This window comes from Lactuca sativa, chromosome 4 (assembly GCF_002870075.4).
Source record: "Lactuca sativa cultivar Salinas chromosome 4, Lsat_Salinas_v11, whole genome shotgun sequence".
Classification (NCBI taxonomy): domain Eukaryota; kingdom Viridiplantae; phylum Streptophyta; class Magnoliopsida; order Asterales; family Asteraceae; genus Lactuca; species Lactuca sativa.
This window is the reverse complement of record NC_056626.2, coordinates 402850512-402922600: the sequence shown is the minus strand read 5'-3', so window position 1 is coordinate 402922600 and position 72089 is coordinate 402850512. Positions and strand designations below refer to the sequence as shown.

Sequence of the window (72089 nt, the reverse complement as noted above, 5' to 3'; positions counted from 1 at the left end):
TATAACTCGGATTTCTACGTTCTTTATATCTCCGGAATCCTTGTCACGACCACGACAACTTTCTTCATAGATGTTGGGTTTATCTATTATTTTATTTTTAACGCTTATTTTTATTCGTAACTTATTATATCTTATAAATGAGTATAATGCATATGAAATCACATAATTCACATAATATTCAACTAATTCCTCTTTATTGCTTCAAAGTAGGTTACAATTGTTGACCATAACTATTACATCATCATACTAATGTTTAGCCTAGAAACATGAGCGTTACAGTTAAACCGAGAGTGTGCATAAAAAGAACGCCCAAATCTGATTTCGTATGAGGAAGTTATGATTTTTCTAAGATTTAGCATAGTAGTGCACAACCCGAAATTTGAATTTTAGATCGACCGGTTTTAGCCAACACAATCTAAATGATACTCGAAGATCTCGTTAATAGGAGCCCAACGATACGAAGACAGACGAAAACGGACGTCGGATGACAAAGTTATGAATTTTTAACGAACTTTACCTATCTAAACCTGTTAAAATATAACTTTAAAAATAAATTCAAAATTATTTGACGGAGTCTAAATGAAAGTTGTAGAATACGTCGCCACCTGCGCGTTGATATAAAGAATGTCAAAAATGGAGATCATATGCGAATGTTACGGAATTTAGAAGTCGGGAATATGCTGATGCGAGGAGGGTGACGTGACCGAATCCTGACCGTTGCTTCCTCCCCACGGCCTCACATGCAGAGCCGACACCTGCTCCCTCGTACGCGCAGTGTAGCCCTCATACGTGCAGCGTACTTCGGAAGTACACCCAGCGTAACCGAAGATCTCAGCCTATAAATATGTGCGAGGTTTCTTCCGTTTCTTCACACCTCAACCTTTCTTTCACTCTCAACACTCCAAAACTATCCCTCTCTTTCCTTAGTACTTCCTAAGTGCTAGAGGCGAGTCCCGGAGCGCCAGAAGGCTACGAGAAGAAGAACTTTCGGCTCGGAAGTTTTGCCCCCGCAGAGCCTGGTTCCTAGCCAAACCCCCTTATAAGTAAGTTATGCTTACCCTAATTTAAGTATAGCTTATGTTTGAGTTTAATATCGTTATCATGAAGCTATAAAAAATAGAAGTATTATAAAAAGTGTTGTTATAACATCTTTTAACTACTCGCGGTATGGGGAATCTAGTTTGAAGGGTCTCATAGGGTTTTTGGATTTCAGAAAAGCTATAATGCCAAAATGGTATTGCCTTCCGGTGTTTCATGTCTTGCCCCTGTATGTACCTAGTGGTTGAAAAGTATTGTTTCACACTTATAAAATAGTATCACTTGTAAAATATTCGTAATAAATATTAGACTAAAATCTAGCGGTAATGATACTAGGTTTCGTCGAAGGAAAATAGAATTATTAGAAGCGAAGCGTTGCCCGAGTTTGGAATCATCACTTTAACAAGTGAGTGCATAGTTACTTTCATCTTACACTTAGATATGAAGTATTTAATATAATTACGTGCTATGTGTGCATATTATATGTGTACTTGATATTTATGTTGGATGAACAAAATATACATGTTTTTTTTATTTAAACTGTATATGTATTTTATATCTATAATTATGATGGGTAAAGATGGGTAGATGATAACGATGATGAAATAAATGATGAGAGCCCTCGATGTTTAAGATGATCAAGTCATCTAGCTGAGTATAGATGACGACCACACACTATTCTAGACAGTCCAGTGGAATGCTAGCAGGCTCGTAACTTGTAGGTGTTTATTTGAGCTAAGTGTTCACCAGGTGTACTCCATACCTCCATGGTTGCCTTATTTGACATATATTGTTGAGGAATCCCCTAAGCAGTGTCGTCAACCCGATGAAAACCCTTAGGCTAGATCCCTTAATTTAGATGATTTAGGGACAGAAAGTGAGGGTAACGGGAATGGGTAATCGGGTTGATTGATTTCATGAAATTAATAAACTTAATTATTGTGGGTTGAAAACCCTATGTGCTCACTAGGCTCCCAAACCTGACCCAATCAGTTTCTTATATACGGATGGTGGCAAGAGAGCACATGAGTGATGATCTGATGAGAGATCAATAGATTATAGGCCACTAGAATAATAGATGTTGTAACACTCCAAATCAGGTAAATACCCTTTGTACCCTTGAAATGAAAAGTATAACATAATGTTCCCTTAAGTACGTTGGGCATACTTCAGGAGTACGCTTAGCGTACTAAGGATGGATAATCGTGGAGGGTGGTCGTGTACATTGGGTGTACCAAGAGGTACGCTTGGCATACGCGACAGAAGAGCAAAATCCTAAAACTCGGACTTGAGACCTATTTATTCATCCTTAAGCCTCTTGGACCAAACCCTAATCAACCTCCATAGCCTCATTTCACCCTTTTACCCTAGATTTCCTTGTGAGAGTGTTCTTGAGCTTAAAAACTGTATTTGTGGCCATTTTAGAGATTATTCAAGAAGAAGAAGTTAGTGAGCAAGCTTGGTGTAGCATTGAGCTTCAAGATCCTACATCTAGTTCACCTTGAGGAGATTCTGGAGGTATAAAGTCTTAATATTGACATCTTATTCATTAGATTGAGCTAGGGTTTGCTATGTTGTACCCTTTTGTGTTCATGAATCATCTAGTGGGAGTTTGAGCAACTCTAGAGCTTAGGAATAGTAGATTCGAGGTCCCTTAGCTCATTCATACCATAAAAATGCAGTCTTGATGAATGTTTTGACCTCATGCATGAGTTAAGACCCTTGGAAAGGTCTTAATGGGTTATAAGGGGTTGTTGGGAACATATGGAGCATGAAAGGGCATAAAGTTGACAACTTTATGCCTTAGAACGTCTTAATGGACTCAGATATAAAGCTTGACGTTAAGATCCCAAGCATTAAGAGTTTAATGGTTGTTTGTGCATGCCTGACTTGTATGTCGCGTAGTAGCATGTACGCAGCGCGTACGGCCTGAAGAGCTAGTACGCTGAGCGTACTGGAGTGGTACGCAAGGCGTACGGACCCCAGTTGGTTTTGGGCTTCGTGTGGGCTTGTAATCCCTTTTGGGCCTTAATCAGTTTTGGGCCTAGTCATATTTTGGGTTAATGGTCCGATTAATCTATTTTGGGCTATGGTTGTATTCGTTGGGCCTTTGGGCCATGTGGCCCATTAATAGTTTTGGACATGGACTTTGAGCCCATTAGCAAGGGAAGACTCTTGGGCCATTATGAAAGGACTTGGGCTTAGGTGATTGGGTTCTTTAATTAGATTATATTCAACCCTAAAATTTTGGTTAATGGTATTATAGTTTAGCGCGGGTGATTTCAGACTATTAGGCGAGCAACTTTCGAGTTCAGCAAACAATGGTGAGTCTCCCCACCATACCAATGGGTCGAAGGCACCATGGCCGGCCCATTCAGTTAGTTATGATGATTATTGTGGAATAATTATGGATATAACTAGTATGTATGCATGTGTATGTGTTAGTATCTTATTAGTTAGATATGCAAAGACCCCAGGAAAAGCCCGTGGCAGCTGGATATCAGACCATGTGGGGGAGCCCATGGCATTCCAGTTAACGACCATGTGGGGGAGCCCATGACACATACGTATAAGACCATGGGGGAGCCCACGACATCTTGGAGTAAGACCCTGGAAGGAGTCGACGACATCCTTATATGTTTGTATGCATGGCTTATGTAGTATATATGTGGTTTAGATGATTATGTGATCATGTGGTTTATGTGGGGTATGTTATAGGGAACTCACTAAGCATTGGCTTACAGTTTCTTGGTTGTTTCAGATACTTCAGGATCTAAGGGCAAGGACCCGACATGATGACACGACGTGCACTCTCCGGCATTTTAGTTTGGACACTCTGATGTTTTGAATAATTTATCTGATGTCATGGATTTTTGAAAAACAAATGTTATTGGAATGCTATATTTTATGAAAATTATTTTGCTACTAAAAATGAAAATTTTTAATGGAAATTTGGATTGTTACATATGTTGTAAGGCCTATGTTGAATCTGTTTATGCTTTTGACATGTATTGACAATGACATCCCGAGGTTTTAATATAATGAAAATACATTTATTCGGAAATGTTTTGTTAATTCTTTATCATATTTTTGGGAACAAATTCCGCAACATATTTCTTTAAAAGGATACTCTGATTTTCAAATAAAGCATAAACAAATTGGTCTTTTTTGTCAGTGAAATTACGGATGTCACAAAATCTGTGAACCCACTAACAAAAACACATCCCTTTTCATTGTAACACATACATATCATAGGGATGACATAACTCAAAGTAATTCATCACCATCAGTAATGACAGAGACATTTTTAACTATATTGGAGCCTTTTGCGAAATTTTCTCCTCGTGGACAATTTCTCTTAACATTCCCAAATTGTCCACACTTATAGTATACCAGAATATGTTGAGGTTTTTTCTTCCTCCCGTTGCCACATATCAAAACTATTCCTTCTGAAGACGAAATATAGCTATTAATTTCTAGTATTTTTTCTCTTCATACATGAGTTTTCCAATAACACCTACATACTTCAGGATCATAATGGGATTTTTATACTCATTGGAAGATGGAAAAGATAATATGAGCCTGAATTATTTATCCTCATCTTCATTCTTCTTTTCGATAGCCTCCTAACACGATAGTATGAAGAATACTTAGATGATATGATTTTATTGTATCTTCGTTCATATGAAGAGTATGAAACTATTCCTTAAGATACATCCAATTCGATATGCTTTTGCCTTGATACAACAACTTAAGTTTCTTCTAAAGATCGTTTAGTGTTGATATCCCATGTATATTTGTAAGAACATTCTTTGTTAGATACAAACAAATCACATTTGCCGCTCTTAAATCCAAATCTTCCCATTCTTAATCATCGAATTCATTGGATTTGTTTGAATCACCGTTGGAAACAAGGTTGGTTTCCCTTCAATGCCTTGTGTAACCCAGACATCGAAACATCCTTGAATTGAACTTGCGACAAACCATATTTGATTCTCCTATCATATTTCTCTAAATCGAACCTCATACAAATTTATTTTGACATCATATTTATATCCTACAATAGTAATGTATACTAGAAAAATATGTTTCAAGCCTATAAGTTTTACACCCAACAAAGGATTCCAAGGATTCAAGGAATGACATATGGGTCACAACAAACATACTTAAGTACCGAGTCTTTTCTATCCAAAACCTTCCCCAGACATTACGTACTCCCGATTCATATATAATTCTACCGTATACAAACCATTCATTTGAATCCTCGTTTCTAATGTGGAAGAACAACCACAGATGCAACCACATGTCCTACGAAAAGTCTTCAAGGTATTGATACACCTTCCAATTCGAAGAATAAAAATTAGTTTATGGTGTGGAAGATTAGACAAAGTTGCAACCACTGCATCATACTACGAATCTCTAAAACCGATAGCTCATCCAAAACCCGAAGCTATGACACCACTTATTGGGAAAATGGCCTCAATGATCCTCAATGGCCCTCAGTGACAATACTAGATAAAACAAATAGACATAAGAATATACATGAAACTCTAAAATCAAAGAAAAACTCAGCCGTCTCCAGAAAAAAGAAAAAAAAATTATATGATAAATTGTTACACTCACGTATACTAAATTTTCTTTGTTGACTAAATTGTAGTCGAATTGAAATCCAAAATTAGGCAACAAAACTTGATTTGGTATATGTTACATATGTCATTTGTCTAACCCTCTTCTCTTAAAATTCACCCTTTTACTCCTTTAGATTAGAATTCAAAGTACAAGTGTCGAGATCGAGAGAGCGTCAAATGACCGGGTACTGTCCACCAAGACCTCCCATGACTTAAAATTATATTTCAACAAATCATTAAGTAACTCCCATGACTTAAAATTCTATTTTAAGTAACAAGTCATTAAGTAATATGAGTTGCATGCTTCCCTTAAAAGTGAATTAACTTTTTTATCCATTAACTAACTCCCATGATTTAAAATTATGTTTTAACAAGTCTTAAATAGTAATCGTTTGGTTACATGCTTTATTATTTGATGTAGTATCTTATTATTGTAAATCAATTTTAATATCTATATGTCTGTTCTCTTAATTATATCTCAATGATACATAAATTATAGTTACATCGCTATATCTAGATACGTTAAAAACAACATTTTGATTTTATTATCTCCACCTTCTAAAATTCAACATTTTTACTTTTTTATTATATGATAATTTAAAAACTCATTTTTATTTCCTATTAGTTGCACATACCTAAATTGTATAATATGAAAAAAAATAGAAACGGCATAATGAAACAAAGACTACATGTCTAGCAAGAAACTAAACATGAGCAGACAAAGTCTAAAAAACAGGTTATATGTAGTTTAGTGTAAAATAACTCTAAGCCTCCCAATTACAATAAATTATTTCCTTTATGTTTACACTAAACAAAAGATAAAGACATAACATTAACAACGACCATCGTGGGAGAAGAAAAAACATTGTTAAAAACCTTGTAATTTCTCACTACTCCATAAGAGACTATAAACGATGGTGATGAGTACTTTCCTTTTCCTTGGGCAATTGCCCAAAAAAATATGCAGAATCCAAGAAGTTGACCACACTTGTCAGGTGCGTTTGTTGGATCCCACGCCAACTGAAAATCCACTCTCTCGTTTTAGTTGTCACTTTACATTGAACCAATGTATGATCTACCGTTCCATCCACTTTACTACACATAATGCATGATGAAGAATGAATGTTTACACCTCTTTCTTTCAAAGTATCTCACACTAGAATTATGTTCAACCTATCCCTCCACATTAAACATGAAACTTTGAGAGACATTTGTTTTAACCAAGCTACATAGTTCCTACAATAGAGGGTTAGTTTAACATCAAGGTGTCAACACCTGACATCAACAAAAGAAGGACCATCATGGCAAATATTACATCTAAGTTCATCTTAAGATTTGTTGGAAAAAGTTTCCAAGGTCATTAACTAACTGATAATATTTCTAATAATAACATGGTCTTTTGAGTTGTCCTGATGGCCCAATTAATAAATAAGGAATTAGGAGAAAATAAGGTTGTTAATTTATTATGGATTAAAAAGTAATTATAAATTCTTTTGGAATATTAAATAGTTTTAGTTAAATAAATGGCTTGAATATTAATTAATTTATTAGTAATTATTTGGAATATTCCAGAACCCTCTAGAATAAGGACATAGATGAAAATCTATATGGATTAAAGGCATAAGGATATGGATTATCCTTAGGAATTTGAATAAAGATGGAGGTTATAATAGGATGCTAAGGCAAACCCCGCCTTTCCTTTCCTCTTTAGAATTCATTCAAGCTCTATTCTCTATACATTTGAACAAACATTATAATCCATCTCTAGGGTTATAGAATTTTCGTAAAAGCCCCTCTCTCATAGAGTTCCTGTTTGCTAGTTGGTATCTTGGGTGTGAAGCAAAAGAAGGATTCTTGGTTTGGGTCCTCATCATACAAGCAAAGTGGATATTACTAGATCTCAAACAAGAATCAATAAAAAAAGATCAAGATCAAGATGATAGTAATTTTACAAGTATTAAAGTAGGTTGCTATACTAGTAAAACCTAAATACATAGGTTGCATGTACATATAGAGTTAATTTTGTTTTCCCCTGTTCGATACTAGTATGTATAGAATGCAATAAATCCCTTCAAGTTTGTTTTAAAGAGATTACACCTATGATAGTTGTGAGCTGGGCAAATTAGGTACCGATATCGGGGTCAATAATAGGTTCCATCCTCGGGAACAACCATCCAACGAGACACGATCCAAGAGTTTACAATGTTTTTGAGACTCAAAGGAGTATAGCAAAGGAAATCGAGTTTGTAGCTTGGATTTCTTGCACCACATGTAATTCAAAAAAAAAATCTTATTAGCGGTACCTATAATAGGTGAAAAAAACATCATGAAAGTTAATATGCATTGAGCTGAGATCCCTTGCAACCTTTTCATTGTTTCACTGAACATCAATCACATATTTATTTGTGATATGTTCTATCGGTTTTTTTATCCAAATTGTGAATTTCAATAATTTGTCTTTTCATAACGATTTATTGCCATGTTTTAGTTTCCACCACCATTTGAGAAGAAGAGCATAAATTTTGGGCCTTGAGTGACCCAACTCCTACACCAACCACACATTTAGATGCAAGCACCTTAACCCAAGAGACCCAATTAATTTTTCATACATTCTCAAATCCACCCCATAAAAAATGTCTTCTAATTTTCTCAATGAAATCATTGATACAAGCGGGGGATTTGAAAAGCGAGAAGTAGTAAGTAGGGATACTACTAAGTACCGTTTTGATGAGGGTTAGATGCCCACCAAAAGATAAGGTTTTTTATTTCTATGACGGAAACTTTGATTAGAACCTTTTAACATGTTCCCAATGTTTTAAGGTGGCATATGTGCACCAACCGAAACCCCTAAGTAGTTGAAAGGAAGAGAACCGGTGACACAACCAAGTAAACGTGCCTAATTTTTTTTTCCAATGATGAAGTGCCAATTCTAGAAGAAACATGAAAACATGTGAGGATCCGAGAGAGGTTACAAATATCATAATAACACCATTGTCTTGCGAAGATTGCCTCTTCACATTGAATAAGTGAGAGACGAGAGTCTCACTTGTAGGGATCTTGAGACCCATAAGTAGACCTTTAATGCATGAATTTTTCATGGCGAGATTGAGACCCTCCATTTAAATTATAAAAATAAAAGGTGATAGTGGATCTCCTCGTCTTCAGACCAAGATTTTCTTACATCATTCAAAATAAAAACTAGGAGGTTCAACGTAAAACTATTTTGGTTGTGTAAGCTAGAAAAACAACTAGCTTACCATAATAAGAAGATATGAAGTTGTGTGATGTGAATCCAAGCATGAAAATAACCAATTCCATGATACTAATAAGATAACATAGTTTGTGTAAGAATTTCTTATCATCAATCGATGGTGGTAATTATTGTAATCTGAACTTGGATTATCACAACGATGATGTTTTTCATCTAGGAAACGTGATTGAATCTTTATATACTTATAAATGAACCGATTTTCCTTTCACCACATTTATTTGAAACTCCCATGCATTTTACTCAAACCATATTCATTTGAAACCTCTTATTTTAATGAATACCACTCAAAAGTCTCTTAATAATGATTTACCATTCAAAGATTTTATAACTTATATAATATGTTTAATAAGCAATTAATGGATAGTCTACTATAAAAGGCTAATCTCTTTGTGTAGACATACAAATACCAATCACATATAAAATTCACAAAGAAAACAAGTCTAAAGGTTTTTGTGTTGGTTTGAGGGCTTTGGACCATTTTTCAAGTCATGTTATTATGTTAAAGTTTTGATTTGTAAGTTTGTTATATACTAATTCTTTTTTTTTCTTGGTTTAAGTATTATTTTAAGGCAATCGTTGTATGTTGTGGTTGAAATTTTAATGTAAATTAGATTAGATTAATGTTATCGATCATATGTTATAGAATGTGATATAGATAATATTTAATTAAATATTGTATATATGTTTGTATGTTTGTGTTGCTTCAAAAATAATTAATTAAAAATCATGGATATGTCATATTATCCATATTATCCATGTAAGTTTCTTTTAAAATGCAAATTGTCTATCGTATCACTTTATATTTTAGTATATATTTAATATTTTAAGTATAATAATAAGTGCTTTTTAAAAGTATTCTTTCACTTATTAATAATAATAAGTGGTTTTAAAATTAACAAACAATAGTTATAAATAATAAAATCAAATTATAAAAATGATGGACAATAATTATTTAGTATATGTTTCATATTTAAATAATAATATTATGTGTTTCTTAAAAGTCTTCTTTAACTTATTAATAATAATAAGTGATTTAAAATTAATGAACAATAATTTTAAATGATAATAACATCAAATTATAAATTACAAAATGTTAGCTACAAATAAATTGTATTTTAAATTAACAACATTATTGAAATTAAAAAAATAATTGGATAAGTAAAAATTTAAATTAATAAATCATAACAATTGTTAAAAATAATACTAAATAGATATTTATATTTAATTCTGTTAACGAGGAAGGTGTGTTGATGTCACTAAATATTATTGTTCAGAATAGTTGAGATTATATATATATATATATATATATATATATATATATATATATATATATATATATATATATATATATATATATATTAATGTAAAAATATTATGTCAAAATTAATGTCAATAACATAATCATTATAAACACATATTTTTGAATATTCTAACAATATATTTTTAACTTGCGCCGCGCAACGCGCGAGAATTCGTCTAATATAATATATAAGCATAAGAAGCCTGTGGCAATGTTTTCACCTTATCTTTCGTCGAGAAACACTTCAAAGCATGTGTGTCGTCAACATCAACGAGAAGTATTTTTGTGAACCAATCTTTAATGTGAATACCAGTTACACTAAAGTTGGAATGATGATATTGTATATGATCACTTTTAATGATCATTTATATAAATTACAAGTATAGATAATTTTATGTTTCATTTTATACTTATTTGGTAGTTGTGTGGTAGGTTTACTGAACAAAGCTAAATGTTCATATAATCATAAGTAATCCCATAAGTAACCCACGGTTGACTCAGTAACTTAAAAAATATAGACTAAAAACAAATATTTACATAGGTATACTATACAAAATAAAATGTATAAATAGTCCAATTGATGTGACGTGTACCCTATTTTATCTTTGTAAATCGACTATTCTTAGGTGTGCCAAACCTAACCAATAGAGCGAGGTAAATAAAATTGACTGCTTGTTTTGTACTAGATAGTAGTACACAATAAGCTATGTTTAATCCCAAGGAAACGTCCTAAAGTAAATGCCTTTTTGCGTCAGACACAAGCACTAGTCCAAACACATATTTAAAAGAGGTGGTTTCAATTTGTAACACCCTGTTTCAGGTCATTCCGTAATTTGGAGTCATGACCCAATGATCAAGTATCAAAAGGATGTGGGCCTTGTAAAGGATAGGTTTAGGCCCATTTGGATAGTGGATAATGTAGTTATAGGTACCGAGTGTTCGGTTCACGTAGATATAAAGAACATCAAAATCGGAATCGGACTTATAACGAAGAAGTTATGGCCTTCAGAAGATTGTTGGTTCTAGACCCTAGCCGAGTACGATGGGCGTACACTATGAGTACGCCGACGTATTAGCTCGACATCTGGATCACGGAGGCTTCATCGTGCACGTGGAGTACATATAGTTATGTAGGGCGTACGACTAGCAGGGGTAAGCCCTAAAATTTAGGGTTTGTGCCCTATTTAATCACCTTAAGTCACTCATGGACCTTCTTATGACCAACCTCCACCTCTCCAAAAACCTACGAATGAAACCCTAATTGACATTTGAGTGTTTTGAGCTTAGAAATGAACTTTGAAGGTGATTTTGGTGATTTTGAAAGAAGAGGAACTCTTGGAAGTTAAATTAGTGTGGCTAGAGCTTGTGGATTCAGAAACATCACCAACATGGAAAGCTTTTGGAGGTATAAAGCTCTTAACTTGATGGTTCTTTTGATAAGATCTAGTTAGGGCTTATTTCTATGTTTTTATAGTCCTTTAAACCACGCTTGGGAGCATGAGATACTTCAGAGAATAAGGATGATAGATCTTGGCATTTTTAGGGTCCCTTGTTCATAAAAATGAATTCTTGGTGTGTTATATTGGACCATGCATGATTTAGGGTTCTTATTATGGGCTTTATTGAGTATTGGGTCCATTAAGACATCCAAAGGAGTAAAGTTGCCAACTTTATGTGTTAACACATCATTTAGGATCAGATATGAGATTAGACAAAGTGGCTTAATCGATTAAGCACTTAATGGAAAGTTTTGGGCCACTATGGAGTACGTTGGGTGTACCCAGCTCATACGCGGTGCGTACTATCCAAAAGCAGAGTACGTTGGGCGTAAGTCTAAGTACGTTGGGCGTACTCAACAACTTTGACTTTTGTTGAGTTTTGCGATTTGCGCCTTATTTAGACTACTAGGTTTTGGGGCTTGTTGGGCCACTATTCCTTTTGACTTTGGGACATTTTTAGGCTTTGTACCTTCTTGGATTTGGGCCCATAATGCGCTTTGGGTGTTATTTGGGCAATAGTGGGCTTTTGGAGCCATTGGGTTGGGCCATGGTTTTTGAGCCAATTGAGGAAAGGGTAATATTGTCTTTTACCATGGGAGTTGGACAAATGAATTAGATTCCTTGTTATATATTATGGACCAATTATTAATTGTGGTTTTATTTGATTGAGTAGCATGGGGATTTTCCGGATCAGCAGTCCGAGCGTTTATTTGATTTTCAGCGGTTTGAGGTGAGTTTCCTCACCGTGTTTAGCGAGTCAAAGGCACCAACGACAACCTATGGTTTATTATGATTAGGATGCTAGTTGTCTGTGTGACTTTTGCATGAATGTTATGTGATATGTATACTGGGCGGGGTCCAATGCTAGGTGGAGCATGATTAGTGTATTGTACGCTATTTGTTTTAGTGATTCTTTCTTGTGTTTCATGTGTCTGTATGGATGTCGGGCGCGGCTTGATGAATGTGATGAGGCGGGGGTCATCTCATGATAATGACAGATCTATTCCAAGTGGGGCTCGATGCCGGGCGGGTTTATGTAAGCATTATTTTACGCATTATTTTAGCATATTTTCTTAATCATTTTTACATGTTGTGTATATTTAGCATGAATTTCATATGTTTCATTAAATCGTTGGTTTGACACAATTTTACTTATTTAAGTTTAAATTTGTGTAGATTTATGTAAGCATGTAATGACATCTTTGTGCACCGATAGAAGTTGCATGGAAAGCGTTGCAACCACGTTTGAAGTCATGTAGCAACATCCATGATAAAACAATAAAACGAAGTGATTTAAATTTTTTTTTGGAAATTTGGCAGCAATATGTTGTCTTGATCAAAAGATGGGATCGAAGGGTAAACATGGTCCGATCGAGCTGAAATTTTAACAATGTCTTCATAACTTGTTGATATTTAATCTGAACGGTTGAGATTGAATTTGGACTGCGTTTGTTACACCTTTGGTCCCATAAACAATAGAAAAAATTATGCCCCATATCATAAAATGGAAGCCCGTTTTGTGATTTTAAGTCATCCCAAAACATGATGTTCGGTTGAATTCCAATAAGCCCAACATAAAATAATAGATGACCCAATATCCCTTTTTTCCTTTAGACCGTTATTGAAGTCAACAAATATGGGAAACATGTGGAGGTTAAGGGAATTAAAAAGGTTTTAGTTTCTATTATTCAAGGGGGGAAGGGGGGGGGGGGGGGGATTTATACGCACGACCAAAGAAGAAAAGGAAGAATGAACTTAAAGGTTTCAAGCATCAAAAACAATCTTTTGATTTCCTGTTCTTAGGAAAAAATAAATAGATAATATGGCCAATTGTATGTTCATTAACCACAAACATTTATACAGAATATATGGAGAGTAAATAAGAAAATACAATAATACATAATATATGCCAAACCAGTAGGAGCTTGATAGGAACTATCAATAATCGTGAATACCTCCCCCCCCCCCCCCTTTCAAGCGAGCGTTGGAGATCTTAGGCCTTAGGCCTAGATGACCTCGAAAAAACTCAAATGTTGGTTATGGAAGCGATTTGGTGAAGATACTTCCACTAGGAGCTTGATAGGAACAAATTTGGTATGAAGTTTCCCGCCTAAAACCAACTCGTGAACAAAGTAATATTCAATAATATGTTTAGCATGCTTGGGAGTAATCAGATTTTGGCTCATAAAACACCACTGAGATTATCACATAATAGAGTAGGTCGACCAGACGATAAGACATTCAAATCAGGCAAAAGGTGGTGATCCAAATAATTTCAATGGTCGTATTTTCCATAGCTCTGTATTTGGATTCACAACTGGATCTAGAAACAGTAGGATGCTTTTGGGGGCTCCATGAGACCAAGTTACCTCCAAGAAAAATTGACTAATCATACGTTGATCTTCTAGTTTCAATGGGTCTTGCCCAATCCGCATCAGAGTATCCAACAATAGAATGGTTAATTGGACGTTTAAAGACCAACCGATGCGAGGTGCCTATGACATATTGTAGAATCTTTTTTACTAACTAAAAGTGAGAAGTTGTTGGATATAGAAGTTGACTAGCCTGATTGACAGCGTAAGAGAGATTTGGTCGAGTGATTGTTAGATATTGTAGAGCTCCAGTCAAAGATCGATAGTAAGTTGGATCTGAAAAGATGGTGCCTATTGAAGAGAACACATCGGTAATACTCTTAAGTAGTACTCATAGGCATGGTTGTAAACTCGCTACTCGGTACTCGTTCGGCCGACTACTGAGTAGTGAGTACTCGGGAGTACTCGAATTTGGTAAATCATGTAGAAATATTTTTAGGGAAATTATATATGTCAATATCCTAAGTTAAAAACATAATTTGATTGAAATATATAACAAAATTAGTTACATGTGAATATACAAAAATAGAAAAACACAATGGTCTCACTTCGTGAATAATTACAAAAAATTTAAGATATATATATATATATATATATATAGTAATAATCATATGTGTATGTGTTAAATAATAAATCATTAAGTATATTATACATATTAATCACCAAGATGACCTGGTTTTACAACACTGCTCGCTTTAGTAAGGGGATGATCGGAGAGTACTCATATTCTGAACTCGTCTCGGTAAGGGGCCGAGTAGGGAGTAATGGAGTACTCAACCGAGTAATCGGCGAACTCGACGAGTTTTACAACACTGCTTAGGGGTAGCGAAAAGCCATCTCGTTTCAAAATTTCTGAGGCATATTCCGTTTGGGATAGGGACAAGGCATTTGGCGTGCATGTGAACTCAAGGACAAGGCATTTGACGTATATGTGACCTCAAGGCCAAAGAAATAACTCACTTCACCAAGATCTTTTGTGTGCGAAATCTGTGAAGAGAATCACTGAAAATACATATTTAGATTTTTATACTTCTAAAAACACAATATATATATATATATATATATATATATATATATATATATATATATATATATATATATATATATATATATATATATATATATATATATATATATATATTTGTGTTTTTAGAAGTATAAAAATCTAAATATGTATTTTTATGTTTTTACAAATATAGAAATATAAATATGTATTTGTAGATAAATGCGTATTTATACTTCTGAAAAACATATTTATATGATGTTTAGTTAAAAAAATCATAAATAAATACGTTTTTCTGCATAAATACACACACACACACATATATATATATATATATATATATATATATATATAGAGAGAGAGAGAGAGAGAGAATAAAAACATAAAAGATTTGTAAACTTAAAAAGTTTTGTTGCAAATTTGATTTAATTATAACTTGGAAACCTATTCCTACATGTAATAAAGCAAAAAAAAAAAAAAAAAAAAAAACTTTTGGCATTAACAAATAAGAAATCTTCACAATGACTAACTTAACAAAATTTGACAAATTAAGGACTTTAATGTCAAAAGCCAAAATATAAATAACGGAACATGATCATTGTCAATGTTTGTTTACTTAATTAAACAAACATAAAATCTTGTACATGTTCGTTTGACAATTCGTCGAACGATTGTTAGCCTATCCACAAAAAGCCAAATCCACACCGGAAGTAAAACTTTTACACTTTGGTTATACCACCTCTCTGCTACACACCAAGTGCAATTTACATATTTTGAACACTTCTACATGAATACATATATTTTTGAACACCCTTACATGATACAGTCAACTACCCAAAACACATACCTAATGTTGCCACAAGCTTACAGAAATAATATTCTAAAATAATCAATATCTTTGGTATGGTGCCCATTTGTTCTTAAATTGGATTCATTACGCGGGTATTAGATTCACACAAAATGCTAATATGGTAGTACAACAAACAAGTTTTCTGTAAATAGGATTAACAGTATTTAAAGAATGCCACAAAAACCCAAGCACAAATGAAATGTTCACCTAGCTTTCATTACAAAAACACCTGTATCATTTGCATCGAGTTCTAGTTATGGGAAATTATTTGGGAAGAAAAGAGAACAAAAGAAAAACTCCCAAATGCATTTGTTGTAACATCTTCATATGTTTGTGGTATTTTAAGGCCATGTTATAGTGGGGTCGCAAATCCTGTCAAGCAAATAAAATGAAAGTAATGTCAATATAAAAGTTATTTGAGAATATGACAACACTAAAAAGTTATTTCTAACTTAATGCAGAAAGAACAACTTAATAGAGAAAGGCGCCAAAACATGACATGACATAACATAACAAGTTATGTTATGTTATGTTATGTTATTCACTAGGCCAATAATGTCAATGGGACAAAAATTGTAATATTGTCTCACCCAAAAAGGTATTATTAGACTATCTTACATGATGTTAATAGAGCAAGTTCTAACAAGTCTATGTGGTGCTATTATTACAGTGTAAGGTTAGTCAAGATTTTTGTGAATTCAAAACCAGACATAATAACAATACATAGCAAATAATGGCATCACCAAAACAAAAGGGAATTATGGGATAGATTGACTGAATGATTTGAAACTTGAAATACAAAAAACAATTTGAAGCAATGCACCTTCAGATAGTGTACCCCACTGGCCAACCTTGGAGGACAACATTGAGTTGAGCAATGCTGAAGCAGTTGCTGAATGAAGAGGCATCAGAGACTGCATACCACCCAACTCCACTGGAAGCCTACAATAAAAGTGAATATTTTAACTACAAGTTGCTTCTAAATTCTTGTTATTGAAGCTTAACATACATACATATCAAGATAATGTAACATTAAGTAGCTTACACTAACTTTAAAGACAAGATCTATTCATTATCTGATTCCAATTGTGTATGTTGCAATAGCCGCTTCGAAAACACACACCCAGATGCACCCTAAACTCTCTACATTCAATCCTTGACCTAAAAAGGAATTCATTTCCTAATTCATAATCACACTTAATTTCAGCTATTCCATGTGTTTCAAAATGGGAAATTTCTCGAATTTCTGAAGATCACCTAGATGTGCGATTGTGATTGGTGAATTGAGGATAATGTCTAACTCTTCATATAGTAAATTGACATTCCCCAATCATTCATCGTCTCTTAAACATAAATGTAAACGAAATTCTACAAATGAATGTCTTATAGACCAACAGAAGTGACAGATTTTGATACAAAATGTATATGTTTCGTATTTAGTAATCGAATAAAAAAGGTTTGTATGCAGAAATGAACCTGGACAACAAACGAGGGTTTCGGCGACCGGAGATGCTAGAGAAGGTTTTACAAGTCTCCGGCGACAATCCGGTTGTACTAGATTGAGATTGGAATTTACGGGTGGAGGTGAGAAATGACCTCACTCGCTGAAGAGCCTGTTTTCCTGAATTGGACGCCATTGTTGATTAGAGTCGCGAAGCTCTCTTTCGTTCAAAATCAACGTCTTATTAAACCCTAACAGTGACGCGGGCAAAGTTAACGGGTGTAAAAGCCTTGGGCCTCTACTACTCAGTCCACCAAAATTATTTATTTAATTTCACTTTCACCTCCAAAATAAAATATTCTAAAAATCCTATTTAATAAATGAAAGTTTTTTTTTTTTTGACACGTGTCAATCTCTCATTATTTTTGAACTTGTCATTTTATTATATTTTTAGAATATATAATATCCACATGTCAATTTGTAAGTTTTTTTATATTTTAAATTAAAAGCCACATAATACTTATATATTTATATATGTAAAGTATTGAATGTAATTAATAGTATCTTCATTCCTTATTTTAAATTTTATTAAAAAAATACTTAATGTTTTTAGTATTTAATCTTTTATTTAATCAACATGTGTAATACACGGGTTTTACACCTAGTATATAGAATGTAAACCAAAGATCTTGATTCTTGTGTAGTAAACTGACAGGATATTAGACCAACAACATTTCTGTGTAATTTACAATTATTCAGTTGAAATTATAAAACATAGTCTAGTATTTTCAAATATTTGAAAATTTCTGTCATACAAACTTTTCATTTTTGTTTTTAAGCATCCAATATTGTTTTCAAGCTACTTCCCCTTACTTCATTTTCTTGCGTCATGTGTTGGCCAGTACCCTTCGTCTTCTCCGATCATTGATGATTGTATTGGACTAACCACATAACCCAATCAATTTTCGATCCGACCACATAACCAAATTTGCAGGGCTTCAGATTCACCACAACGTTTCCTCTACGTGGGTATGTGTGTGATTTACAATTTGGATTAGTTGCCTTCCAAGATTCTTCAACCCTCCATCGTCTCCACCATCAATCAAAACTAACCTAATATTCCACAACCTTGGTTTTCCTACATAACCAACAATTATCAGATAACCAAGTGCATGTGTGTGTGATTTACAGTTTGGATTAGCTGCCTTCCAAGATTCTTCAACCCTCCATCGTCTCCACCACCAGTCAAAACTATCCTAATATTCCATGACCTCGGTTTCCCTACATCAACAAAAATTATCAAATAACCAAGTGCCTTCCACTCTTGATATTCCATCTCGTCAGCCTCCGACCTAGAACCCTATGTTATTCTTATCGATGCAGGCCTTTAAAGTGATTTTAATGCAAGATCGAAGCAAAATCAAGAATTTGAAGATGCAAAGCACCCTAATAGAGTGTGTAAGCTTGAGAAATCCATTTATGGATTAAAACAAGTGTCTCGTAGATGGAGTCTTTGTTTTGATGAGAAAGTCAAAGAGTTTAGGTTCTCAAGAAGCAAGGATGAGTCCTGAGTATATGTCAAAGTTAGTGGGAGTATAGTTAGCTTCCTCGTATTGTATGTGGATGACGTACTGCTCATAGGAAACGACGTCCCAACCTTGCAGGAGGTTAAGTCCTGGCTTGGGAAATGTTTCACTATGAAGGACCTCAGAGAAGCAATTTATATTCTGGGGATAAGGATATTGAGAAATAGGAGTAAGAGAATGATATGACTCAGTCAAAGTGCTTACTTGGATAAAGTATTGAAACGTTTTAGCATGGAGAATTCCAAGAAAGGGGAGTTACCAATATAAAACAATACCAAGTTGAGTAAGACTCGGAGTCCGAGTATCGATGTCGAGATAGCAGAGATGAGCAGAGTACCTTATGCTTCCGCAGTTGGCTCAATCATGTATGTTATGACATGTACTCGCCCTAATGTGGCCTTCGCTTTGAGCATGGTCAACATATATCAAGGGAATCCCGGTAGAGCTCATTGGATTGCGGTAAAGAACATTCTTAAGTACCTACGAAGGACTAAGGACTAGTTCCTTATCCTCGGTGGGATTGATGACTTGAGAGTGCGAGGGTATAGCGACACCAGTTTTCAAACCGGCTGAGATAATTTCCGCTTTCAGTCGAGCTGATTCTTTACCCTAAATGGAGGAACATTGACTTGGAAAAGTTCCAAGCAAGAGACTATAGCTAATTCAACATGTGAATTAGAGTACATAGCAGCAAGCGGAGCATCGAAGGAGGTGATATGGATAAAGAACTTCATTGGAGACCGGGGAGTTATACCAGCCACAAAAAGGAGTCTATGGAGATTTTTTGTGATAACGAGGGTGCGGTTACCTTAACCAATGAACCAAGGGATCATGGTAGATCCAGACACATCAGATCCCCTTTCGAAGGGACTGAGTAGGGTTAAGCACTTGCAGCATGTTAGGAGTATTGGGCTGAATGAGGATATTAGTTTTAGTGATCAGATAGTATTTAGAAACTTGTAATATATAAAATGTAATTGAGATTTGATGATTAAATAAAGGAGTTTTATTTATGAGTGAAGTCACTATCTTGTGTTGATTTTTTACTGTTGTTTCGTTTCGCATGTTTTGACTTCCAGAATAATAAGATTATTCAAACCGTCCACAGTCGATATACTTTGGAAGTAGGTATTGAGTCAAGACCGTCATGAATTGGCTTGTAAATTGTCTAAAGAATTTAGACATAGCAAAAGTTTGTTGCAACTTTCATGAGTGCTCCCGAAATATGATTTAAGTATTAGATTAAACCCGCGCTCACATGAATCACTTCATGGAATTTATCATGAGTGCTTGTGAGATGAAATATCATACAGTCTTTAAACCTAGATATATGAGTTGTTGTTTGCGAGTTGGTTGTGCATTGATAATGCATAAACGCATCAGTAACTTGATGTTATAAAACACATTGTTGTGTACGATTTAATGAGTAAATAGTACAAGCATATAAGTCAAAGTTTGTATGTTCCTTTTATCCTATGAGGATTAAAAGCGATATTTTGGGCCCCTCGATGATCTTGTTTTGACTTATGTGTCGGGTCCGGTCAGGACTAAGTTGATGTGTTCAATTAAGTTCTATGTCAGACAAATTGGAAATCAAGAAACAAACTGCTGGACAATAAGTATGATTATGCTCCAAGTATTTGTCCACACGATATCTTGAGAACGGAGGACTATACGATCCCTTTCTATAGGACGTGTCAGGGTTCGACAACAACTTTTGAGAACTACGATTGCTAATCAGATTTTAAAGTCGTACTTGCATTTATAGTTATTAGACTTATCCAAGTGGGAGACTATTAGATTAGGTGTCTAAGCCCATAACTATAATTAGTATGTACTTGACCCGATAGTGGCATGGTCCTTTTGGGTTGCCTTCACCATAGCAACTTGACTGGATGAATTATGGAGAAAGAGGTTAATTATGATTTATTAATATATTATAGGAATAATATATTAAAAGAGAAATCATATTATTTAATTAATATTGGTCAATAATTAATTTTATGGTCAAAAGAGATTAATTAAATTATGGGGACTGATATTGTAATTATAAGATAATTGCAAAATGGGTTGTGAATCCCTAAGTAAAGGGATGGATGAAATTCTTGTGGAATCCCACATAGAATTCGTCCATGGTAAGGGTTCTTGAAGGATCCTATGAGCTGCTTAGGGCTTAAGCAACCAGATTAGGTATTTGACTGAAACCCTAACTGCTCAACTATATAAGGAACCCCTTGTACACCTAAAATCGGCTACCAAAAACCCTAGAAGTATCTTAGAGCCGATTTTAGCCTTCTTCCCCCCCCCCCCCCCTCTCTCTCCTATTCATCCAACTTGCTATTGGGTCTGGGAGATGACTCAGTGATTCAGTTTGGGTTTTCAAGCACTGGATCGCGTATTGACTCGACGAGTCTGTTAGAGACTCGACGAGTCGAGTCGGGAAATTCTTGAATCAGTAGGGACTCGATGAGGGGAAAGTTGCGCTCATCAATAGGACAACATGGACTGTTGACCATTGACCAGTGACTTTGACTTTGACTGGGGATTGTCTTGTGCCTTTCAAGGGCATTTTGGTAATTGAGTATTTATTTAGTGGGTCACTCATGGGTACATGCGAGGCTGTTGGAGCTATATCTGGAGGAGTGGACAGTATTATCCCGAGCAACTAGCGAGGTGAGTTATCCTTACTATGTCAATAGGGTCTAAGAAACTAAGGCCGACCCTTTAGGTTGATATTTTGATTATAGTATGATGTATATGATTATGACCTGTTAGTTCGGTATCAAGATAGACATGATGTTGTTATGCTATGATGATTAGATAAATTGGTATGTTGGTGACTTGGTTAGGTCGGTATTCTAGTATATGAGATTGTTATGATTGATGATCTGTGAGATAGTTATACCTAATATATATGCTAGAATATGTAATTTATGTGTACATGGTTATTAGTTTGGTGGGGTTGAGGCGGTCCAGCTTTGTGCTGAAGGCCAACATACCCGATGAGTGGTCCAGATAGGTTGTGAGCCTGTATGATGGCCCAGTCACACCGAAGGCTTGGGATAGATCCAGATAGACTGTAGGCCTTGCAAGGCGGTCCAGTCAGGAGGCCTATTATGCATGTTGTTGTTAATTGTTATTGATATGGTATTATCAAGTGTGGTATTGGTATTTTTGGGGTAACTCACTAAGCTCTCGAGCTTACAGTTTCAGTTTATTGTTTCAGGCACATCAGGAGATCGTGGCAAGGCAAAGGCATGACTGTACCGCTCCTCATCCTTATGATTTTGTTTCTGGGACACTCTGATGAATAATATTTTGAAAACAATTTGTGTAACACTATTTGGTTTTTAATGGCTGGAAAAGTTTAAATTTGGCTTAAAATTTTGGATGTTATAGTATGCTCTTGACTTTCCGGTTTGGTTTTGTGTTTTGTAGTTATCCTTTTGAATTTTCAGGTTTCATTCTACATCTAGACTCAATTAAAAATATGAAATCGCCCTTCTTCCCATATTTTATGTATTTTTACAGTGATTGACTTCTTGGATTTTCATCAGGTTTTAAAATTGTAGGTTTTTTTTTTTTTTTTTTTTTTTTTTTGTGATTTGTAGGGCTTTAAATCCACAGTTGTGCTTAAAATAGCTAAAACTTTATAATTTGACATTTATCTTTAAACTACAACCTCAAGCACCATTTCCTTTTTTGGTCATTAAAGGTTGAAAACCTTATCAGTTGACATGTATTTAGTTGGTTGGTTTTGTTTTTGAAATAACATAATGCCCTAATATAAGGTAGTTTGAATTCAAACTCTTTTTATTGTTGAAGTTATCATACTAATGTGTTTTTAGTTTTAATAAAGATACAAATTTTAGGCCGTATCTTTATTGATATCCAAGATAGACAGATTGAGGTGCATAAAGGGCAGGCCTCGAGGAAATTATGAATATTTGATTGAGGTTATTATACTTCTTTGAATATATCCACACTCTTATACTAGAATACATTCAATTCAACTGCTATAGGTCAACCTTTTGTCTTGATTATCCCTGCCTTATTGTTAAACACATGGCTGATCCTTTTGCCACAAATTATCTGGATTTTATTTTTTTAAAGTTTCATTCTTTTTAATGTTCGATAATTGGCAGGATGAAGCTGTTGAAAATGCGTGGAGTTGCTATTGAGTTCTCGGAAACTGTGTGAAATATTACAGTAATGGTCCCCCAAAAAATTACAATTATACCCTTGAGTCTCTGGAAAGGCTGTTTCATGAGTTGGTAATTGTTGTATTTCTTGATTTGCATAAAATTTAACCAAAGTTACTATTGAGTTCTCGATCTTTGAGAATGTTTATGAATCAATAACCATCAATAAAGGTAACCTTAATTTTCAAATATATACGAGTTTTTATGATTTTTGTAAATAGATTTGTCAGATTATTTCACAATGTTTCTTGATTTTCGGATAATAATTCCAGCTACATTTTAGGTAAGTTACCCTGAATTGGCAAGGTTTGTTGATACAACACTTGTGATTATTCCTGCAAGCATCTTTGAAAATTATATGTTAGAATCGAAGCTTTCTTAGAAGTCAAGAATGCTAATTATTTGTTCTCCACATCTATTAACCTAGTCTATGCATCACATATATAAGGTATGACATTTTTCTTCATAAAAATATCACCATGTCCACTTTTGTGATTTTTCCTTTCAGTTTTTGAAGACGAGTCCACGATAATATTTTCTTGACCTGCTATTTCTTTGTTTTTACTATCATTTGTTGTAGCTTTTTGACCCGTTTTTTCTTTAGTTTTATTAGAAGAAATCTTGATTCTAACTGAAATTGTAATGGATTATAATAGTTTGAAGCTTATGGTTCTATATGTGTTCTTATTAGTACTAATCTGGAAAAAACAAGGTTACAAGCTATCAGAGTCTTCAAAAGAAATTAAAAAGAAAAGCTTCACGCTTAACCCCATGGGTCTTCCCCTTCATCCAGTAAGCATCTTTACACTTCATTTTGATTGAAAAAAAAATTGAATAATGTATATGACAACTTTTTTTCCTACATGGTTCACATGTGTTCATATTTTGCTTAAAAGGGTGTGTAAACATGGACCACCATTCAAGCTTTTGATTATTCAATGGGGACGGTGAGTTGATTATAGAGTAAAAATAGTTATGGTTACCACAAATCGTACCACAAAGCTTTTTAGTTTTGATCTAAGTAAAGTATGTAACATATAACCTGTAATTGATGTTATATGTTATCTTTTTTTTTTTCATTTAGTTACTTGAATAATCATTTTGAAAGCACATATTAAGATTTATTATAAGTGTGAATTGTATGATGGTGTGGATTGATAATTGGAAAGATAGAAAGAGCATCAAGGCATGGTCAATCCGATTCAATGTTATATAATATCATCCCTAATAAATGAAGATCTTATTGTCACATGTAATCTTCTCCTTTAAATTGCCACATATAATTTTCTTATAATTTTTGATTTGTTTGTTTTCGACATGTAATTTGCTTATTGGTTCTATTTTATTTTTAGTGAAAATCATTGATTTAATTAATCAATTCATACTTAAAATAAATTATAATAAATTCCATCAAATTTAAGTCTCAATATATTTGTTTACCTTTTTTATTTTCATTATTTACATAAGAGTAACTTTTTTCAATTTGAATTTATTTTTACATAAATTTGTATTACTTTTGAATTCATTTATATACTTATTCATAAAGCTTTATATATATATATATATATATATATATATATATATATATATATATATATATATATATATGGTTAAGTTCAAATGAGAACACTATTTAATATGAGAACGTGAGAACACTGCTTTATGTTACTATTCTACTAGGAATTTTGTATATACAACGATATGACATTATTCATCAACAAATATACGAACAATCACACATTAATATTCACATTAAAATTTTGTATTTACAACTTTATGACATTATTCATCACCGAATATATGAACAATCACATATTTAACATTCACATTAGAATTTACTAAATTACTACATATATATATATATATATATATATATATATATATATATATATATATATATATATATATATATATATATATATATATATATATATATATATAAATTTTATAGTAGAATAGCAATATAAAATTGAATATATTCATATTATAACTACTACAATACTATACATATTAAATTCATAGTAGAATAGTAACATAAAATAGTGTTCTCACGTTCTCACATTAAATAGTGTTCTCATTTGAACTTAACTATATATATATATATATATATATATATATATATATATATATATATATATATTGGATTTTAAATTATAATAATAATTTATCCTCCAGTAAGGGAAGTTCAATACATATCGATTGAAGGCAAACAGGCAACAAGCTGCGCCGCTAGCCATTTCTAGATAGCAAAACCAATTCTTTTGAAAACTACATTTATGGATCTAGGGAATATATATATATATATATATATATATATATATATATATATATATATATATATATATATATATATATATTTTGATGAATCATCTTACTTTTGAATCGTCTAATGATTCATTTTATATATCTAGTAGGGTACCCGCGCGATGCGGCGGCGCCAAATAATTCATTTCCGCAGATAGTTTTTAACCGGCGATTAGTTCATTTTCGTGTCAAATAGTTCATTTCAACCTTTTGTCAGATTGTTTTGTATCGACAAGGCATAAGAGTCGTTACCTATGGCATGTGTGGTCTTGGAATTACCCAATGAATGTCTCCTAACGCCGCGAAAGGGACCGATAGAAGCAGACACAAATTGACTCACTACATGAACTGCATAAGCGGACGAATAGCAGTAATATATAATAGACTTTTATTATAAAAGAACAAAAAAATAGAATTTATTTATGTCAGTCGATTGAAGAATTCAAACTCACCCGGTATTTAGATAGTTATTTTTGGCGGATGCGACAACGACAAATAGTTTATTTCAGTGATTTGTTTTCCTGTTGGTATGTTGTTTCGAAATAAAAATAAAAGTACGTTTCTATTATGGATAAAAAAGCAGTTAATATTGGGTTGAAATCAAAAGCATGTTATCTTTTGTTTTAAATAACTATTTTTGGATCTTTTGGGTTATATATCAAATTACGTTGTTGTTTGAAATTAAAAAAATAAAATTTTGTTGTTCTTTTAGATTTTAAAATATACTTACTTGTTTAGAGTTAATCATAATATACACAAATATAGTATATTATGCATTTTTTAAAACGAACATATATGGTGATAAAAAAAAATAAAGTAAATCGACGTCTATTTTCTTGAAAACAGTAAAAACTTTATTCTTCTTTTTCTATTATCGAAAATTATTTGTATTATATCTATCATTATTATAATATAATTAAGGAGAATATATTTAATATTATTTATATAGATAAAATGTTTAATATATCAAGACATGATATGAAATCCAATAAAAAAAAATATTAGGTGTGCTATGCATTCATCCCACCCCACATCTTATTGTATTTTTCGTATCTTAATTATTTTAATCATACCACTTCTATTTCTCACCTTTTTTTAACTATTTTGATAAATTATATATCATTATTAATAATAATTTATATTTGATCAAGTTATTTATAAATTGATTTAAATTTAAAAAAAAATCAACTATATATTGAATAAGTGTTTTTTCTAAAACGTTTATGCACAGCCCATTTGTTTGATATAATTTTGAAAGTTACTATAGTGAATTAAATTTCTAATTATCAATTATTAATTATCAACTAGATGCATGCCCCCGCTACGCGGGGGTTAGATGGTGTGCATATCATTTCGTTGAAGATTACATTAAAAGTGTAACTGTATGCTGTATAACCTCTTAATGGAAAACAAACCGTGTATGTTGTATAACCTTTTAAGCTACCGAGAAGTAGATGTTAAAAGCTAAATATATGTTCAATGGAAAACAAACGTGTGAATGATGGATATGTGTAGAAAAAAGGTATCAAATTGACAACAAAACTTAGACGACTAATTCAAACCAAGAACGCCATACAATGAAAACATAAACTAAAATACAATCAAAACATAAACTAAAATATTAGTCAATGATAGTTAAGGGGAAGGCTGTTTCTGGTTGGATTATTTCACTGTATTGTGTTTGGATTCTATGATATAATATGGATAAAAACATAGTCATTCATTATATGGTGGTTACATAGTCTTTCATTAGATAGATGGTTACAAAAGTGGTGGATGTTGTTAGAAGTAGCTAATAAAAATTTTCATTACAGAAGCACATGCAAAAACGGGTTGATCCTGCGTTCGTCATGCTGTTGGGTGGTCCTGGATGATCTTGTTACATATTTTCACGGCTGCTGTGATGTTTTCATGCATCATCTCGAACATGTCAAGCATGAGAACGACGTCTTTATCGATGTCAGTAATAACCTGGTTGGTGATCGTCAGTTCTTTGTACGGTAGCTTATCTGGGGCGTCTTGTAGGAGCGTCTACATTTGGGTGTTTGTTCCTGTGAATGTTTCTTGAACATCTCCTAAGCAGGTCTTCATTGTGTGGAGGTGTTGGGTAATCTTCAGCATGATAGTATTCATGGTTTTTTGTGATGTTTAGTGGTAAGGTCGTTTATTTGGGGACGTCATTTTATAGGGGTTGAATGTAGTTGTTGTGTAGTAATAATTGTGGGGCATTTAAAGTTCACCTGGGAAGTGATGTACATAGGGTGGCTGGTAAGAGGGGTTGACTGTTTTTTTTTTCCTTTTTTGGCTGATGTAACTATTGTGAGAATTTACCTTTTGGAAGAAAGAACTAAGAACAAAAAAGGAAGAGCGGTGGAGAAGAAAGCAGAAAGAAATTGGGAAGCAGAACACGTGGATCATAAAGGAAATGAGAAAAGGCCACGTACACAGAAGTCAGCAATAGACCTTAACAAAAGGAAAGACGGATAAAATAAGAAAATGACAAACAAAGACAACTACAGGGTTAAAACCAACAATCCCACAAAAGAAAAATAAAGAATAGAGGAACTTCCAAATTAGAAGGACTATAAGTGTCCCAAAATACATCAGATTACTGTAGATAAGCGACGAAAAATTTAATATATATGTATAATTATGAAAATATGTGTTCTTTAGATAATGACATGAAAACTTGAAAAACAATACTTTTCTATTATATTCCAAACTAAAAGTTGTTAATACTCTGATTAATAAACCAATTAAAAAATAAGTTAAATTGTTTTTTAGGTAAGCAATATTATTGTTAGTAGTAGTTATTTTAGTAATATTAATGTTTTCTTTTTATTAGATAAATGTTATATAATCTCGTGTCTTTTCTAGAAACATACATATTAGTATCATGCATAATTAAAGTATAAGAGTGATAGTTTTGAAAAAATATCTATTCAAAAGAATTAGATATTGAAACCAATAAAAAACCCATACTTATAAAATATCGACGTCAATGTAAATGCTCAAGTTAATGTAGGTATCTTAACTTACAAAAAAGTTAATTGTACTTTGTACATCTAAGAAATAATGAAAACTTGATATATACCTACATCGATTTACACATTTATACAGCTTTATACATAAACACAAAAATTTATACAAACACGCACCACTTATTATGCATACATACATAGGTTTATACATATATACAAGTTATACATACATACAGAGGTTTAATCAAACAAAAAATCTAAATAAAACAAAAACTTATGCACACTATAATGTGAACTCAATTATATAGTTTAATTATAAACATCGGTTACTATTGGGTGTCTCTTAACTACTCAATTTTATCAGAAAAACGTATCCTTAGCATCTGTCTGCCCATCTTCGTATCAGAAAAAGCTCTTCAAGCTCACATTGCCTTTTTCATAACAGCTTTTTGTATAGCCTTTTAACTCCGTTCTCATCCTACAAAACAAAATCAGACAATTATACATAATATTACACACACAAGTAAAATAAATGAGACAAATTACAAGAATAAAAACAAAACAAAAATACTATGAGAAATCACAAGCAAACAACAAACAATGGAATGATTATTACCGGTTCATCTTTTTGTCTTCAATTGCATATACAAAATCAAATCAACTTTTACATATTTGCAACAATCAAAGGAGGCCAATGATTTTGATTAAAAAAAATGTCACACTGAATCGATCTAACACTAACAAAAATCGACATATAAATTCATCAAGAGTGGACTTCCGAGAATGGCTTCGACAGGTTAGACGGAGTACAATGGAGAAGCCGATGGTAGCGAATAACTATAAATGATGGCTGAGAGAGTGGTGGTGGCGTTAACAAGAAAATGAGAACGATAAGGGGGACACGGTTAGTTGTGGTGGTGACGGTGCACGATTTGCCGGATGTATGAAACGGGTTGCAGAGAGAAGAGGGAAAGGGGTCGTGTGTGAGAGAGAGCGGTTGAGAAGAGTGATTAGCGTTTTTGAGTATGTTTATGTTTTGTGTTATCCCTTGCCACTTACCAGCCATCAGATCAAATATCAAATGAATGGTCCTGATTAAACATGTTGGCAATCCATTTAATGTGCCATGTCACAAATCCATGTGACTTTCTCTTATTTATGAAATTATAAATATACGTACCTGACCATGCATAGAAATTTGTACATCAAGCTTCATAACTTGTTTTTAAGACATTTTCTTAAGATATGCTTAATTTTATTGTACATAAGGCATAAAAATTTGTATTTAAGACATCGAAGATGTATGCTTTATAAGATGGTATATATATATATATATATATATATATATATATATATATATATATATATATATATATATTACTTTTTAAATTGCCCAAGGTTTAGGTTTATAAGTTTATATTTTTTTTTTAGTAAACTCATGGAATAGTTTAATACACACCTAGTTTAATATATAGACAAAACTGCAAAAATAGTCCCTGTGGTTTGCATTTTTTCAGGAAACAAGTCCAAACAGTGACTTTTTTTGATTCGTGGTCCTTTTGGAGTGGTTTGTATATGAAAATGGTCCCTCCGAAAATTGAAATGACCATAATACCCTTGGGGTATTTATTTTTCATTTTTCTTTCATTTTATTTTTAAATTTAATATTTATTTATATATTTTAACAATTAAATAATAAAGGATCTCTCTCTCTCTCTCTCTCTCTCTCTCTCTCTCTCTCTCTCTCTCTCTGGTTGACTGCGAAAGAAACCACCAGAGTGGTTGCAAATTCTGGCGAGATCGAAAGGGAAAAGAGCCCTCGTTCCCCTCTTCTTCCTCTGTTGCTTGGAGCCACCTAACGCACCAGGATTGTCGAGAAAACACAACCCAGAACACCTCTTTCCTTGCATAATTGTTGGATCAGAAAAGAAAGAACAGTCTATCTCCCTCGCCACCGCAGATGACAGTGACCACCCAGTTGCCGCCGTTGATGAAGAGTAAACCCACAAAGGGTCGCCGATCTAGATGGACCCCCTTCTCCCTCCTCGCGATTTTTGATCGACCACTAGACAACCTCTCTTGCTGTTTCGTCAGTTCTTTTCTCAATCTGATGAAAATGAATGCGCCTCCCCTTTCTGAATTTTGATCCACCACCAACTGAACAAGATCATCATGATTTGGATTTAGGGAATTTCTAGAAGAGTACTTTGAACTCATAACAACACCATACAAGACCTGAACCCTCTTCTCGGGTTAACTTACCCCATCCATCACATTCCACCAATCCAGAACAAATCTCAAATCTCACCGATCAAAACCATCATCTGGGGTTCAGATTAGATTTAGGGTTCTTGAGACCAATCTTCCTAAGATCATAGTACTATCTCATAATCAACATCAACCTTTTCTGGATGAAGCTTTCATTCTGTTTGTAGTACCACCGGAAATCGAGATTTGGGTGTAGTAACATCGGCGATTTGGGTGTGTTCCTACTGGAAATCAGAGAAGATGAACAGGTGAGCAAAGAAGGGGAGATTAGTGATGGGTGTGTTTCCATCTGTTCTTGATTTTAAGAGAGAGAGAGAGAGAGAGAGAGAGAGAGAGAGAGAGAGAGAGAGATAAGTGGGCCCAAATTAATTATTTAATTCCTTTTTTATTTAAATTAAATAGAAAAAACATAAAAAATATATCAGAAGGGCATTATAGTCATTTCAATTTTACGAGGGACCAAATTTACATACAAACATGGCCAAAAGGACCACGAATCAAAAAAAGTCGGGGTTTGGACTAAAACCCCAAAAAAATGCATACCACAGGGACCATTTTTGCAATTTTGTCTAATATATAAAACACACATACAAAATAAAATTAATAATTTTAGTTTAGGTTTCCCATTTCTTTCTTCATCTCAATGTGAAACGGCGACTTCTCAAATCTCACTCCCACCCAATTAAGACGTCAGGAGCCCAATCCTGCTTCGTCGACGAGACGAAGGGGTGTTTGAGGTATCTTTTCAGAGGGCAAAATGATTTTTAGGAAAAGTTTCAAAAAGTCAGTTCCTGATTTTCTTTTCCTTCTCTAAAAAATCCAAACATCTTTTCTTTTATCTTTTTCCCAAAATCTTTTCTCTTTGTCTTTTTCCCAAAATTCCCCTCTCAAAAATATCACAAACACCCCGAAGACAGAGTTACCGGCCGCCTGTGGATGCCCTTCCGTCTCACCGCCTGTCGACGCCCTTCCGCCTCACCTCCGGTCTTCATGTCACGAGCTTCGTTTTGCTAGAAATCGACTCGACAGTCGACTGTGTTTCATGGATACTCGACTATAACTTCACAGTTCACATCCCCTCGACCGACGACACCTTAGTAAGTGGTTATTTCAATTTCTGAATTTCTGATCCATTTGAGAGTTTCCGATTTTTGTGAATTTGCTGTTATTTCTCATATCTATGATGTTGCTGTGAATTTCCGATTTGTGATGTTCCTGTGATGTTCTGATTTCTATGATGTTCCTGTGATTTCTCATATCCGTCATCAATGTAATTTGATGACATCCCTAAATTAGACCCTTTTTCATTCCACTAACAGTTAATACCGTTGAAAGTCATTTGGTATCTACAATATCATCTTTATGTGAGAAAGCTACTTACTTGGGAAGCTGTTAGAGTGGAATTATAGTGCAAGATCCAATTTGATCATCATAATGTAATAATTGGAAAGTATAAAGCCATAATTCGTTAAATTTATAGAATATAAGGTATTTCTCGAGAAAAGTTAGATTTAAAAAATGTCTTAATAAGAAAAAAAAAAAACTAAAAGCATAATGTTGTTATAACTGAAAGTATAATGCTAAAACTGGTAACTAAAATGAAATAAGTTTAGATTTTAAAATTATTTTGATAGGAAAAAGCTTCAACTACAATATGCTTTTAGCAGGTTAATTTTTGAAAGTACCATGTATTATTGGTTATATTTTCAATGTAAAACTATTGGGAAAAAATATAAAAACCACATGGCCTTAACAAGAAAAAAAATTTAAAGTAAAGCTATTAGGAAAAAATATAAAAACCACATGGCCTTAACAAGGAAAAAATTTAAAGTATAGTATAAGCTGTAACCAAGAAAGAAGCATATTAAATAAAATAAAAGTATGTCTTGAGGTTAGACTTTGAAAATATAATGCTATAAAGGCAAGTAAGAAAAAAATAAAAGTAATAAATAGATTGTGAGAATAAAATGCTATAATTGAAAGTATAAAAAATAACTCGTTAATTTTTAAAACTACAAGCTTCTTAATAATAGAAAAATAGAATGTATTTTTTCCTGAATGACGTATGAATAAAAAAACAAAGAATAATATGCAACCAAAATCGAACAAGTTCAATTTTTTAAAGTGCAGTGTTTGAAGAAAACAATGTTTTATTTCTTTGTAGGAAATAAAGTAGAAGTACAATGTCTTAATAAGTAAGATATTGAAAGTACAGCAATAGAAATGATATGATTTTCAATGAACAATAACTTAATTGGATAGAAAAATAATAATAGCATATTGTGTTAATAGAAAAAATGTAGATTCTGAATCAAACAAGTTTATAATGTATTTATTAGAAACAAATATTAAAACTATTACAATGTCTTAAAAGAAACAAAGAAAAGTATAATGATACAATTAGTAAAAAAAACAACTTTACATTTTCAAATGCAATGTTTTAATATACTGGAAAATAGAATGTCATAATACGAAAAAAGTGGTTCGACTTTAAAACTGTAACTTAAAGGATAACACTAAAACTGGTTTGATTCTCAAAGTATAATGTGTCCTAAAAAGAAAAATGTCTTAATGGGAAAAAAGTAAAAGTATGGAGCTATATGTGGTAACAAAAGTAAATAAATAAAAAAGATTTTCAAATTAGAATGTCATGGATTAGATTCTCAAAGTTTAATAAAAGTAAGCTGTCTTAATTTGTTTGATTTAGAAAGAATGCACAATGTTATATTATATTTTGATACTAGACTTTGATTTTTTTTTTCTTATTCATAATAGATAATATTATGTAAAAATACTTTGTTTACAGACCCATAGGTGTGCTAATAAAAGTTTAGTGACCACTTTGGAACATAACATAAAGTATTATTAAAACCGATTAAACCTATAATAGTATTGGTAACAAAAAACAAACAAGTTTAGATATTGGAGATACAATGTATAGTTGTCTAGGTTTTTACAATACAAGGTTTTAATGAAAAAGTAATTAAATCTACAATATGTCTTAATAGGAAAAGAAATTTCAAGTATATTTACTATTAGATGCTAAGCAAAATAGAACACATATAGATTGAGAATGTACAAAAAGTATAAATAGATAAATAAGTAAAAGTACAATGTCTTAATACATTAAATTTTGGAAGTATAATGCTATGATTGGTTAATAATAGAAAAAATATCGAACTTGCAATGTCATAATTAAAAAAAAAAAATTAAAGTTAGCGAAAATCAAACATGTTCAAATTATTATCAAAGTAGAATATTATGCAAGGCTATAATGTTTTAATGTGTTGGATTTTAAAAGTATAATGCTATTAAGTTTTCAAAATATGATATCTTTATAGAAAAAAAAACATTAGTACAAAGTTTTAATATGCTAAATGTTTAAGATGCAATGTCTTAAATGAAAAAAAAAGTATGTTTTACCTTTACAATGTCAATGTCTTAAATAAGAAAAATAAGGCATTCACTAATCAGATAAACTAAGAACATGATGAAAGGCTTAAAGCATTCTGGAAGAATACTTGTATCAATCAATTATCGGGAACATTTACATCCAAATGCGTATTATAGTTTATTTATTGTTAATTGATCATTTTTTCAAGGTTTTGATTGTGTAGATTATGTAATTAGGATCCAATTGACATATATTTATTGTTATTTATACTCACTCTATGCGGTTGTTTGTTATGTTTAGATTAAACTTTATGGACATCAAATTATTGGTATTACATGTCTATGCAGTATGCAGGAAAGTAAAAATATATGAAAATAGAAAAAAACAAAAAAACCATAAACCGGGTTGACCCGGGTTTTAAAACATTGAATGCAGGGCAACAAAGGGAGATTTTGTGCTCCTAAAAAACGCAGATGCAGGGCTCCATGGCTTCTTCCGTCTTTTCTCTGCCTACAACACTCAGGGGGTGTTTGGCTTAGCTTTTAAAATCCTAAAAGTCCTTTTTGGAAAAATTGTAAAAAGTCAGGATTTCCAGACTTTTCCAAAAAGTTCATTTTCCTTGTATAAAATCTCCAAAAGTAACTTTTAAAATCAGCTTTTGCCAAACATCTTTTGCCTTTTTTTCTTTTTCAAAAAGGACTTTTGGACTTGAAAAGCTAAGCCAAACACCCTCTCAAAGCTCAAAGACAAAGACCCGCTCTTCTTCCATGCCCTAATTTCATTCAACCTCACTTAACCTTCAAATTTCCCAGGTATGAATGTCTTCGGTTTCTAATTAATTAATAAGTAAATGTTTCTGCCTTTGATTACTCAAAATTCGTTTCGGTTAACAGATTAGGGATTTCTTATTCAAAAAGAAAAGAATCAAGACTTGTGATTTCTTGTTTGGTTGAAGATAATCCTGAAGCGTGTCAAGAATCAAATCCCGTATGTACATCTCTCTTCTTTTTAATTTGTTGTCTTGTTATAATCATTTGCAAAGACATTTCCAACTTGTTGAAAATTATTGATGAATTTGGCATTAAAGTGAGTAACCCTGGAATTGACTGCAAATAATTAGAATTTTAGTTGCTACTGAATTGAGAGTTAGATTTGGTTTTGTATGATTGATAATAGGGGTTTGTGTTTAGAATCAAACAAAGTTCATATAATTTGTTACTTTACTAATTATGTTCAAGCCAAAAGGATACAATTTCAAGATAATGCAGTTAAAAACGATAAAACATTTCATATATATATATATATATATATATATATATATATATATATATATATATATATATATATATATATATTTCTTAATTCATAATTTCTTGACTTAAAATTGTTGTTTGTTTGAACATGGAAACTTGCAGGGAGCAACAATAGATCTCAAACTCCCAAGAAGAAGCTTGTTATTACATTTTACCTGCAATTCTTGTGGTGAAAGATCAAAAAAGCTCATAAACAGATTAGCTTTTGAAAAAGGGACAGTTTTTGTACAGGTATTTGTTCTGTTTCATTTTCTCAATATCACAAATTCAGTGAAAAATGTTTTTTTTTTTTTTTTTATTCTCATGTATGGATTATTTTGTTTTCAGTGCACAGGGTGTTTGCAGTATCACAAACTTGTTGACAATCTGAATCTTGTGGTTGAATATGATTTAAGGGAGGAAACAGATATGAGTTCTGATACAACAGATCAAGTTTAGGAAATCAACATGAGTTTATATTTATGCTGTAAATTTTGATCTGGATTTTGCTTTTGCATAGATATATATTTATTTGCAAGGAGTTTTGAATCATATAATGGTTGGAAAACATACAACTTGATAAAAGGAGAATCCAATGAACAAAAATGCTAACTTTTAATTACATCTTCACTGGAGAGTGTACCTCTTTTTAATGTGTGAAAATCACACTTTGACCATTTTGCCCCTGTTTCATCATATCTTAAAGGTAATCATTTGGTGGTTTTCAGCTGCAATTGGATCCAAGTTTAAAGATACGTAGGTGGGGTGGGGTAGTCTTTCCACTACTTTGACCATTTTACTCCTATTTGTTTTTTATAGTGTGGGGATGTTTTGGTGCCATATGGTTAAACGTTTCATCCACAGTTCATCCGTTTTTTTAAGACCCGGTGCTTTCAGATTTCAACGTTGTTGGTGGAAGAGTTTTCCCATACTTTGACCATTTTACCCTTATTGGTTGGGTTTATATGTATAGCTATTAGTTCTCAGTTATTACTATTGGAAAATGTATCTATTTTTTTTTTGTCAATATAATCAACCACTTAGATTCTAGCAAATGTTTTGAGTTTTGGTATAATGCAATTAACCTCAGTTCAATAATAATTCATTTTAATTCCTTGTTATATATAACACCTCAAATCTTTATTATTTTTTTGACAAATTAATTTGTTTAATTTTTATCTATGATATTAAATAGTCAAATCTGTAATGGCTATATAATATTTTTATTGTTTTTTAAAATTTATAATTATATACATATTGACACCGTTGTACTTTTTAGGGTTTAGGGTTTTATGGTTTTCAACTTTTTAGGGTTTAGGGTTTTATGGTTTTCAAGATTTAAAAAGTTTCATTTTGATTTTTTTTTTGAAGATTGTTTCTTGATGTGGATGGATGAAATGGGTCTGATAAACCAGCTGCCCCTGTCCACCCATTCCACCCCAACATGAGTGTAAGAAGAGGGGTATTATCGTCACAATGTGCAGATGTGATGCAACAGTTTTTTCAGTTAAGGAGAAAGAAGAATGAGAAGAAAGTTGAAACTGAAACTCCACCACCTTCATGTCTTCCGATTGTCACAAATCGTCGTCATCATCATCATTCCAAGTTGTTGAGTAAGATTCATGGTGCATTTAATATCATGTTTTGTTTATAGATGAGATCTTTCTTCATTGTATTTAGTATTCTTTTTGGTAATGTGTTTGTGTGATTTAAAAACCATGTTGTGATTGGTTTATCTTTTTATGATATGTAAGTTTAATAGTTTTCATTTTAAATTAATTTTAGTTGAAGTATTGTTGAAAACTAAATGCATTTTGTTAAATATCTGAACGTGAATTAAATAAAATATTTTCAAGTATACTTTATAAATGGGATAAGTAAACGTGCATATGTTTTTTTATTTATTTCCTGTAAAGTAAAGAATAAAAACAAATCTGACTAATATAACTATATATAATATAGATATTTTTATAATTAATAAAATAATAGAAAAATGTTTTCGTATGAAGCTATTTAAATTACCAGCCAAAAGTGAATCTCATTAATTCGTATGCCACGCTAACTTATCATTTAAAAAAAATCTAGAGTATAGTATATATTTAATAATGTTAGCAAAATAAAAGATAAAATTATTATATAGATAGTTTGAAAATTGTGAAAAAAATGATAAAAAGTATTATATTACAGTTACAAATTTCATATTTAATATTAGATTTTAAAATTAAATAAATTAATTATTCAATATGTATATAATTATAAAATTTAAAAAACAATAAAAATATTATATAGCATTACGGATTTGACTATTTAATATCATAGATAAAAATTAAACAAATTAATTTGTCAAAAAAATAATAAAGATTTGAGGTATATATAACAAGGAATTAAAATGAATTATTATTGAACTGAGGTTAATTGCACTATACCAAAACTCAAAACATTTGCTAGAATCTAAGTGGTTGATTATATTGACAAAAAAAAAAGATACATTTTCCAATAGTTATATAACTGAGAACTAATAAAGATTTGTCAAAAAAATTAAACAAATTAATTTGTCAAAAAAATAATAAAGATTTGAGGTGTTATATATAACAATGAATTAAAATGAATTATTATTAAACTGAGGTTAATTGCACTATACCAAAACTCAAAACATTTGCTAGAATCCAAGTGGTGGATTATATTGACAAAAAAAATAGATACATTTTCCAATAGTAATAACTGAGAACTAATAGCTATACATAAAAACCCAACCAACAAGGGTAAAATGGTCAAAGTATTGGAAACCTCTCCCACCAACAACCTTGAAATCTGAAAGCACCGGGTCATAAAAAAACAGATGAACCGTGGATGGAACGTTTAAGCATATGGCACCAAAACATCCCCACACCATAAAAATCAAACAGGGCTAAAATGGTCGAAATAATGGAAAGACCACCCCACACCACCCACTATTTATCTTTAAACTTGGATCCAATTGTAGCTGAAAACCACCAAATGATCACCTTTAAGATATGATTAAATAGGGGTAAAATGGTCAAAGTGTGATTTTCACACATTGAAAAAAGGTACACTCTCCAGTGAAGATGTAATTAAAAGTTAGCATTTTTGTTCATTGGATTCTCCTTTTATCAAGTTGTATGTTTTCCAAACATTATATGATTCAAAACTCCTTGCATATATATATATATATATATATATATATATATATATATATATATATATATATATATATATATATATATATATATATATATATATATATATATATATATATATATATATATATATATATATATATATGCGAAAACGCAAATAATTTGCGAAAACGTGAAAACATGAAAAACCTATGATATTGTGTCACCTCAACATTATATTTTGGAAAATAATTAATCCAAACTTTGAATACATAAAGATAATCGATGATAGATGAGAAATTGTTTCATATTAGCAAAGTATGATTTTTAACATTTTAATTATGAAAACATGAATTTAAAAATGATTAAGGACGTGATTTTTTTTTTTTAATAAAACCGCCTTTAAATCTATATTACCATAACATCATCTAATGTAAACTTACTATCTTTAATTTATTGCTAATAAAATTTTTTTTATAGTACATTTGTTTGATTATTATAAGATAAAATATGTTTTTGCGTTTTCGCAAGATATTTATATTTTCGCATGAACCTATATATATATATATATATATATATATATATATATATATATATATATATATATATATATATATATATATATATATATATATATATATATATATATATATATATATATATATTCAACCACAAGATTCAGATTCTCAACAAGTTTGTGATACTGCAAACACCCTATGCACTGAAAACAAATAATCCATAAATCAGAATAAAAAAATAACATTTTTCATTGAATTTTTGATATTGAGAAAATGAAACAGAACAAATACCTGTACAAAAACTGACCCTTTTCATAAGCTAATATGTTTATGAGCTTTTTTGATCTTTCACTACAAGAATTGCAGGTAAAATGTAATAACAAGCTTCTTCTTGAGAGTTTGAGGTCTATTGTTGCTCCCTGCAAGTTTCCATGTTCAAACAAACAACAATTTAAGTCAAGAACTAACAAGAAATCATGAATTAAGAAATATATTTGTGAAATGTTTTATCGTTTTTAACTGTAGGCGTTCCATTATCTTGAAATTGTATCCATTTGGCTTAAATAGAAGTAGTAAAGTAACAAATTATATTTTGATTATTTGTTAGCAACTAAAATTCTAACTCTCAATTTAGTAGCAACTAAAATTCTAATTATTTGCAGTTAATTCCAGGGTTACTTTATTGCCAAATTCATCAATAAGTTCGAAATGTAATTGCGAATGATTATAACAAACTAAAAAGAGATGTACATACGAGATTTGATTCATGAGAGCCAGAAGATCCTTCCGATTCTTGACACGCTTCAGGATTATTTTCAACCAAACAAGAAATCACAAGTCTTGATTCCTTTCTTTTTGAATAAGAAATCCCTAATCTGTTAACCAAAATGAATTTTGAGTAATCAAAGGCAGGAGCACTTATTTGAGCGCTTGTTAATAAATTTAGTAATACTAAGAAAACTAGATTAGAAACCGAAGACATACCTGAGAAATTTGAAGGTTAAGTCAGGTTGAATGAAATTAGGACATGGAAGAAGGGCGAGTCTTTGTCTTTGAGCTTTGAGCGTTGTAAATAACCAAGGAAGAGAAAATACGGAAGAAGCCATGGAGCCCTGCATCTATGATTTTTAGGATCACAAAATCTCCCATCGTTGCCCTGCATTCAATGTTTTAAAACCAGTCCCGGTTTTTTTCCATATATTTTTACTTTCCTGCATACTGCATAGACATGTAATACCAATAATTTGATGTCCACAAAGTTTAATCTAAACATAACAAACAACCACAAAGTTTAAATACCCATTTGGATGTAAATGTTCCCGACAATTAATTGATACATGTATTCTTCCAGAATGCTTTAAGCCTTTCATCATGTTCTTAGTTTATCTGATTAGTGTATGCCTTATTTTATTTGAACTTCATAATTATATCAATTAGGCTATAAATGCAAACAACAATGGCTATATGCATTTAAGTTGGTGTTCTTCAACCATCATTGTTTTACTTCTATTGTGCATCATACGGGCTTTAAAAGATGTAATTGATGGTTTTGGGTGCCTAATTCAGTAAAAGCTTCTTTGTGGTACTTGATGTAGTGTTATCTGCATCAAGAACTAGATCAAGCAATGGTTCCATGTATAGGATCACATGTTTTTTTTATTATTTCCTGTTTCAAGAATTAATGTAGCTACTTTTAGAAAATCTTTTCTTCATTTGTTGATTGACATTGGAATAGAAGGCCACACCACGATTCCTGAATGGTTTTGGTTCTAGTCAATTGGAGAAGAAAAGAAAACAGATTTCAAAAGATGAAATCGGTAGGAGAAGTCTAGAAGAACCAATGTCATTGTTTTGCAGGAGAAAGATGAAACATGAAAACTCACCTTCGATAGAACTGAGATTCACCGAAGAACCGAAGTCGTTGGAGTGGAGAAGAACCGATGTCGTTGTTTTGCAGTCGCTTCTTCACCTCGTTGCTTTCTTTTCCTGGAGAAGAACCGAAGTTGTTTATCCTAGAGGGATGTTACTCACTTAACTATCCAAGCCCTAATAAACGGGCCAATCCGGTTTTTATCGGTTCGAAATACATGGTTCAACCATGATTTAGGGTAAACCCAGACGATTCGATCTGGCCTGTATTTTTACAAAAGTCCGTTCTCAATTGACTCGCCTACCCCGGGTCCCGGGTCACGGTTCAACTGGTTGAACCGGCCGGGTCGACCCGAGTTTTAAAACATTGCCTGCATTTGACTGCTCTTTGGCGTAGGAAATCAAAATGACAAACCGACCCCTTTATCACCATATACAAATAATACATCGACTACTCTTGGGGAATTACAAGTGCTTTTATGAATTTTTAATTTTAGGGTTTATGGTTTACCAATAAGAGAAAAATAGCTATTTTTTAATAAAAGTTTCTATATAATATATATATATATATATATATATATATATATATATATATATATATATATATATATATATATATATTTTTTTTAAGTAACCATTAATTTTAGACAAAATTACATAGATAGTCCATGCTTTACAAATAGCCACAAACTAAGTCTTTAACCTTTTTTTTTTATTTAAATGAATGATCTCTATGTTTTCTAAAATTTGCACGAATGGCACTAATGCCTTTCACATTGTCTTATTCTAATCATTAACCCAAAACATGTGTCATGCTAATGGTACTTATGCCTTTCACATTGTCTTATTTTAATGATTAACCAAAATCATGTGCCATTGGTATTTTAGTATTTTATTGTTGTTAAATACCCAAGTACACTATTCACTATTACAATATATATATATATATATATATATATATATATATATATATATATATATATATATATATATATATATATATATATATATATATATATATATATATATATATATATATATATATATATATATATATATATAACACCCCAAAGTTTGGAAAGTCAAGAAAAGAAAGAAGACCTCAATTTTAAGGAGAGACTCGGTGAGTCCGAGCGGGATCCGGGTTGAGGTGTTAGCGACCGACTCGGCGAGTCGGCCAAGGAGACTCGACGAGTTGGGTCTGAGCGAGGAAAACCCTAAATCCGGGACATGGAGCCTATTTAAGCGTCTCATTCTCTTTCCTAGGGTTCCTTTAGTGCCTCTTTACCCCCAGAACATCAACCCTAGCCGCCATATCCGTTTTTGAGCTAGATCTTGCATTGAAGAGAGCACTAAAAGCTTGGAAAAGGAAGAAAAGCCTTGGAAGTGCAAGAAGGGACTGTAGATCTGAGATTGAGAAGATATTTCAGATCAATTGGAGGTAATAAGCTGTTGATTCCCTTTGCATCTAGATCTATTCTTTTGTGTGAGTTTTGGTCATTATTGGTATGATTTGTAACCAATTCGAGTTAGAGGTTCAGATCTGAGGTTGCTACCTCAGATCCATGTTGGTTTTGGTCTTGAATCCCCTAAAGTATCAGCCCTTGGTATGTTGAAGAAACATGTTTGCCATAAACCCTATTTTAGTGTGTTTTGAGCATATATCTCTCAATCTACACGTAAAGTTTGCCACTTTACGTGGGGAATAGGCCCTAGAAGAATGGATCTATGAGTTGGAAGTTCTGTTTGGCTCGAAAAGCCACTGCATGGTTGGAGGACTGGATAGACTCGGCGAGTCCTTCGAGTGGACTCGGTGAGTAGCTTGAAGATGAGGAGGAACTCGACGAGTAGGATGAACAGCTCGTCGAGTCGGATGAAGTTAGGCATGGACTCGGCGAGTTGGATGAACAACTCGACGAGTTGGTTGAAGATTGTCTAGGACTCGGCGAGTCTGTTCTTGGACTCGGCGAGTCAGATCGCGAAACCCTAAACCCCTTTGAGTTGAAACTCGAATCAGTGAGTCGGGTGGTGACTCAGCGAGTTGGACAGGACAGGACTTGGAACTAGTTGGACTCGGTGAGTCATGGACTGACTCGGCGAGTCGAGTCGCGAATAAGAAAGACCCTGAGCGTATGAACTCGGCGAGTCAGTAGGTAGACTCGGCGAGTAGGGTTGACTTGGAAGGTTGACATTGACCAGGATTTTGACCTTGACCAGAGTTGACCTAGTGACCTTTGGAGGTCAGTTGGACTAAGTGTTATATTGGCTTTTGAAGCTCGAGGAGCTTGTGGAGCAGCAGTTCGGAGTTAGAGGTCAGGTAGCAGTCAAAGGATTAGCAGCATCGGTTCAGCAGTTCAGGTGAGTTTCCTTCCAGTAGGAACGGGTCTAAGGCCACAATGCCGGCCCGTTTAGCTAGCAGTAGTTTTCGGATTTTGATCTGATGCAGTAGTTAATATGTTTGATGCCTTCGTGGCTCAGACAGTATTTATGTGTTATGTGTTCCGGGCTACGGCCCGATGTAGTATGCAATATGCGTGTGTTCATGCTAGTTGATATGTTTATGTTATGTTCTGTTCAGTTAGCCGGACTTTGGTCCGATGCAGGGGACAAGGTCCCAGTTAGTCCGGACTTCGGTCCGATGCAGGGGGCAAGGCCCCAGTTAGCCCGGACTTCGGTCCGATGCAGGGGGCAAGGCCCCAGTTAGCCCGGACTTCGGTCCGATGCAGGGGACAAGGTCCCAGTCAGTTTCCGGACTTCGGTCCGATGCAGGGGGCAAGGCCCCAGTTAGTCCGGACTTTGGTCCGATGCAGTGGGCAAGGCCCAATATGTGCTTTATATGTTTTTGTGAGGTATGTGGTAGATTGGGGGAGCTCACTAAGCTTCGTGCTTACGGTTTTCAGTTTTGGTTTCAGGTACTCGGTTTTCAAAAGAGGAGCTCGGGAAGATTGCAGAGCACACACCATAGTCAGTTAGTCTGGGAATGTTTGACTCTGATAATGATATTATGTTTTGAATTTAATACTCAAAAGTTATGTTTGACTTATGATACATTGTTATAAATCTATTTTTAGTAATGTTTAAAAGAATTTTTTAGTCATGATTTTTGGGTCGTTACAATATATATATACACACACACCAAACTTGAATCAATCAATAATTTCTCTTCTAACATTGTAATTATTGGCCTCCTACGACTGTGTATGATTGCACTATCAAAACTATCGGACATTCCATTCTCAGTTGCATTACATACCATATCCACTTCAACGAAATCCTTGTATGAAGTTTTGGGTTCCTTTTCCATTAAGTACCTGTGTGTATCAACACTAATTTCCTTGTTTTGGTTCATGGAAAAAAGATCGTTTAGTTGTGGATTTGACTTCTTTCTGATTATTATTTTTCAGAAGACATATTTGAATCTATAATTTTGAAGTTCGTGTATATACTTTTGGCATATTCTCGATAATCTACGCATACCAACCTTAAATCAAGCAACAATTTTTCTTCCAACATTGTAATTATTGACTTCGGATTACTATGTATGATTGTACTATTAAAACTCTCAGGCACTCCATTCTCAGTTGCATCACATACGATGTCCACTTGAATGAAGGCCTTGTGCTAAGTTTTGAATATCTTTTCCATTAATTTGTAACGCCGCATTTCTGGAATGTGATATAAATAAAGTAATTTTCATTCCTTAAGGGGTACTCGATGAGTCTGTAGCCCGACTCGTCGAGTAGAGACGGGTTTTGCACACGATTTAAGTTGGCGACTCGACGAGTCCATATTCTTGGACTCGGCGAGTCTGCTAGTCTGGATGAAACCCTAATTTCAAGGGTTTGCACCCTATTTAAACAACTTTATGCGCCCAAAATCAACCTCCATCACCCACAGAACGTCCCTTACTAAATCCTAGCTTTCCTTTAAGCATTCTTGGAGTATTTCTCACCTTGTGAAGGATTTTGGTGTATTTTGGAGTTAGAAGAAGAAGAAAGGATAGGGGTTTCCAAGAGGAGCAAAGAAGATCCGAGTTTCTTGTGTCATTCCAGTTCTCATTGAGGTATAAAGCTCGAACCTTTGCTTATTATCATATAGATCTCCTTAAAAGCTTGCTAGTGTTGTTTTTGAGCCATTTCTAGACATTGATGTTGATTTAAGAGTATTTATGATGAATGGGCTTCAGATCTAAGCATTTCAAAACTCCTTAAGCTCAAGGTTGCCACCTTTATTGAGCTAATTCCCATTCCAAACCTAGATCTCCTCTTTTAGCTCATTATTGGGTATTTGAGCTTCTTATGAGCATGCATGCACGTAAAGTTAGAAACTTTACGTGTGAAACTAGTCCTAGGAACCCATATATATATATATATATATATATATATATATATATATATATATATATATATATATATATATGATTTGGATGCACTGGAATCGAGAAAAATCGACTGTATAGTAATGGCATGCTTGGGACTCGGCGAGTTGTTCTTCAGACTCGATGAGTCGAGTCGCGACTCCCCGATATTTCCCGTTTGAGAGTTTAGGGTGGAATCAGTGAGTGGGAAATGGAATCGGTGAGTTAGAGCTCAGATCTAGTAATGGAGGGACTCGGCGAGTCTACGCCCTAACTCGGCGAGTCCAAGGCAATCTTCTTGCATCAAGAACAGACTCGACGAGTTGTTCATACAACTCGGCGATTCATAGACTGGACACATTCATAGGATGAAGGAGGACTCGACGAGTTGTTCATACAACTCGGCGAGTCAGATGAAGATGGCTTGATGTTTGTATCGAAGAAGAACTCGTCGAGTCTTTGCAAAACTCGACGAGTTGAAGCGAGTAAAGGATTAGAAAAGGTGTTAGGGACTCGACGAGTTGGCGGCCCAATTCGGCGAGTCCGGTCAACTGAAAGTTGACTCTGACCAGGGGTAAAATAGTCATTTTAACCTGAGAACAATTATCAGTATCTGATTTAGTGTTTATGGGATTGTAGCTGGGGAGTTCCGGAGCAGCAGTCAGCCAGTTTCAGAGTTAGCATCACAGCAGCCAGCGTTACGAGGTGAGTTTCCTTCCAGTAGGAACGGGTCTACGACCACAATGCCAACCCGTTTAGTTAGTAGTAGTTCCGGACTTAGGTCCGATGCAGTAGTTAGTGTGCTTGATGGCTTTGTGATTCAAGCATGTCTTTGTGTTATGTGTTCTAGACTTCGGTCCGATGCAGCATGCAGTATATGTGTTATGATTATGCTATGCTATGTTCAGTCAGATTCCGGACTTCGGTCTGATGCAGAGGGCAATGCCCTAGTTAGTTTCGGACTTCGGTCTGATGCAGTTTCCAGATTTCGGTCCGATGCAGAGGGCAAGGCTCTGGTTAGTTTCGGACTTCAGTCCGATGCAGTTTCCGGATTTCGATCCGATGCAGTGGGTAAGGCCTAGTATGTCCTTTATGTGTTATTGTACGGTATGTGGTAGTTTGGGGGAGTTCACTAAGCTTTGTGCATACAATTTCAGTTTTGGTTTCAGGTACTTCCGTTAGCAAGGGGAAGAGCTCGAGTTGATAACATGACACACACCACAGTTACAGTTTTATCATGAGAGTTTTATTCCGATATTTTGATATGATATTGACTCCAATTTTGAATTGATACATTTACTATGGGATTTTGAGACTTACGATTCATGGTTTTATTATATAACATTTGATGTTATGGTTTTTAGTAATATTAAAACAAAATTTTTTGGGTTGTATTTTTCGGACGTTACATAATTACTTGTATGTATCAACACAAAGTTACTTGATTTGGTTCATGGAAATAATGAAAGATTGTTCACATGTGGACTTGACCTTATTTATTTATTATTTATTTTTTTTGGTATAAGGAACCTTTAAAATCTATGGTTGAAGTTCGTGTAAATATTTCTTACACATTCGTGATAATCTGCATGTGGTACCATTTCTTTCATAATTTCTATTAATCTATTTATAACCAATAACAAAATTTAGATTGAAAAGTATAACATGAAACCAAAGAATCTTAGGAACAAACATATAGCTTATGTTCATTAAAGATGATTATTATTCCGTCACCATGCTAATATCTATTCATATGTCTTCCATCACAAATTCTATATAAAGAAAATGATATAAAAGACCTAAAGTTTTCAAAAAAATGTCGGTTTTACCTTTAGATGTGTTTTAAGTCTAGTAAAGCCAGATATTTTGTTTAATTTGTTCATTTATACCCTTGAAGTCGGTTTCAAGTGACATATGGGTTACCTAATGTCAGTAAAGTCTTTGAATTTTCAAAAATGTTAAGATTTACCCTTAAGTTTTTTTAAAAATGTTCGGATTTAGCATTACATTGATTGTTATTTTGATTATTTTGATTATTATTATTATTATTATTATTATTATTATTATTATTATTATTACGTATTTTTAATATATAAAAATATTTTATACATACATTTTTAAATGTATACAAATAGTTTTATTAATATAAATATGTTCTTAAAAAAATATATACTTGTATTTAGTGTTTATATACATTTGAATTCACATGTATTCCATTAAAAACGTATTTTTATATTAAAAATATATTTATTTGTATTTAGTAGGTATAAATATATATTTATTTCATATACAAATATATTATATACATATAAAAATAAAATACATATTTATATGGCTTATATTGTATAAAAGATATAATTATATGTATTTGTACATATTACTAACTATAAATATGTATTTATTTCATAATTATTTGCATAAGATAGTTTTTATACAAAAGAAACATATATTTATATCTATTAAATATAAATTAAAACATATTTATACATTTAAAAACACATTTATATGTATTAAATACAAATAAAAACATATTTATACATGTAAAAACATATTTATACATTAAAAATATTTTTAATTGTATTTAATAGATATAAATATTCATTTCTTCTGTATGAAAACTATCATATGCATATAATTATGAAATAAACACATATTTATACTTAGTAATATGTACTAATACATATAATTATATCTTTTATATTATATAAACCATATAAATATGCATTGTTATATTTATATGCATATAATATATTTATATATATATATATATATATATATATATATATATATATATACACTAAATACAAATAAATACATTTTTAATATATAAATACGTTTCTATAGGAATGCATGAGCTTTCAAATGTATTTAATACTAAATATAAGTATATATATTTTTAAAAATATATTTATATTAGTAAAAATATTTTTATACATTTAAAAATGTATGTATAAAATATTTTTATACATTAAAAAAATTTAATATAAATAATAATAATAATAATAATAATAATAATAATAATAATAATAATAATAATAATAATAATAATAATATCAGTAATAATAATAATCAAGGTAAGGGTAAATCCGAACATTTTTGAAAAACTTAAGGGTAAATTTGAACATTTTTGAAAATTCAGGGGCTTTACTGACATTAGGTAACCGGTAGGTTACTTGGAAACCGGTTATAAGGGTATACATAAACAAATTAAACAAAACTTCGGGCTTGATTGGACCTAAAACACGTTCAAGGGTAAAACCGACATTTTTGTGAAAACTTAAGGGCTTTTATGTCTCCTTGTTTTCAACGAAAAGATCAGTGCATGCAGATATGTACATATAATTGTTTGCATCATGTCTAATGCTAAAAGCAACTCCATTTGACAAACACCCTTTAAAAAGCTCCCATCTAAGTTAATTGCTTTCATGAAACCCTCTATCCATTCATTATTTACACTCTTGAAACAAACATAGAAATGATTAAAGTAGTTTTTTCCAACTTGCATGACATTAAAAATTTAAAATCTAATTTAATACTTGAACTAATGTTAGATGTCCCTAATTCCTCTATATAGCTCTACAATTTTGCATAATGGGCTTCTAAACAACCTTCAAGCTATACTAAAGTAGCTTTCATGGCTCTTTTACATTACTTCCACACTAGACTTAAAATAAACATTTACTAAGGTAGTGTTTGTTTTTTGTCTGTAGATCTGCATGACATCTTCTGTCTGCACCGCGCAGACCATGAGCAGACATTAGTCTGCGCAGACTGTTTGTTTTTTTGAAGACTACAGATCTAAAAATGTCTGCACGCCCTCTTCTTGGCGTAGATGTGAACCAGAGTCTTCTAACATCTTCAGACATCTTCTAGCCTAAAAAAACATATATATCTTTATTTTTTTTAAAGTTTTTTTAGTTATATTTTTTCCAACTTTATTAATGATAAACAATTTGAATAAAAAAAAATACAAAACTTAAAAAAAATATTTGACGATACAAATATGATATTTTTGACAAATTTATAAATAAAGATTTATTACAGTAATAGTCGTTGAAGTTGTTTATATAAATATGAAAAAAAAAATCATAATATATTCATATATTTTTTTTCCAAATTTTGTAAAACATTATTTAATACAGTATTCGTCAATTTCTCGAGAAAATATTTATGGTACGTTTTTAATGGATTTAATTGTGAAAATTGAAACTTATTTCCATCCATTTATGTATCAAATTCTTTAATCACTAATTATAATGTTTAGTTATATCTTTTGTAACCAAAGTTGTTGGTTTTTATCAAACATATAGGTTAATTCATACAATTTTTATTTTTATTTTTTATACAATAATACATAAAAGTTGATCTAGATTCGTTAATTCTTTATAACAAAGTCATAAAAATATTAAAAAATCACTTTGAAGTTTAAAAAAAATCAGTTTATTTTAGTAGCCTGCAGATGTTAAAAAAACAAAAAATCTTTTTTTTTAAGACTGCAGACGTTTAGTCCACCTCTTCTACTGTAGAGGTCTACATATGTGATCTGCAGACTGCAGACATTTTACCCCAGAAAAAACAAACAACACCTAAATGTTAACTATGTACAATTATGACTTGCTTTCAAGGACTTAATTTGAAAACTTATTTTTGTTGGTCATCAACGATGTCCAAAGGCAAAACAACAAACATTTTTTTTAGTCTTTTTTGGTCTCCCACAATGCACAACTACTCAAAGTTTGTCATTGGTCTCATAATGCAAATCATATCTATTTGCAAATGAGTAATTTATAAGTAAGTTTCTTAGTTGATATTTTTATTCAAAAAGCATGCCCCAAATTGGTATCATTGTCTTTGAATCTAAGATCGGGACATTGTGGGATATTATTATTATTATTTTTCTTTTTGCATTTCCAAAACTGCTATTAATAGAGAACACATTAGAAAATGAAACCTCATGACTAGTGTCGGTTGTTGTTTTCTCCTTTTTAAATTTCTTTTTCTATTAGGCAATCATCAAACAAACCATTATCTTCATACTCTTCATAGTCAATGTCATCGTCTTCCTCGTCTTGTTCATTTATGAAATCTGTCCTATTAAGATGAATAATTTCCTCTACAATCAAATCTAGCATGTCCTTACCATAAAAGGACAATTGTTTAAAAAAGATAAATATAGAAATAAAAAATAAAACTTGAATAAATCAAACCATTCTGAAAACAATTAGTGTGGTTTATGCTTTTTGAAACACTGGATTTTGGGCATGTTTGGTGAAACAAGCTAGTAGCTGGAAGTTGGAAGATGGAAGCTAGTAGCTGTAGCTTTTCTTTGTTATATAAATGTTTGACAAAATTAGCTGTAAGCTTTTGAAATGTATAAAATTATATAAAAAGACAATTGTTTAAAAAAGATAAATATATAAATATATTTTTAACGACATTTATGGAAATTGATTCTAAATGCTCAAGAGCTTTTTCTTAAATGATACATGAAGTAATTTTTAGATTTGAAATATTTTGTTTAAACTAAAAGTTAAATGATTGTATTTTCAAATGAAGCTTTTTGTTTAAATCGAACTTTTTGTTTAAAGCTAAAAACACTCAAACACTCGTTATGCATCTTTGTAGGTTGGTTCAGTTTTATGTAATAAAACAAAAAAAATTGTAACCATATTTTAGATTTGATGTCGTATCATATAACATATATAAGTTATTTTCTTAATGGTATAAAACTATATTACAAAAAAATGATCTTATGAAACCCAAAATTGAAAAAGAAAAACTAAATTGGAAAAAATAGCATAAACCGAAAAAAAAAACAAGTATTTGTTTATGTAAACCTAGTTTTTTTTTCTTAATGGTATAAAACTTAATTACAAAAATATCTTATTAAACCCAAAATTGAAAAAGAAAAACTAAATTGGACAAAATAGTATAAATTGAAAAAAACAACCACGTTATTGTTTATGATAATTTTTTTTTTTGAAAAGACAAATGTAACATAACTACTTCTTAAATCTATTTATATCTAGGCCGATACTTGAACTCTAAATTCTAAAAAGAAATGATAACACTGGATACTGCTCGTTTAGAAGTGTTTAGTGAAACATAAACAATTTATATAAAAAAACCATAAAATTTAATCTTGGTCGTCGAAATTCATCAAACAACTATAACCGTCTAATAGTCGTAATAAATTTTATCTCATTGACCTTTTTTTAGAACTGCTTACATACTACATACTGATTTATTTTTTAAATCTACACATTTCTTCCATAAAAGAGTTTTAATCTACTATAATAATAATAATAATAATAATAATAAACATAAAAAATTAAAAATTAAAAAGCTAATAATAAAGTAACTAATGTCTGGACAAGTGTCATCATCCCAATCAATGTGCATGTATATGCCTTTCCCCTCTATTATATATTTCAGGCCAAAAAGGCCAAAGTGAGCCACCTGCAAAGAAGTTGTTATTCCGACCTTCATTTTCAGAGAGATTTGTTCACCATTCTCCACAATAATCAGACAGAGAAATGGAAGGACACGATCACATAAAAAATGGATTTCTGAGAGCAGATCAGATCGATCTCAAGAGCTTAGACGAACAATTACACAGACATCTAAACACCACCCCCACTTCAGCTACCACTATCAGAAGAGCAAGAAGTTTCGACAAGAATACCAACATCAACCTCAATATTAGCCCCATTAACTTCAATAATCCTTCGTATAATCATCAAAAACCACATCATCTTCATCATCAACAAAATCGCCATGGAGGAGTAAATCTAGAGAATATTACAACTTCTAGGTTGAGGATTGATACTAATACTAATAGGCAAAGGCAAGATTGGGAGATCGATCCTTCAAAACTCGTTATCAAATCTGTTATAGCTCGTGGCTCATTTGGCACTGTTCATCGTGGCCTTTATGATGGTCTCGATGTTGCAGGTATGTATTACCTCTTTGAAACTAACTATTGTGTTAATTTATGCAACAATTTATCTCGATTTTGGTTGTTAATTTGCTACGTTTATAGTAAGTATATTGACTTTTTATCGAACACTTTATGTGCATAATCATATTGTCTCCTGATCTATAATCCATTCATCAGGATTCTTAACTGGTCTTTTTGATTTTTTTTTTTCGCCCGTTTGATGATACTCTGTAAAGCATTCATCTGGATTCTCAATCTCAAAGTATGCCAATTAGTTAACTGTCTCATTGAACTTTTATCAAACACTTTATGTGCATATTATTTTTTCGGTTTGATGTTATATTATACTAGCAAGATTATCAAGTATTTAACTCTTCTTGTTGAACTTTTATCAAACACCTTATGTGCACTTTCTTATCTCCATTTAATGATGTTGTGTATAAGAATTAAGAACTCAATTTGGAATTGTTCAGTTCAAATCAAATCACCAAGAGCAAATTCATACTATGATCTGTATGTTATAATAAAAAATTATCAGACAGTTTAGGCAAATAGACAACATGTGCCTTAAAGTTATGAGGAGACTTTATACTACCGAAAGTCCAATTCACGAGATGGACCTGATCTACAGTTGGCCTCTTTAAATTCATTATGTAGTTGCTTTAAGTTAACCTTTTTGATTCTATTATCATCTACACAAATCAAGTGGTTTTCTATGTGTTTTGAGTTTGACATGTGAAATTTATGTGAAGGAGAATTAAAGGTGTATGCCTTTTTTTTTTTTTTTTTCAAATTAAATTTGTTGGGTATTTAGGTTGCCATAGTTTCTATCATGTTCAAATATCACAATAAAGAAAGAAAATGTACCAAAAGAAAACAAAAGAAATAAACATAAAGTTAACTAACAACCGAAAGTAAAGGTGATAAAGCTTATTTATTTTTCTTAAACAGGTCAAATTGATAAATTAAAAAAAAAAGATTAGCTATAGAAGTCCCAAGATAAAATAGTTAGTAAGAAAATCACTAACTATAGAGAATAAAATTAACAAACATAAATATACTTAAATCTAGGAACACGTTAAACTTCAATAACACTAAGACACTATTAAAAATTAACCAAAAAAATTAAAGGATATAATCTAATATATTAAAATTGATGTGAAAAAGCAAAAATAATAGGTTAGTATTGCTAATAGTCAAAATATGAAGTGGGACCCACTATTAAGCGGGATCGATGCACCCCACTTCCAATGAGTTGCATCTGCTAGTGAGTTCAGCCCATACCTTTAAACTTATTATTATTATTATTATTTTTTATTGCAAATTTCGAGGATCTGTAAACGACAAATTTTCTTTTTATTGTAGCATATACCCAAATTATTTTTATAATTAAAGAAAAAATTGTTTAGACTAATTTTTTTTTCTTTTTAAATCTTGAGTTAAACTTCTTGATTGGGGTGAAGAAGGCCACAGAACAGATGCTGAAATAGCTTCACTTAGAGCGGCTTTTACACAAGAAGTTGTTGTATGGCACAAACTTGACCATCCTAATGTGACCAAGGTAACAATGTGATATCTCTTCTAATAATCTAACCAAGGTATGCACTATTATTATAAAAACATAATTCAAATAACTATTACCATTTTAATTTTATATTTCTACTTTTACATTATAAAAACGTAATTACTCACATTGTTTTGTAACGGGTATTACTGTTCAAGGGTGAATTCAAAACAGAAACAAATTATTATTTGAGCAAATCGTAGAACGTATGCATTGTCCAGACATGAACATGTGTATCCTTTGTGGTTTGCTCAAGTAACCTGTATCTGTGTTAAACCTAACCATACTGTCTAAATTTTGACAGTTCATAGGGGCGACAATGGGCACATCGGAACTAAACATACAAGCAGACAACGGTCATTTTGGTGTGCCACGTAATTCTTGTTGTGTTGTAGTGGAATATCTTCCCGGTGGTGCTCTTAAATCTTTTTTAATAAAAAACCGACGAAGGAAATTGGCATTTAAAGTTGTCATGCAACTAGCACTTGATCTTGCTAGAGGGTATGTAAAAAATGTTAATTTTGTCACTATAAATGGCTTAAAAATGTGAAAAAAATGAAAATATGTTGTAAATTATTGGTAGGTTAAATTATCTTCACACAAAGAAGATTGTCCATAGAGATGTGAAAACAGAAAATATGCTTTTGGACAAGACACGAACATTGAAAATTGCGGACTTTGGAGTCGCTCGTGTAGAGGCATCGAACCCAAATGACATGACCGGTGAAACTGGTACGCTGGGTTACATGGCACCAGAGGTATCTAGTTTATTTGTGATTCTTAATTTAGCATTTTGCTTACGTAAATTACAGAAAAATACTTGTATTTTCGTCAATTTATTATTTTAATTATTTAATAGTTTTTAATTGTGAATTATATTTAATTTTCATATCTTCTTTGACTTTTATGAATAAACCATTTTCCTACTTATCATGTTTTGACAAACGACACAACAACAAAAAAAAACATAAAATACTTTCAACATTTTATCAATTTAGCGACTAAAACTATTATTTTATTATTGTTATTACAAAAAGCACGTTGATGAGTTTTAAGAAAAAAAAGACAAAATACATAAAAACAAAACATACAATGACAATTTTATGGATTTAGCAAATGAATTACTGTTTATTTTTTATTTAGTTATTTATTTTTACAATAATCGATTAACAACGAGTTACATTTATCAGTTACACTGATTCAAATCAATACAGTAAATAATGTGAGAACTTAAAAACACTATTTTTATGTTATTATTCTATAATGAATTTTGTATATGTGTATTGTTGAAGTAATTCTAATATAAATATTAACTTTCGACTAGCCATATATTCATTATAATGTTATTATTCTATTACAAACTTATGCATGAGCATTTTTGTAGTAAATTCTAATTTTAATTTTAACCTTTGACTATTTATTTATTCTTTACTGAATAATGACATAAAGGTGTCGATATAAAATTCATTGCAGAATAATAACATAAAAAAAGTGTTTTTACGTTCTCACACTATTTATTGTTTTTATTTGAACTATTCCATATATATATATATATATATATATATATATATATATATATATATATATATATATATATATATATATATATATATATATATGACAATAGTTAAAACAATATAATGATTTGGATTTTAGTACTCCCAAGCGACTAGATTGATAAACTAACGAATATACATGCAATTCTTTTTAATATTTCGTCCATGTAGATGAGTCCAACTATCTGATTAAATAAATTCATTTAATCTACATGGAGACAGGTATTAAATGGGAGTGCATACAACAGGAAATGTGACGTGTATAGTTTTGGGATTTGTCTATGGGAAATATATTGTTGCGACATGCCTTATCCTGATCTTAGCTTCTCTGAAGTGACATCAGCTGTTGTTCGCCAGGTATATTAATTCAACAAATGAAATCCATACAATTTATCTATATATAACAAAATGCACAATTATTTAATGTTTTTTAAATATATAATTTATGTACAGAATTTGAGACCAGAAATACCTCGTTGTTGCCCGAACTCACTTGCAACTGTTATGAAGAGATGTTGGGATGCAAATCCCGACAAGAGGCCAGAAATGGACGAGGTGGTTGCCATGTTGGAGGCCATTGACACTTCAAAAGGCGGTGGAATGATACCTGGAGATCAACAACAAGGATGTTTTTGTTTTAACCGAACCCGAGGCCCATAAAAGTAACTTAATTTCAATTTCTATTTTTCCCAGAAAAACGTCCTATGTTTTTTTTACTGTTAGTAGTTTGTACAGTATAATTATCAATACATATCCTTTCACTGTTTGTATAGTTCTATTATCAACATGTATTTGGTTAAAAAGAGTTTGCTACCTTTGAGTGTAATAGTAACTTCTCTTGTTTCTTGGAAACTTCAACATATTACTCACTCAACTATAAGTGACATTTGGTCCAAACATTGATTTGGGCCCGAGCCTGACCAAAGACCGATAAAACAAATGTCACTTAAGGGAAACCTACTTGCGATCCTTGAATGTCTTTTTAAGGGGTTAGTCATGAAGGAATGGTTACAGGCTTCGGTTAGAAGGTGGAATTGTTAATTATATATATATATATATATATATATATATATATATATATATATATATATATATATATATATATATATATATATATATAGGTAGAGGTTCATCTGAGACCACCTATATTTTGTGAGACACGATGACCAAATCTTAGCCTTTAATCAAAACTAATCTTGTGCCTTATAAAAAAATGTGCTTAACACTAATTAATCTAATGGATTAGTTAATTAGGGGTAGATTAGTCACTATGTTAAATTTAAGATGTCAGATATAATGTTAGCGTCATCTTCACTTCATCAAGAAATCACCTGCTTCGATTCTTCTACCAAGATATTTGCTAGATCAATATTTATTGTTCTCCAGTTCATTCTGATCAATATTCTATCTCTTAAATTCTTCTTTTCTTTATTCTTTTACATCTCCAATTGATAATCTGAGTGATTGAGGTTTATGTTCATCTATCGACACCAACAACTCATTACAAGATTGTTATCAATTGTAGCTATGTGATCATTGATTTCATCCAAGGTAGAGGTTCAAATGTTCAGATGATTTCTTCTAATCTTCATCTTCAACAATTACTATCGATCTTTTAATCTGTGATTTTACTCTACATCATGATTTCATCAATTGATCAAGGTTTGAGTTTTCTTCCTTGAGTTTTCATCACTTTCATTGTTACTTGCATATAACATTTTTAATTGTTAATCTGGTAACATGAACTGATTGAATCATCAAGCTACTAGTGATTTCTCTAATTCATATATGCATGATTCGTGATTTCAACAATTAAACATCATATTGATTGATTGAAATCAATTACTTTTCCTGATCAAATTCTCTTAAACTATACATGCATTCTACCTATTTGATGAAAGTCCTGAATGAATAAAGATTCTGATGTATCACCCCTTCTTTCCACAAAATAAGTCCTCTTTAAGAATGAGTATACTTCCAAAATATGAGTTAGAATTATAGTAAAATAATTCAATATTTACTAATCTTATTAAATTTACCTTAGTTTTATTAAAATATTTCATTTTCTTTAAATACAGGTTGCTGAGATGTATTTTAGCACACTTTTGTTTGAATATGCTCTTGTTAACCTGTAGGAAAGGGGATGTACTAAAGAAAAGATTAGATGCTCATATGAATGTATATTGTCCTTATGAGATCTATTGGATACATCAGTAATATGTTACTACATGATGTGATTCTCTACTAGTGTATATTATTCTGATTAGACTAATTTAATTCAATCATTGAAATGTTATGAATATAATTTTGTAAATCCTAATCCATGTGAAGTTTGAATCACTTGTAAAAACATAGCATTTATTTTAATCCACATCTATTCTAAAAATTCATTCATTTTTGTTGCAGAGAAATTTAGTTAATGAAGTCCAACTCGAAAAGAACTTGAATGTTTCAAATTAGAAGTTTTTACCACCATGTTGAGATTAAACAACATGTAATATCTTAGTGAAAGCTCCAGGTTAGTCATAGTCCTCATTGTCAATTACATGTTAAGTAAAAGATGCATTGACTAGTTTTGCATGATGTGGAACATGTTCAGGTTAGTAATAGTCCTCATTGTCACGTAATTTTTCACTCTATTCATTAAAACTTGACTGAAACTATAATGTTGACATTATACCATATGTTAAATATATTTAATAGTACCAACCATAACTATAATATTATGCTACAAACTAGAACATTACAACACGAAGTAGAACTTATGACTCTGTTTCAATAATAATTGATATTATGACCGTGTTTAATGTTTTACATTTGTCTTTTATCTGGTTTTCTATAGAAACCAACTCTTTAATATAATGACATGTTTTTTTTAATATTTTATTTCAAACATAAAAATTGGAGATGGTTTTTTTAGCATAAAATTGTTTAAATCTATATAGCACTATATATTTTCATAATTAGAACAATATTATGTTTGGTGTTTTATGTTAAGTATTGATGATTCAGATATTCTCCATAATGAGGAAATTAATCCGAAAACCAAGGTAATTTTGTTACCGATATCAATTATTCTTATAGAATATTGATAATAGATTTATTAATTCCAATTATTAACATCATGTTGCTGATTAGTCCATGTTACCATATATTATTCTTATAGAATATTAAACATAAATTTTTGATTAAAGTCACATGAATGCATATTATTTTTATTATATATTAATGTGGTGGCATATTATTTTTTGTAGTTCAAAGTGACAATGTTGCAGCATAATGTGGCTCTTGCAAATAATTTATTTGACCTGATGGTTATTTCTTTTGGATTCTAGAGGTTGAAAAGAACTTGAATATTTCAAGCTAGAAGTTTTTAGTTATAAGTATCGATATTAATGGATATGTAATAGATTTTTATGGTTTTTGGTACATTATTATCTGACTATAAGTTTATAAGACTTTTTGAGATTCATATTCATCCCTTTATCTAACAAGGTAACCATATGATGGAGTTTTATGATACAATCTTCAAATGTTGTTTTCAAATTATCAATGGTTTTCTAACCATATGATATTCCCTAGTCAACATAAAAAGAGAAGTCGTCCCCTTTGTCGTTTGATGATTTCTCAATCACAACCAAAGTTTACCAATCCTTCGTAGAAAGTTGTCCCCTTCATCTAATGGAATCATAACTAAAAGTATGATATTAAACAACTTCAATCTTCAATTTTAATTTCAGATCAACGATTTTTAACCATTCATCAACATCGGTAATCGATCATCAACTGATATCGATTTCCATTAGATTGATGATTCGAGTTTTACTCTCAAATCAGGTGTTTTAGCAATTTAAATTCATCTTAGATCTATTATCTTTCTAGATATTTGATTTCAGCCATCGATTATCAATTCTAAGCTTTTGGTTTTTTCTGCTAATGAAGAGAAGCAAGCAAAAACAACATATCTTCGAGTTATTTTGTGCTCATTCTATAAAATCAATGAGGTATGTACATAACTATTATTGTTAATGAGTCAATTCTCTTACATCATACATGCACTCTGACTGTTTGATGAAAGTCTTAAATGAATAAAGAGTCTGATGTAGAGTCTAATATATCACTCCTTCCTTCCCACCCTTAAACTTTGTTACTATTTAATGATATTGACCCCAAATCCCAAGATGGTTTTTCTTAACTTAGTGATGACTGGTGTACTTCTTCTTTTTGTCAGTGATTGAAGGACATACAACTATTTATTGATGCAAATGTTCAGTGCATATGTTGGAAGAAGCATATAATCCATATCTTGTCACCATTAATTAATGATGAGAACTTCAAGAAGTATTTTGACACTTTGGTTTCAATGACGCTTGTTCCATAAAGATTTAAAGTGGCTAAGAAGTTTATATATCCCAATACCCATCAGATTTCTTTCACAGTGTACAGTGGTACATACAGTTATGAAATTAGCTAAAACTTTTAGGTTTTCTATCATTACAACTTTTTAGGTAAGTCTTGAATGGAACTGTAGAAAATGTGGCTCGATAATAATTTCTAGAGAGTCTCATTTTATATAGTGGGATGTTGTAAATTTGTTTATATTTTGCTTTGTTTGGTTTCAAGTGATATATTTGAGGTAACTGAATAAAACGATAACACTATATTCTAAGTTTTATTTTTACATTGTTATTTACAAATAAATTGTGCATTATTTTAATTTTCTTACATATGTATTGTCATATTCTAGTTCGATATTTTATGTTCATATAATCATTTAGTATTACATTTTATTTAGAATGTTCTACAGATACATACAAGCTATAACATTATTATATAAGGATATTAAGTTGTAACTTGAATATAGACAACCTAATTAAATTATTTTGTTAGAATGTTATGTAAATGCAGAATATTACATATATTAGAATCCTATGTAATATAAGTTCATTTTATATGTTATAACATAATTTAGAATATTGCACTTTAATATCAAAATATTCCATACAACATAATTTTAGAATACTACGCTTAAATTTCATAATATTACACATAATTTTATAATATTACATATTAACAACACATTATAAAAATATTGAATATTTTGAATAGCTAGATTAATATCATATCATTGAGTATTAAAAAAAGCCAAAATTTAATTAGGCATTGTTGTATTAGAATATCTTGCATATAACTTACAATGTCAAAGAATGTTATTCTATTAAAATATTTTACATATAGATTATAAAAACATACAACATATAATATTATTCTATTAGAATATTATACACATATACATTACTTTCATGTAATAAATCAACTTATTGAAAGGGAAACCTATAACAATATTCTATTAGAATATTATATATGATAAAATTATGAAAACAGATAACATATAACATATAACATAATTGTATTAGAATATTCTACGTATACACATTATTTTCATGTAAATAAATAACTTATTTAGCAAAAAACCTAGAACTTTATTTTATTAGATTATAAACATCATACACCATAAACTACAACATTCTAATGATTTTCGACTTCATACACTCTACTTACACAATTTACCTTGAATAGTGACTTAAATTCTAAAAAGACCTAAACATCAATTGATGATAACAAACAACACATAAAATTATTCTATTAGAATATTATACATATACTTATTATTATATAAAACATACAATTTTACCTGAGAGAATATTTTACATAGAGAATTTAATTTTAAGCTCTTCTAATATATGAAAGATATTACTACCATTACACGACATAAACTATTAACTCTAAAACAGACATAAACATTAATTGACAATAACGAACAACACATAAAATTATTCTATTAGAATATTATGCATATACTTATTATAACATAAAACATACAATATTATTCTGATAAAGTATTTTACATAGAAATTTTAATTTTCAACTAGTCTAATATGTGAAAGATTACGTGTAACATCATTTAAAACATAACTATTGTTCAACCACAATATTGTTTTATTAAATATTTACCAATCTTCAAACCTTCAAACCATAACTATTGTTTATCAAACATTCAACTATACATGTTATTCAAAATATAGAAAATATAACCAATATTCAAAGAGAAAAAGACTCCAAATTCATTAACCATTAAATTCCTTCAAATATTTTATCAATTATATCAACGATCTTCATTTCACTGCATCGCTTCCTGCACCAAGTCAAGATGATTTAGTAGGACAGATTTTGCAAAATCCTTAGCTTCTTCAATTAGTTTAGGTGACCATTCAATTTGGCTGCAACATGAAAAGTAAAATCAATGTAAGCAAATATTTACCAGAACAAAATACCCAAAATATACATACTACAGTCAACTAATAACAAAAATCAAACATTTTGTAATATTCTAAGAATTTCATCCATGACCACACATTTCCAAACTTCCATCAATTTTATTTTTAGATACCTTATGCTTTCTTTTTCCATCAATCTCTTCCCTTCATCTTATACTAAGTTTCTTTATCAAGATTTCCAAATGCATCAAAACATATATATCATAACTTTATTAATAAAAACTAAAACAAATGCATTATTTTCATAACCTAATATAAAATCTAATATAAAAATATGAACATTCAAATAATAATCAACATTGTGAAAAGAAGAATATAAAACTTAATAATATGTTAAGTTAGAGTATTTATATCAAATATACATATACGTTAATGTGTTTAATGATATACCCTGTCCTTTATTTCATGTTCTGATAAAGATCTATCAATTGAAATGTCATTCTTTTCTTAGTTTTAGTATCAACAACATATTTTGCTCTTGATTTAGTCATTCTTGTCACTTGATTTGCATCAAAACATATATCATACTTCAATTAGAACAAAATACTAGAATAGTCACACTAAATACCGTAAACCAGAATAATACGTGAATTCGTTTATTAAATACTTGACAAAAACTAGAATATTGCTATTATAAGAGAAGAAAGAACCTATCAATTTCTTTGATGTGGTGGAAATGGATCAAAATTAGAATTAGAATACGAATCTGAACGAGATGTATTTGAAAAAGGATTAAATCGATGAAGTCTTGATGCAATCACAATTTTATCTTGATGAAACCTGAAAATATATGAATCCTAATCAGCAATATGAAATCCGAAAAAGATGAAATTAGAATCAGTTTTCGATGGAGTTAAATGCATGATAAATGCATAGGATTCCTGATTGTTCAATGCATAAATATATTTTAACCATGACTATTATACTACCAAACAGTTACTAGCCATTCAAAAAACCATACCAACTATTCAAAATTAAAAAGATAACCAATATTCAAACAAATAAAACACTACCATGTCATACATAATAAAAGATTTCTAAATCTTCCAAAAATTTTAATCATGCATTCTAATGAGTTCCTTGCATCGATCCATCCCCTCACCATTTTTAATGAGCCTCCTTATCAATCTTTCCATATTCCTTTGATTTGTTAATTTTTTTCTTCTTTTTCTTGTTTATTGTATGTATATAACACTTTGCAACATACATACAACATAAATATGTAAGCTTCTTATTCTATAGAAAACCTTATTTACCTAAGTCAAAATTACACATTTCAACTTACTTACATGTTACCAAAATACTTTTAGATCTGTCACATTAACAATACACCAGAATTGGTTATAAGTTCCTTAGTTTACCAAAGCAAGTTCATCCTACTTACTGTAAAGTAACTTTGCTGTAATGTATGTTAACAAATTATCTTATTTCTAAGAAAAATCATACACTAATTAAAAACCATAATATTGTCAAGATGTGGAATTTGAATTTGAATTTGAATCTGATTTATTCATACCATCCATAATAAGTTAAATTACATACATATTAACCAGAAGACTAACAAAATATATATTCTTAAAAAATATCTTAAATTAACAACAAACATTAATCATTTTAACATTCTATTAATATTTACAAGCATAAAACCTAAAATAAATATCTAGTAAGATATAATGTTGTTAAGTCAATCGAATTTGAAACAAGTTAACACAAATTAATTGCAAACATAAAAAGTCAATAACATTCTAAAGTTTTACAACAAACAAGAGATTCCATTAGTTACCAAATCAGGAAAAATAAATCAATAGTCCATGGATTCATAGAAATCGAAATCATATAGAAAAAAAAATCATATAAACATTGAATTCATAGAAATCAAACTCATAAAAAATAAACTAAAGGATATATTAGTTTCATCTTACCCGATTGTTGAAAGATCTATTCTTGATGATCATAATCGGAATCAAGAGATTCAAAATCAGAGGTATTCAAGCTTTGATTTGTAGTAGAATGAAATCATGGTTTTAAGAAGAAGAATCAGAATCAGTTTCTTAGGGTTTAATCGAGGGGTTTTGGAGAAAAGTATCATAATCAAAATCACAATCGATTCAATGATGTCAGGAAAATCAATGCGAAGCAAAATCAAAATCAGAATAATAGAAAGTTGAAAGGTATCCAGTTCTTCCATCGAGATTATCAGGAAGAAATATGATTTTTAGGGTTTGTTTTTCTAGAGCGTGAAGAATGAATAAAATTATTTCAATCACAATTGCAGATAAATTAAAAGTAAAGTTACGTTACTACCCCTCTATGTCATTCACTAATCCTAAAGTTTGAAAAAATTGCATAAATGCCACCGCCTCTTTATGTTTTGTTTTAATTTAATATCAGCCATAGATCAAGGTAGTTGAATGGTTAAGATTTTGTCCTCATGTCTCACAAAATATCATTTTCTCAAATGAACTTAGCCATATATATATATATATATATATATATATATATATATATATATATATATATATTATTTATTTATTTATTTATACCTTAATAAGCATTTGGCCCAAAATATTGAATTTTAAGAGGTACAACCATTACAACATAATATACAATGAATTTATACATTAAAAATTACTAAATCCTGTCAACATATATGAAGAAGTCAAAGATGATAAGATTATGAATGGGTCAAAGTTTCCACACCCTCTCTCACATTCATCAGGCTGAATCAGTCAAGTTGAAGACTTATTCTCAATTTGTTTCGTGTCACGATGCTTGAAATGAGGGATTTGAGTCAATGTTTAAATCCTGATATCTCTGCTAATATATGTGGATTCTGGTATGCCTTCCCTTATATATTGCGTTAATACCACAAACCATTCATCCTAAAGAATTATCTTCAATTTGATGTTATCATCTGTTCCCTTTTTACGTTCTTCATGACCATCCGCTTCCCACTATATAATCCCAACTAAAAACGTCATCACCTTACTTGCATCTTTCTTGTAAGTTTTCTTTGCCCTAAACAAAATCACCCTATTTCAACATTTTTTTTGTTTCTTATTCTTTTATAGTCTCCTATTAATTCCTTTCCTTTAATAGTTAATACCCTCTCTTATAATCTCTCCTACTTTCCACACTTACCTTTTCCGCATAACTATTCTCATAATCAGATCGAGGGTTTCGTTCCACCTAAATCAATACCTTCTATAGATCACAAAACCCAGTAAGTTTATGCCTTCTCATCACCATTTTATGCAAGTCTCTGTTGCGGGTTTATGCAATTGTTTGGATCTTGAATTGAGTTTTATTTTTCCGACCTGAATCTCATGTGAGTTAGACTTCTTATCTCTTACATACCACTTCATCTATTTGACTAAATTTGTGTTAATGAAAATTTGGTCAAAATTGTTCAATTCATGTAAGTTTTCAAAGCAGGTGTTCAATAGAAGCCTAATAGTTGTTTTTGAGTTGTTTGGCCTGAAATTGGCGCTTCCAGATTGCAATGTTGCTGTTGGAGGGATTTTTCTATTAGTTTGACCATTCTACCCCTACTTAGGTTCGAATTGTGTTGGATAACCAATAGATTTTTCCACTATTCAATTCAACGAAGTTTTCATCCACACTTCATCTATTTGTTAATACCTGATGCTTTCAGTTTTCATGGTTGCTGTTGAGTGAGATTTCCAATAGATTGGACCATTCTACCCTTATGGGTTGGATTTTTTATGTATAGCTTGAAGTTCTTAGTTTGGTAGAAACTTAATTCTCCTATGTGTGTCACTTTTTTCATTTTGTTTGATGTTCTTGTAGATTATTGTGGTTTGGACAATTCTACCCTCGTGTATTTAGTCAATAAGTCAGGAGATATCAATTTCTCCAAGAAAATGCTAACCATGTTTCCAAGCCGATGGTCAGTTTTTTTTTTCTGGTTTATCAACTTAATTTTGTTTAAATACTTAAGTCTTATGATTTATGACTTTTGGGTAGTTTTTTTTTATAGTATGTGAATGATCAGGATGCAAGTAGTGGAGTAAAAACAAAGAAATTGGAGCATTTTCTTGAAGAGACATTCCAACAGCAAAGATACTAAATTGAAATAGGACAGAAACTGATTGAGATACAATCCAAGATTGTTTATGGCCTGTGGGTCTGTTGGTGGTCTAGATGTTGGATTTGGCATGAAGAAACTTGCTGGTTGTTCAGCTCAAAGGAGACCATGAAGGCCCTCTTTCTTGGGATAGAATGATACATCATAGAAACATAACTCTTTTTTGGGTGTATTTTGTAGTTTTTGGCATAGTGTTTTGCTTATTTTTGTAGAGGAAAATAGCCAAAAGTGTATAGGAAAGCAAACAAACTTTTGTTGAGTTGCAGAAAGTATCCCCTTTTATCATTATCAGGTTAAGATCATATTTTTTAACATAAAAACCCATATACTTAATTTCTTCACATATACCCTTTTATCATTATCAGGTTATGATCATATTTTTTTAACATAAAAACCCATGTACTTAATTTCTTTACTTAGCTACACATTTTTGAGAAAAATAAAAACCAGGTCGTATTTTTAAACATAAAAACCCATTTACTTCATATATTAAGACTTTAGATAAGTTAGTTCAAGCAACTGTTGATAGTAATGATGCTTGAAAGGCATTCATCCGTGAGATGCAACATTTTGAAGTTGAGGCTGCAATTATAAATTTAATTTAGAGGGTGGATGGAGTTGAAACTAGACATGGTGAAAGAGTGTGGGGATAGAAATCTTAAATATTTATGAAATATTCATCAAATCAAAAGTATAAACTTAATCAAACTAGAATAATATGTAGAAGAAAATTTTGATTAACATCCATGACAAAAAAACACCAACTATAATCGAACCAAAAAATTGAACGAACTTTCGTTAACCAAATTGAAAAAAGCTCAAAAAACCAATTCAGGTAGCCTGAAAATCATTACGTTTTTATCTGAAATGTTGTTTTTTTTTTTTTTTTTTTTTTTTTTTTTTTTTTTTTTTTTTTTTATAAAATGAGAGACTGTAAGGTCGGACACACTACCTCCTAAAGCCTTTAAAGTACCTTGTAAACCCTAATTTACAATTCTTAAACACTAAACAACAACCTTACCCTAAACTATAAATGCTAAACCCAAAACATACTTGAATTTTAAAAAATATTTAAATTAATTAGCATAATTTTTACCACAAAATATTTTATTTTTTGTAACCCAAACCAAAAACACACTTTAATTTTTTATCCTGAAAAGATACTTATGTCAATTAAGTCCCGATCACACTATATATATATATATATATATATATATATATATATATATATATATATATATATATATATATATATATATATATATATATATATATATATATATATATAAGACTAAATCTGGTCCATCGGATGAGAAGCATCATTTGATTAAGAATTAATGCTGATATTCTAATTTTTTTATTTAATCTTTAAATTAAATCGATAATAATATGTTATAAGGGTAATTCAGTATTTTTGTAGGATTTAAATTAGGAAGTCGAAATGTTACGATTGTATAACCCGGTTGTTTCGTTCCACATTTTAATACCCATTTTATTAGGCAAGAATGTGTATGATATTAAGAAATGAATATACGATTTCCTTCAAAACAAATCAATCATCCACTCTGTAAAAGATAGTGTATCACCAATTCCAAAAATATAGTACATGACTAGACGTATAAAAGGATTGATAAGGGGTTTACATTCAAATCAAATAATCGACCACAACTGAATAATCGAACAATGAGACGCCAATCAAGCTCAAGATTAAGAGCAAGGTTCTAAATGGCGTGAGGCGTGGCGTGGCGGCAAGGCCAAGCCTCAAGCTTAACGAGCCATGACGAGCCACGACGTTTTTCAAGGCGTGATGTAAGGCGGCGATTTTGTATTAATTTAAAATTATATTGCCACATAAATATAAATTTATATTAAATATAATTACTTATTAGAAGTGTTAGATCAATAACTAATAACAAAAAGTTAACAAAAACCACAATACTTGTATCTCCGATTTGAAAAGACATAACGAAGCGAAAAAAACTGTGTCTCAAACGAAAAAACACGCGCCATAACGCGCCATGGCGCGCCATATCACGCCTTACCACGCGTTACGCCTAACAGCAACGTTATGGAGCTTTTCGTAACGGCGAAGCCACGCCTCACGCCATGGCGCGCCTTTTAGAACACTGATTAAGAGAGAACTTCAAAACGAAGTTCACAAACACAGCATCTGCGCCACTTCATATCGATGATGACGACGACGATTTTGTCGATCCACCGTTGCCAGGTAATGTTTAAGTTTTTGTTTTGCGGTATATGCTTCAAGAATGCAAGTGCTATTTGCAAGAAAATATTCATTCTGTAAGTATGATAACGTGAAGTATGATAATTTTTTTTTTATGAAATTTAGTCCAAAAGCAGTTTGGGTTTAAACAGGGTAAGTTTGAACATGGCAGGTTAGTTAATAATGATTTTGTGACTTATTCTTCAAGAATCATAAGATTATTAGTGTATTAAAGTGTATTCTATAAGAATGAATCGTTATTCTTGAAGAATCAGGTAAGAATCTATGTTTCGAAGAATTTAGGGTTTGAACATGTAACTCACTGGAAAAGTGGGTTTTTTTACAATGATCAGTTGGTTTTGGGTTTGCGGGTGTTGTGGCTTATTAATAAGTGTTTTGTTAATATGTATATCTTCTTGTACATGGAATGCTCTAAGAATCAACGGTGATCACATTTCCTTTGTTGTTGATATGAACCGGTGCTACAACAATTAAGTTTTAGAGTTTATGTTTGTGATAACCTGAAATTTCCAATTGTATGAACCTCACCTATTCAATAGAAGCTAATTCAGTTTCAGTGATTTTCAAGCTTTTCCGAACAAATTTGTGTACATTAGGGTTTATGTTTTAGACGATATCAGGAGAGTGGATACTCCTGGTTTTGTGAAACTTGGGCATTTCAAGTTTCATCATGTTGCAGTCCAACATCAGGAATAAAAATATTTTCTGCCAAAATATTCTAGGACTATAAATAGTTTTCTGAATTAAATTAATTCATTATTCACAATTCCAAATAGAGAAAAGCCATATTCTCTCTGACGGATCTTCGGGTTTTCATCCCAGATTGTGAGTCTACTTTTCTATATGTGTTTCAATACTTGTTTAATGCTTATTAACAACAATAACATGTCTAGATATCAAGATCCGGGAGTTTACCGCCCAAGAACGTTCTTGGGGAGTAAACTCCAAAATAGAACATAAATGCTTCCTAGTCCCGATTCCTTGTTAGACAACTTGTTTAGGGGTTAGAGTATGATCTTTATAGGCCAAAAAGCATCCAAGAAACATAAGTCTTTGGAGTTTACGGCCAAGGAACTACCTTGGGCCGTAAACCCCTTTTTAAGGGCAATTAGTGCCCTAAACTCCCCCTAATGCTTAAGGACCTTTACCCTAAATTGCTTGTGTTTATTTTAGGCATCAAAAGACATCAAAATCATAAGTTTCTAGGAGTTTACGGCCAAGAATATCTCTTGGGCCGTAAACCCCTTTTTTGTAGGGTAAAATGCATTCCAATCACACCTAAGGCCTTAATACAATTTTCCTTGAACCCTTGGGACTAGAATGGAGAGTAGAAAACAAATTAATCACTCCTTGAAAGGAGTTTACGGCCAAGGAACATGACTTGGGCCGTAAACTCCAAGTGATGGCACCAAAGTGTGCCTCTTGCCCCCATTAGCCTTAGATAAATTCATGAAAACAATCCTTGATGTTTAAGTGTCTCAAATCAATTAAATTCCTAGAGTTTACGGCCGTAAACTCTAAGGTGAAGGACCTTAGGCCGTAAACTCCCATATGGAGTGTTCTAAAGCCTCAAACTACTTCATGTGTTATTCCAACAAAGCTAGGAGTGTTCTAGGATCAAGATAGCACCACAAAACACCCAAAACTACCCTTTTAGGAGTTCACGGCCATAAACCTATGAGTTTACGGCCGTAAACTCCAAGGTGTGGGGTTGGTTGGGTGGTGAACTCCTATACAAGGCCCTTTGATGTTTCAAACCCTTTTGCCTTGTCCCGTAGCAACTTAGATGCAACCATTTGGACCTTAAACACTCATAAAAGTGTTTAAATGTTTTCTAAGTGTATTAACTTATTTATTTAAGTTATTATTTGTCTAATTAGTTATTTATATGCTTATTATATGATAACTAGGCTCGTGCGTGTAAACCAGTCTCCGTTTGTCACCTAGCACGGTAGCCGACACTGCAATTCAAACGACTCACCACAGTGAGTTCATACCCCTTGAATCAACCTTTGAAATGATTTTAAATGTTTTATAACACTTTATGGGGGGGGGGATACAAGTCAAATACTTATAAGTTATTACTTCAATCACATGTGATTGTGTTTAATCACATGTGATTAATAACTAGGAAAACAACGATTTTCACACTGTTCAAACTGTTTTTCAACTGCTTTACTATCGAAATGTTTTACAAACTGTTTTACTATCCAAACTTACTTATAGACTGTGATTCAATCAAATGCTTCTTATATAATTAAACTGTTTTATCAACTTATGCTTTCAAAATGATTTATAGCTCGACATCAAGCCAATCTTCTCTTGAAATTATATTTATGCTTCAAAATGTTTTATGAAAACTTATTTATGCTTTATATATACAATTGCATGCCCATATATGTATAGATATATAAATAATGTTCAAAAGGCTTAGGAATGTCATCCGCCCTATTTCCTTTTCCTCGATTTGGATGTGGTCTGGTGGGATTTCGGGTGACCATCCGAAGGTCGTTTCCATATTACTTATATATCATATATACATGTATAGACATAAAAGTACTTCCATATTCATGCTCATCAGTACATCATTAGCTGGTTACCATCGGGGTAACGCAGGATCATACATATACAGATATACTAGAAACAATACATATACAGATATACTAGAAACAATACATATACAAATATACTAGAAACAATACATATACAGATATACTAGAAACAATACATATACAGATATACGAGAAACAATACATATACAGATATACGAGAAACAACACATATACAGACATACGAGAAACAATACATATACATAAATACGTAATAATTGTGATCCACTGTATCGGGCATGCCTTAATTGTCATGGCCCGAGTTGTAGCCAGAATTCTCCTGGAGGGAGAGCGTGAGTTTGCGTATAGATCTATACTGGATTGACTATCCTACACCTTGCTGCTAGCTACAGCCGGACCTGCAGGTCTGCGGGTGCCAAACGTCATTTCTTATTACGACTGTTCATTATGTCGTTGATTTTCAGTCGATAGCATGGTGCAATTAATCACAATATACCTTAATATAAATCCGGTTTAAGGTAGTAGTAATAGTATTTAGTACAACAGTAGTCTTATTATACAAAGCTACAGTACTTCAATGATTTACCCATTACATATTTTAGTGATAATCTCACTTAAGCATTAATGTACAAGCTATATTTTAACAAATGATAGTTATATTTGGGAAATCACACACTTTACAACAGAAAAGTTTACAAAACAGCCTAGCCTTGGTAGAAGGTTACTTTTATAGAAAATATAGGATTTTCTGAGTGATTCAAACTTTTACAAACACTTTCAAACATTTACTTACATTTTTACAACTTATACATTGAGACAGGTTCAAACGTTTTTACAAGAAACCTTGACACTAAAATACTTATGAAGTCACCAGCTTAATGCTGATAAACTCTTTCAAAATAACTTGTATTCTCAGGTCATCAGTAGACAGGTACCGAGGCCAGCTTTTGAGAAGATGGAGTGCATTCAAGACTCATCTCATATTATTTTGTTATACATTATTTTTGGTGTCTATAACTGTACAGAACACTTGTATTGAAATTATATATTTAATGCAATGGATGATGTTGTTTGCTTATTTACATTTACTGTGTTGTGATACTATACATGACGTCCTCCGCCCCAGAACGTTTCCGCCGTTCTTGGTTTTGGGGTGTGACAGATTGGTATCAGAGCATTGTTTATAGTGAATCAAGTATATCAACCCATAAAAGATATACTAATCTATAAACCTAAAAGGGACTAAAACACTCTGACCAAGAGTCTATACTTTAAATAATAAAATATTTAATTAAGTATACTAGTCTGCATTCATACTAAAATCAGTGTCACAATGACAAGAACAAAAGTATTACGATTGTTGAATATCACAAGTGAGCTCGGGGATGTATGGTTAGTCCTGAGAATGGCATAGCCTGATCAACTATGCTGGTCCTAGGAGTGATTAGAATATGCCCT

At 31.6% G+C, this 72089-nt stretch overlaps 4 protein-coding genes and 1 long non-coding RNA gene across 7 annotated transcripts; 3 read left to right on the top strand and 2 right to left on the bottom strand.

Annotated features, from left to right (window-relative positions):
* Positions 1 to 16024: 16024 nt before the first annotated feature.
* LOC111920491 (protein NUCLEAR FUSION DEFECTIVE 6, mitochondrial) lies at positions 16025 to 17660 on the bottom strand. The gene is made up of 3 exons (XM_023916066.3): positions 17438 to 17660; positions 16785 to 16903; positions 16025 to 16333 (listed from the first exon to the last, which is right to left on the bottom strand). Exons 1-3 carry the CDS (start codon positions 17596 to 17598, stop codon positions 16314 to 16316), a joined length of 300 nt encoding a protein of 99 aa, XP_023771834.1. The 5' UTR covers positions 17599 to 17660; the 3' UTR covers positions 16025 to 16313.
* Positions 17661 to 31374: 13714 nt separating this feature from the next.
* LOC111920490 (uncharacterized) lies at positions 31375 to 36059 on the top strand. The gene is made up of 6 exons (XM_052770720.1): positions 31375 to 31840; positions 34573 to 34659; positions 34874 to 34949; positions 35031 to 35124; positions 35553 to 35681; positions 35778 to 36059. Exons 2-6 carry the CDS (start codon positions 34611 to 34613, stop codon positions 35886 to 35888), a joined length of 459 nt encoding a protein of 152 aa, XP_052626680.1. The 5' UTR covers positions 31375 to 31840; positions 34573 to 34610; the 3' UTR covers positions 35889 to 36059.
* Positions 36060 to 38024: 1965 nt separating this feature from the next.
* Positions 38025 to 41093, bottom strand: LOC111920488 (uncharacterized). Of its 3 annotated transcripts, none has more exons than XM_042901542.1 (4): positions 40069 to 41084; positions 39839 to 39959; positions 39376 to 39503; positions 38025 to 38412 (listed from the first exon to the last, which is right to left on the bottom strand). In XM_042901542.1, the coding sequence occupies exons 1-4, from the start codon at positions 40200 to 40202 to the stop codon at positions 38391 to 38393; spliced, it is 405 nt and encodes a 134-aa protein (XP_042757476.1). In that variant the 5' UTR covers positions 40203 to 41084; the 3' UTR covers positions 38025 to 38390. The 3 variants fall into 3 exon arrangements, with proteins under 3 accessions (XP_042757476.1, XP_042757475.1, XP_042757477.1); XM_042901541.2 differs by lacking the exon at positions 38025 to 38412 and having other exon boundaries at positions 39244 to 39503; positions 40069 to 40302; positions 40968 to 41093; XM_042901543.2 differs by lacking the exon at positions 38025 to 38412 and having other exon boundaries at positions 39244 to 39503.
* A 10666-nt stretch (positions 41094 to 51759) lies between these two features.
* On the top strand, positions 51760 to 56228 carry LOC111920487 (serine/threonine-protein kinase STY13). Its single transcript, XM_023916061.3, has 6 exons — positions 51760 to 52264; positions 53690 to 53811; positions 54119 to 54315; positions 54398 to 54572; positions 55593 to 55727; positions 55824 to 56228. Exons 1-6 carry the CDS (start codon positions 51847 to 51849, stop codon positions 56028 to 56030), a joined length of 1254 nt encoding a protein of 417 aa, XP_023771829.1. The 5' UTR covers positions 51760 to 51846; the 3' UTR covers positions 56031 to 56228.
* An 8289-nt stretch (positions 56229 to 64517) lies between these two features.
* LOC111920486 (uncharacterized) lies at positions 64518 to 66127 on the top strand. Its single transcript, XR_002859903.3, has 3 exons — positions 64518 to 65036; positions 65519 to 65618; positions 65709 to 66127. It is a non-coding gene; the product is annotated as an uncharacterized LOC111920486 (long non-coding RNA).
* The last annotated feature ends 5962 nt before the right edge of the window (positions 66128 to 72089 follow it).

Excerpts from the sequence above, each read along its gene's own strand:
- LOC111920491 (XM_023916066.3), bottom strand. The coding sequence starts at position 17,598 with ATGGCGTCCAATTCAGGAAAACAGGCTCTTCAGCGAGTGAGGTCATTT. Across the intron at positions 16,904-17,437 it reads AACCCTCGTTTGTTGTCCAG|GCTTCCAGTGGAGTTGGGTG; the intron begins GTTCATTTCTGC and ends CTTTTATTGTAG. Across the intron at positions 16,334-16,784 it reads GTGGGGTACACTATCTGAAG|GATTTGCGACCCCACTATAA; the intron begins GTGCATTGCTTC and ends TTTGCTTGACAG.
- LOC111920490 (XM_052770720.1), top strand. The coding sequence starts at position 34,611 with ATGCAGGGCTCCATGGCTTCTTCCGTCTTTTCTCTGCCTACAACACTC. Across the intron at positions 34,660-34,873 it reads TTCTCTGCCTACAACACTCA|AAGCTCAAAGACAAAGACCC; the intron begins GGGGGTGTTTGG and ends AACACCCTCTCA. Across the intron at positions 35,125-35,552 it reads CGTGTCAAGAATCAAATCCC|GGAGCAACAATAGATCTCAA; the intron begins GTATGTACATCT and ends GGAAACTTGCAG.
- LOC111920488 (XM_042901541.2), bottom strand. The coding sequence starts at position 40,202 with ATGCAGGGCTCCATGGCTTCTTCCGTATTTTCTCTTCCTTGGTTATTT. Across the intron at positions 39,960-40,068 it reads TTAACCTTCAAATTTCTCAG|ATTAGGGATTTCTTATTCAA; the intron begins GTATGTCTTCGG and ends TTTGGTTAACAG. Across the intron at positions 39,504-39,838 it reads GCTCTCATGAATCAAATCTC|GGAGCAACAATAGACCTCAA; the intron begins GTATGTACATCT and ends GGAAACTTGCAG.
- LOC111920487 (XM_023916061.3), top strand. The coding sequence starts at position 51,847 with ATGGAAGGACACGATCACATAAAAAATGGATTTCTGAGAGCAGATCAG. Across the intron at positions 53,812-54,118 it reads ACCATCCTAATGTGACCAAG|TTCATAGGGGCGACAATGGG; the intron begins GTAACAATGTGA and ends AAATTTTGACAG. Across the intron at positions 55,728-55,823 it reads CATCAGCTGTTGTTCGCCAG|AATTTGAGACCAGAAATACC; the intron begins GTATATTAATTC and ends ATTTATGTACAG.